This window comes from Lactuca sativa, chromosome 8, assembly GCF_002870075.4.
Source record: "Lactuca sativa cultivar Salinas chromosome 8, Lsat_Salinas_v11, whole genome shotgun sequence".
Taxonomy (NCBI): domain Eukaryota; kingdom Viridiplantae; phylum Streptophyta; class Magnoliopsida; order Asterales; family Asteraceae; genus Lactuca; species Lactuca sativa.
The window spans coordinates 245731209-245803297 of NC_056630.2; the positions used below are offsets into that span (position 1 = coordinate 245731209).

At 35.8% G+C, this 72089-nt stretch overlaps 1 long non-coding RNA gene and 6 other non-coding genes across 7 annotated transcripts; all 7 read left to right on the forward strand.

Annotated features, from left to right (window-relative positions):
- Positions 1–5718: 5718 nt before the first annotated feature.
- On the forward strand, positions 5719–6807 carry LOC111885492 (uncharacterized). The gene is made up of 2 exons (XR_002848113.3): positions 5719–5923; positions 6600–6807. It is a non-coding gene; the product is annotated as an uncharacterized LOC111885492 (long non-coding RNA).
- A 421-nt stretch (positions 6808–7228) lies between these two features.
- On the forward strand, positions 7229–7348 carry LOC111885501 (U5 spliceosomal RNA). Its single transcript, XR_002848122.1, has one exon. It is a non-coding gene; the product is annotated as a U5 spliceosomal RNA (small nuclear RNA).
- Positions 7349–14570: 7222 nt separating this feature from the next.
- LOC111885495 (U5 spliceosomal RNA) lies at positions 14571–14691 on the forward strand. The gene has a single exon (XR_002848116.1). It is a non-coding gene; the product is annotated as a U5 spliceosomal RNA (small nuclear RNA).
- Positions 14692–14808: 117 nt separating this feature from the next.
- Positions 14809–14925, forward strand: LOC111885497 (U5 spliceosomal RNA). Its single transcript, XR_002848118.1, has one exon. It is a non-coding gene; the product is annotated as a U5 spliceosomal RNA (small nuclear RNA).
- An 830-nt stretch (positions 14926–15755) lies between these two features.
- On the forward strand, positions 15756–15873 carry LOC111885502 (U5 spliceosomal RNA). Its single transcript, XR_002848123.1, has one exon. It is a non-coding gene; the product is annotated as a U5 spliceosomal RNA (small nuclear RNA).
- Positions 15874–21868: 5995 nt separating this feature from the next.
- LOC111885493 (U5 spliceosomal RNA) lies at positions 21869–21987 on the forward strand. Its single transcript, XR_002848114.1, has one exon. It is a non-coding gene; the product is annotated as a U5 spliceosomal RNA (small nuclear RNA).
- Positions 21988–37095: 15108 nt separating this feature from the next.
- LOC111885496 (U5 spliceosomal RNA) lies at positions 37096–37214 on the forward strand. Its single transcript, XR_002848117.1, has one exon. It is a non-coding gene; the product is annotated as a U5 spliceosomal RNA (small nuclear RNA).
- The last annotated feature ends 34875 nt before the right edge of the window (positions 37215–72089 follow it).

Below are 72089 nucleotides of genomic sequence, written 5' to 3' on the forward strand. Positions count from 1 at the left end.
TGACGGTAATGACCCATACTGGAAGTAGCGGGGGTGATGGAGTTGGTGAAGGATAGAACCTTCACAGTAACAGGGGAAGTAGTTGGTTATGGAACATTGCCTTGGAAAGGCCGGAAATCGCACAAGGAAAGAAAGGGGTGAATCCCTAGGGTGTTCAGCATGAGTACTTGGGGAGTACCAGAAGGTTTGTCAGTTAAGTAAGTTATGTTTCCAAGATGACCAGGGTTTGGGTGAACCCGAGGATACCATTCAAAAAGATTAATGGTCATCAGGAGGACCGGGCGAAAGGCCAATGAAGGTAGGCTGTTGGTGCTGGATTAATAAGTAGAGTATTGAAAGCAAATTGCAGGGCGGTTGGCCATAGCAAACTTCAAGGATGAAGCTTAGATTAAGTGGGGGAGAGTTGTAACACCCAAGATCAGAAAGGCTAAGAAAGGAAAGAAAACCCTAAGTCAAAGGGTCAACTCGTCGAGTCCACGGAGGAAATCGACGAGTCGGAGCGGGATCCGGGGCTCGATTAAGTAACCGACTCGGCGAGTCAGCTAAGGGGACTCGGCGAGTCTGGTCTAAACGAGGAAAACCCCAAATCAAGGACTTGGAGCCTATTTAAACGTCTCATTCTCTTCCCTAGGGTTCCTTTACTGCCTCTCTAACCCAGAACACCAAACCCTAGCCACCATATTTGTTTTTGGGATAATTCTTGCCTTGAAGAGTGCATTAAAGCTTGGAGAAGGAAGAAGGATCTTGGAGGTGCGAGAAGCGGCTATAGATTCGGGATTGGGAAGACATTTCAGAGCATTTGCAGGTAATAAACTAGTACTTGGACTCCTTTGCATCTAGATCTATCTTGGCCATGAGTTTTGGGGCTTTTATGCCATGTCCTTGAATCATTTCGAGTTGGAACCCAAATCTGAAGTTGCTACTTCAGATCCAAGTGTATACTGGCCTAGAGAGTCATAAAGTATCAGTATTGAGGGTGTAGGTGAAGCATGGTTGTCTTAAACCCGAGTATGGAGTATTTTGAGCCTAGATCTCCTTAGCTACACGTAAAGTTTGCAACTTTACGTGAGGAATAGGCCTTCGAAGAGTGGATCTACAGTTTGGAGTCCCTTCATGACTCAAAAATCTTATGAATGTATGAAGGACTGTATAGACTCGACGAGTCCTTCGAGTGGACTCGGCGAGTAGCATGAAGATTAGGAGAAACTCGACGAGTTGGATGAGCAACTCGCCAAGTCTGTTGAAGTTTGCCTTGGACTCGGCGAGTTTGCTCTTGGACTCGACGATTCTGGTCGCGAAACCTCGAACCCTTCAAGTTAAGACTCGAATCAGTGAGTCGGATGGAGACTCAGTGAGTTGGACAGGACGGGACTTGGGAATCGGTGGACTCGGCGAGTCACGGGCTGACTCAGCGAGTCGAGTCGCGAGTGGAAGGGCTCTGAGCATATGAACTCGGCGAGTCAGAAGGCAGACTCGGCGAGTAGGGTTGACCTGGAAGGTTAACTTTGACCAGGACTTTGACTTTGACCAGAGTTGACTTAGTTGACTTTCGGAGGACAGATAAACTAAGTGTTATATTGGTATTGATAGCTCGGCGAACTAGTGGAGCCGCAGTTCAGAAGAGTTGTCAGGCAGCCGCAGAGGGATTTCAGCAAGTTCAGCAAGTGCAGGTGAGTTTCCCCTTGTGTGAATGGGTCTAAGACCACAATGCCGGCACATGTAGTTATGAGTTGGAAGACCTAGGGGTTAGCCCTAGGCACAGTATGCTAGTATGATATTCAAGACGAGGTCCAGTGTAGCGGGCGGGTGCCCAAGGAATGGTTTGCATGATAGTTATACTTGTTGTCTGTGTGATACATGTATGTGCCTGGTAGGAAGGTGAGTGTGGGGGAGGTCCCGTATCTCACCAGCAGCAGAGTATAGACGGTGTTCCATATCTCATTAGTAGCAGAGTAAGGATGAGGCCCAGGTTAGGGTAAGAGTGAGTGTGGGTCGGGCCCGTATCTCACTATCAGTAGGAGCGTGGACGGGGTTCCATGACTTATCAGTTGCAGGACATAAGCGAGGCCCAAGATAGGCGAGGCCTTTAGAATAGGATTCGGTAGTTTATGTTTAGTTTACATGTTGTGATATGTTATGTGATTAGTATATGTTGGCGGGAGAGGCCTAGTGACAGGCGAGGCCTAAGCGAAACAGATCTATGTCCGAGCGGGGCTCGAAGCCAGGCGGGGGCCTGGAGCGGTGGGGCCATTGTTGCGGGCGAGGCCCAGAATAGTGGGCGTGGCCCAGTGTGTGCAGTATATGGTTATGCATGGTGTGCGGTAGGTTGGGGAATTCACTAAGCTTCGTGCTTACGGTTTTTAGTTTTGGTTTCAGGTACTTCTGGTAGCGGAGGAAAGAGCTCGGGGTGATCGCATGACACACACCATAGATTAGACCGCTTGGGATGTTTTACTCTGATAATGAACATATGTTTTGGAAATTAATACTCTGTTTATGTTATGGATTGATAATTATATTTTAAGTAATGTTTTATAAAAGAAATTTTTAGTCTTGAATTTTGGGACGTTACATGAGGGGACTTAATGTCTTAAAGGTGCCAACTTTATGTTCTTAGAAGTCCCATGCAACCTTTAGACAATAATTTTGGTCTTTTAAGCCCTATTAGGTCATGCATGCAAGTAAAGATGGGAGCTTTACGTGACCAAATTGTCCCTTGAGTCCAGATATATGACCTCATGGTCTTTCTTGAAGTTTTGATGGCTTTTGGAGTTGGATATAAGCCATTTTGGGTTAGGGTTTGAGCTTATTCTATTTAGTAAGGGATTAATGGGTAAAATTGGAAACTTTACCCTTCTAAAAGGTATTTCCAGTCTAGATCTAGAGTATTGGGTTCAGATTTGAAGAATAAAGGCTTAATGCATTAAAAAGGAGTAAACAGACTAAAGAACTCGACGAGTTCATGAAGGAACTCGGCGAGTTGATGTGAGTATGACCCGATTTTGTTAAAAAGGAAAGAACCTGACGAGTAGATACGTAGTATCACGATTATGTGGTTTATAGGAACTCGTTGAGTTGAATAAATAACTCGACGAGTTGAGTCAACTCAAAGCGTTGACTTTGACTTTGACTTGGATGTTGAGTTTGACCTTGACTTGACTTTGACCAAGGTTGACCCCTTTAGGGTTATAAGTACGGAATGGGTTCTAAAGGGTAGTTTCATGTAAGGGTTTTGGCCCAATTTGGAAAATTGGGCCATTGATTGGCTTTCATGGATTTTATAGTTTGGGCCTTGATGTTTCAGGGGTGAAAAGGTCATTTCACCCCAAGTACGGATTATAGATCATGGCTTGGAACCCAATTGCTAATTGGGTGATATTTTGGTATTCATAGCTCGAGGAGTTGCCAGGGCAACAACTAAGGATTTCTTGCAGTGAGCTTCAGCAGAGTGAGGTGAGTTACATTCCCTGTAGTAATGGGTCTAAGGCACCAAAGTCGACCCACTAGTAGTTGGTTATAATATAGATGATTGTATTTGTGATAATTATCTGGTATGCCACTATCTTTAGAGATTTATGTGCTTGTATGCTATGTATTATGTGGTAGTGGTAAGGAGGAGTGGAATAGACCCCGTAGCCGGTTGAGATAAACTGCAGGGTAGGTCGGGCACCCAGATATGTCTGACAGTATGTTTATGTTATGTTATGTTATTATGTGATAGTGGTAGGGGTGAGATAGACCCCGTAACCGGTTGGAATAAACCGAAGGGTAGGTCGGGCACCCAGATATGTCTAACAGGGTAGGTCGAGCACACAAATATGCTTGGCATGGGTAGGTTGGGCACCCCATGTATGCTTGACATGGGTAGGTTGAGCACCCATGTATGCTCAACAGGGTAGGTCGAGCACCCATATATGCTTGAAAGGGTAGTCCGGGAACCCATATATGCCTGGTAGTATGTGATTATATGGTACGATGGGGGAACTCACTAAGCTAGTGAAGACCATGCGGGGGTTCCCATGGCAGCTAGTGAAGACCATGTAGGGGTTTCCATGGTAGTTAGTAAAGACCATGTGGGGGTTCTCATGGCAGGTAGACCATGCGGGGGTTCCCATGACATGTAGTTAAGACCACGTGGGGGTTCCAGTGGCACTCGGTATAAGACCTTGGAGGGTTTCCATGGCATCCATACATGTTATATGCATGACTTACGTGGTTTATGTAGCTTATATAGATAATATGTATTATGTGATTATGTGGATTGTGTGGGGTATGCTCTGGGGAACTCACTAAGCATTAGCTTACAATTTGTTGATTGTTTCAGGTACTTCTGAGCCTAAGGGCAAGGGCAAGGCTTGATGGCGCGACGTGCACTCTTCCGCATTTTATTTGGGGAAACTATGATATTTTGAATAAAATGTTTGTTATTATGGATTTTGAAAACAATTGTCATTGAGACTTCATATTTTATGGGAATGTTTTGGTAATTTAAAAACGAAAATTTTATTTGAAAATTTTGGGGTCGTTACATGGTGACAATTGCCTATTTTTGGAGAGTCTATTCTTATTGAAGGGCTCCATCAAATTTTAAGGTTCAAAATTACACTAGTTTTGGTATATCAATAACTACTTAGGTGTTGTTTGCTTCGTAGAATGTTGCTGAAGAAATTGGAAAATGAATCTGTCAGACTAGAATCCAATTCCATATATTGTTTGGTTGGTGGGAAATATAATTAGAAAATTTGAATTAATTCCAGATTTTGTTCGGTTAGCAGGAAATGGAATTATAATCCATGTAAAATCACAAAATTATTCTTTTTGTTTGTTTTTCTTAATTTTACCTTGTTTTCTAACTAATATGTAAAATAGTAAAATATTAAAAAATTTATTTTATTGATCGAGTATCATGTTAATATAACATGCAAATCATGCAAAAACATCATAACCTAAAACCATTTCAATACACATCCCAAAAATGTTACCAAAAAACATAACAATATATCGTCTTCTTTAGTACATATCCCAATATTACTTGTCATACCTGTAAACATAACGAAAAACAAGAGATAAGCAAACTAGTATAAAAACCCTTTAGAAAGAAAAGGTGGTTTCTCCCAACACTCGTATAGCTAATCAATAGATTCATGGTGATAACCAAGAAGTTATAACTTGGTAAATAACAAGCAATTAATTTCTTGTTCTACATAGCTAGCAACAAATTTCAATTCTTCACATGAAGCTTCGATTTTCAGTAGCAATTTGATTTTAAAAAAGCATATCAGGAACCATTCGATTTTTGATTGTGATTATTAGCAAGTAATCGATTGTAACGAACCATCAATTTTAAGGAACCAATCGATCCTCACATAAATTAATTCATGAAAAGCGACAACTCAAAAGATGGTAAAAACACAACAATCGATTTACATAAGAGAGAGAGAGAGAGAGAGAGAGAGAGAGAGAGAGATTAACATCGACATCAGAGGAACCTGGTTGCCGACAATGTGAAGAAATGAAGACGACGATCGTTGTGTGTGTTACCTGTCGACTGGAAAATAAGGAGTGTATGTGTAAGGTTTAAAATTGATGAAGTGTTTAGTAAGGGCAAAATGGTAATCTTCCTATGTCCACTACCAAGGAATTAATTCCTTCAACATCTTGATGGAAACATCTTTTGTTCGTTTGAATGATTTTTTTTCCATTTAAGAATCATTTCCTCCCTCTAAAGTTGAACCAAATACATAAATTCGAAGGAATTAAAATCCTTTTCTCTAGAATTCTGTTACGCCTGGATTAAGCCGTCAACAAATGTGGATGTTGATCATGGCCCGTCAGCTTGACTGGCCAGTAAGGAAGTCTGATAGGGTGGCAGTGAAACCCGTTTGGCAGAAAGATTATCAGATGGGTAAAGTCAGGAAGTAGGGTAAGATTGGTTCCATGCTTTTAAAGTATTCCTTAGGATTTGGATTTCTGTTTGGATTGATCTTTTGGGATTTCTATTTTGAACTTGATTTATCCTTTCGTTGTTATTATTTAAACACTAGCAAAGGAATGGAATACAATATTTTTTTTTTTCTATCTTCTTTCTTTCAATTTCTCAGGGAGTTTGCACTCACTCAAAGTAGTTCTCGTTGACCACATAGGCTTGAGTGTATCAAATTCCATTCATTTATTGCCAACCAAACAACACCTTATGTCTATAGTAACATGGCAATTAACCTAAAGCTTTGAACAATTTTATCAGAAGTAAATGAGATAAAGAAATTCAATTTGGATTAAATATGAAGTAGAGTTAATGATCAGAAATGGATTTTGTCACAAATGTCCATCGGCTTTTCATACTTTATTTATCTTTTTATAATATTAGCTGCCATCAAAGTTCTTGACTTTCTGAGCTTATAATGGGGTGATACATAGCTAAACGGCTAAACACAACTAAATTAAGCTTATGTTTACCTCACTTGAATAAAGTTAATTAGTTAAGAATGCGGATTTCTAGGCTTATAGTTTTATTTATATTTTAAGTATACGAGTGTATATAACCTGGTTTAACTTACACCTTGTTTATATTTCTATTACAATTGCATATAATTTTGCAGAACTCAGCCAAACATTAGTGTATCCGGAAATCAAAAACACATTTTGTGTTCAAGCAACTCACTAATGCATGCATCAAGAATTATCCAAGCTCCTTGATCCACAATATGAAAATGCAGTTTTTACCATCTTCATTACTTTAATATGGTTTTTTTGGACATACCGCAACGCTATGCTTTTTCTTCATAACAAGTATCGGAAACATTGTTGTGTTTTCTTTCAATTGGTTTTCTTTTAGAAGAGTTAAGGCTTCAAAGAATTGGAATGTTTGTGTTCAGCACACACTTACCAATTTAGCCCCTTCATTTACCATAAAATGAAACTCCAACTTCATTTTTCTTCAAAAATATGTTCTTCTTTTGGTCTAACTAAAATTAATGTTTCACTAAATATCTTATTCTAATTATAATATCTAGTAATTACTTTCAAACCCCATACATGAACACTTAAAAAGCAGATAAAAAAAACCAAATCAAAGTAAGAGAAGGAAAAAAAGAAGAGAAGGATGGAAGAAGTGTTTGAAAGAGAGGAATGTAGGTTTGGGGGGTCACCCCACATCGGCTGCTGGAATGAAACAGAATGGGTGAGAGTCGTTACTTAAAGCAAGCAGCTGGGAAGTTAGATGGCACGCAGCCATGTGGTAAGCACAAAGCGAACTATTCTTTCGCCTTTTACTAAAGAATACCGTGTGCTTGCCATACTCAGTGGCATACGCCTATTTTTGGAGAGTCCCTTCCTTCATTGCTGGGCTCCAACCAATTTTTGCAGTTGAAAATTCGACTTAAAGTCACTGTCTACTCTGGTCTGAAGTAATAATGCGCCTAGAGCTTTGAAAAAAAGTAAGGTAATAAATTCATTTCCTTATGAAATACGGAGTAGAGTTTATGATTAGAAACAACCTCAGATAAATTAGCCAACTGTATTTAATCATAAGTGTTGATCGGCTTTTCTTACTTTATGTCTTTATAATACAGTATTAATTTTCCTGCCATAAAAGTTCTTGATTTTTGTGCTTATAATGGGGTGATACATAGCTAAGCCTCTAAACGCAAATAAATTAAGCTTATGTTTGCCTCGCTTGAATAAAATTAAGTTAAGAGTTAGGACTTAAAGCTTCTTATTATTTTTGAAGTATACAAGTGTATATAACCTCGTTTACACTTTGTTTATATTTCCATTACACATGTTATATATAACCATGTAAAACTGAGCCAAACGTTAGTGTTTCTGGAACTCAAAAACACATTTTGTGCCCAAGCAACTCACTAACGTAAGGATTGATAATTATAAAACCTCCTTGATTTACAGTATGAAAATGTACGTTTTACCGATACATTTAATACTTAATAATTACACGAAAGGAGCTCATGTTGTTTGAGATAAAGTCAAAAAGGTGTTACCAATCATCTGGTTTTTATTAGTGCTAAATGTTAGAATCTGAAAACACGTTTGAACAATAAAAGCCAATGTGTGAAATCCAAATTCAAAACAATTTAGACTCTTTGACAAGTGAGATGAGTAAAATGACTTAATGTGTAGGTCATTATCCATTTTCACAAATCACAATATCTTTGCTCAAAAATAAAACGAACTTACCTATTTATCCCTTCATCCACCATAATATGAAGCTCCAACTTCGGTTTTTTTTTCGAAAGTATTATTTTTAGAAACTCATACCTATCATTTAAATCCTATAAACTTTTTATTTATTATATATTTTATTCTTTTATAATCAAATAATTATACAACATGTCAACATTTTCTATATATTTTAATATTTTCTATATTTTAATATTTATATAAACCAAAAAATAAAAATAAAATGATATTAAATATTTAAATGAAAACTACGTATTATTATTATATCGTATTTGAAGTCACTTATTATTATGCTTTCATATAAAATTGATTTTAATAAATTGCACTAAAAAACCGAAAAAAAATTAAATTTTTTTGTTTAAATATTTTATTTTATATATTTGAAAAAAATAAATATATTTTTATTTTAATACTTTTTTTTTATAAAAATGATATTTTTTTTCTATAAACAAATCTTTATATTGGGCCCTTTTATCATGTAATGATTAGTTTTATTTAAAGTAAAATATAAAATAATCATGAGGGTCTAATATTATGTAATGATAATTAATAAAAAGATAATTATTTGGTAATGATTAGCTTATTTTAGGAAAAAAGTTAAAGTAATTATTAAAAGGTCCTTTAAGAAAATAAAAAAGGGTCCAAATAGTTGAACCCAAATGCAATATTATCTTATTAGAAAAGAGTAAATCACACGATTCCTCCGTTGTTCAAGTGACAAAAGACACTGTCAGTCCTTATTTTCAAAAACTAATTTGGACCATTGTCATTTGTTTTTTTGCACGTTTCATCCTTGCCATCATGAAATGACGATTTCCCTTACCATTTTTTTTCAATTTTTATTTGTTATAATTTATCAATTATAATTTTTAGAAAATAAAATGCCTCTCTCTCTCTCTCTCTCTCTCTCTCTCTCTCTTTAATTTTATAGAAAATATGTTTCCTCTTTCTCCTCTTAACCCTCCAAAAACCACAAACAAAACTGCCAATCTCCACCACCACCATTGATGAACCCTACATATGATCACCAAACATCAAAAGCCAAACATCAGAAGCCAAACCCCAAACATGCGTTCAGATCTGAGACTCAAACCCTTCATGAATCTTCGGGGTAGGGGTTACTAGAGAGAAGGAGATGAAAGAATGGGATACAAATCGGAGAAGAAGCATATTCATATCGGAAACTCGAACCCAACAATTACCATCAATCTCTTCCACCACATCATCATCTTTGAAACTCAAACCATACCGGTGATGGAGAACGATATGAGAGAGCTGAGAGTGGTTGAGTCCGTCGACTTAAGGATTGCTCGAAAGAAGAACAAGAGAGGAAAATATATGTTGGTTTCAACGACTCTAGGGTTTCAGGTGAAGTTATGGTTTTCAAGTGGTGACGACGACACTAAGATTTTAGGTGAAGATCAGAGGGAGTGAAATCGGCAATGGTGATGGTATTTTCGATGATGGTCCACATTTTTGGTGGTGATGCAATTTTCGATGACGATTATATTTTAGATATTAACTTAGGAAGGGAAATGTGGTGGTCGGTGGCATAAGTCAAGGGTGTTTTCGGTGGTGGTTGTATCTCTGGTGGTTGCATTTTGACTTCAAGAGGATGTGATCTTGTCAGAAAAAGATGGAAAGTCAGGAAGGGAGATATGTTTAGTTTTTTTTTTTAAAAAAATATTAATAAATGTGAAAATAAGGGATTGGAATCATTTTTCGTTTTTTATAAATACAAAATAAAATAGTAAGGACAATAGTCATTTTATGTCAAAAAAATTATGAATGGTGCAAATTTAAACTAACGAGGGACGAAGCATGCAAATTTAAATCAAACGAGAGACGATCCAAGTTAATTTTTAAACGTAGGGATTGAACGTACCTTTTGGCACCGGCACAATGGACGATTTGTGTAATTTACTACATAAAAAATATGAAACAACAAGAACTAGTTTGATTCACCACTTAAAACCAACTGGGTTTTATGACGAGAAATAAAAAGTGATTGTCATAGATCTTCTTCGTTTATTTCAAACATAAAATCAAGGTTTCCTTTTTATGACAAAATCAATCAAAGGGTCCTACCAAAACATTAGAGAAGAAATTACGATGCATTATAACCTTTTTAAAATTGAGGTAAAAAATAAGGAGATGTGAATTTAAGGTCATCTCCAACACAACACCAAGTCTTTGTTTGATGTAAATAATCTAACAAATTGTAACTTAGGGTTTGGCAACACCACAAAAGGTAGTTTATCAAAGCTTATAAGCTAGCTTTTTGAAAATGTAATTTGATATAGCTTATTGATAAGTTAAAAACCAACTTTTCGATTAATACGCCAAAGATGGCCAAATCATATTATCTACATCAAAATAACCCATTCACACAATTTTGGTGTAAATGTTTAGTTTTGGTACTGCCGTATACACATTTATGCATATTTGCTTCTAGTTTTTGAAATCTGGCACCCGTCATCCTCATAGTTGGAAAATCCATTAGCCTTGGTATAACATCCCTAGATCGGGTATACCTCATCAACCCTTGTTCTTTTGGTAATTGTCAAGTTTGGCCCTTTATTTGAGAAAAAGGTGGTAAATGTGTACGCAGGGCGTACGCGTGTGTATGCTCAGCGTTCTCATGTGTGTGTTTTTAACGCAAAAGCCACCTATTACGCTGAGTGTACCAGAGGGTATGTTGGGCGTACTAGGCCCAGAGTGAAAACCCTAATTATGGGTGTGTCCCTATTTAAAGGACATGCTGGCCTCATTTATGGCCATTATTCCCAGACCTCAACCCTCTCAAACCCTAGTTTCTCGTCCCTTGAATTTGTGTGCCCATTTGTGAGCTATTAAGTGTTCTTGTGGTTTCTTTGAAGTAAAGAAAGAGATTTGAAGAGGAAGGAGTGGGAGTCCACACTTTGGATCTGAGCTTATCTGTGGTTGGAGCTTCAGTTAGAGGTATAAAGCTCAAAGCTTTCTCACCCCTTTTAATTTTTGCATCATTTTAGTCCATTTTAGGGTTTTGGTCCCAAAGTTGGATGCTTTATGAGATATTGAGCTCCAAAGTTTATTATCAGCTCCTATGAGTGTTTTTAGTGGTGTAGAGTCATAAAAATCGAGACTTTGATGTTTGAACCAACCCATGCATGAGATATGAGCATTCTTGAGAATAGAGAGTGAGAGTTTTGGTGTTTGTGACTTTTTCATCCATGCAAAGGCTTAAAGTCACAGACTTTATGGAGTATGAGCCTTTAGGGAGTCCAAATCTGAGATTTGAGCTAAGGTCTTAACGGATTAAGACCAAATGAGTAGGAAGAGCAAGGGACGTACGTTGAGCGTAATCCCGGTACGCATAGCGTAGGGTCGAGAATCCCCGATGCATGCATGGCGTATGAGTATGCCCAACGTAGAGGGGTTGTACGCACTGCGTACGCGCTGACGTTGACTTTTAGGGTTTGGTTAATTTGTGGACTATTAAGGCCATAGAAGGGTAAAATGGTCTTTTATCCTTCTATGAGTTTGTAGAAGGGTTTAGTCTAGCCTCTTTGAGAGCCTTCATTAATTAGAGATAATTATCGTATGTGTTAGGTGGAGGCTAGACCGGTGATTTGAGTTCGAGGTTATCCGATTTCTTACGAGGTGAGTCTTCTCACTATACTTACCTAGAGTGGTAATCTTTGTGTGACCGAAGGGTCATATGTGCTTATATTGAGTATTGTGATATCATGCATTATGTATTTGTGATTTATGTTGTGTATTATTCTGAGCTTACTGAGTTAGGACCGGAGGGTCCACCCGAGTTGTGGGACCGGAGGGTTCCACTTAGACACATTGACTGGAGGGTCTTATTCAAGTATAGCCATGAGAGGATAATGAGATGTGTGTGGTATTTTGGGGAACCCACTAAGATTCATGCTTACCGTGTTATGTGTTTCAAGTACTTCTCAGGATCACGGGAAGGCACCGGCTTGGTTGTACGCACACGAGTTAGAGACACATTTTGGAGGATCCTGGATTGTGTTTTAAACAATTAATGAACATGTGTTTTTGATAACTCGATATTTAGGGATTTTTATGGTTGTGTTAACGAAATTCATGTGATTTTTAAATGAAAAATTTGTTTGGAAATTTAGGGTGTTACACTTGTTCCTCTACACTAACACCATTATATATATATTTTTATTAAGCTCAATAAACTTTTTTCTTACCCTTGGACCATAATTGTTAAAAGCTATAAATTAGATGGGCCATTTTTGAAAAAAAAAATCATAATTAAAGCATGTTAAGGCCGTCTTGTTCGCCATAAGCATGTCGCTTTGTCTGTCTTGTTGCTAGAACTTAGACAACCACCCTTTCTCTACTTATGTAACCCCTCCTCTCTTATTGACCTCCTCATCTTCTGTATTCATTTATAGCATTCTTTTTGATGTCTAACGTCCCTCCGTTAACATCAATCACTATTGTACATAACCACCTCATGTAACAACTCCTTCACCTCTTCATATATGATCCATGTCCTCATAAGATATTATCCTTTGCATATATATCACCGTGATGCCGGGTCATAGCCACCACACCATGCAATGAAGTTACTCTCTTTGGTCTAATAAATATTTGATATTTGATTATCCATTTCCTAGAAACTAATTTCAAATCTTATATCTTATTAGTTCCCAAAAAATAACAAAAAAATTAAACCAAAAATAGGGAACAAAGAAGAGGGGACTAAGAGAATGATTTGAAACAAATGCATGTAGATTTTGGGTTCATCGCACAATCTAAGATATATGTGGAGTCATTGGTTTACTCTCCAAAAGATTCACTACGGAAAAAAAATGGGACTCCAACATATATAGTCACTTATAAGATCATGTCACACTAATATGGAATACATTAACACTCCCTTTAGAAATGAAGACTCAATAAGGATATAAAAGGACATGGTAAGCCATAGAGGTGCAGACATGGATTCTAATAATATGTAAGATATTTGTACAATCGTTGATTTACTGAGCCCTTATAGAGAGAATGAAGAGTCCAACATATAGCTACTTATAAGGTATCTCACATCAGGGGGACATGGTCCATTATGTCTCTATATATGTTAAAGTCTCCATCTCTTAATTTTAGCTAATTTGGAAAGACACTCTTAGACTTCATAATCTCTTATATATCTTATATGTTGGAGAATCCCTCTCTCAATTTGAGCTCATTTGGAGAGACAATTTTGTACTCCACACACACACACACACACACACACACATATATATATATATATATATATATATATATATATATATATATATATATATATATATATATATATATATATTTATATATATATATATATATATATATATATATATATATATATATGTTGGAGAATCCCTCTCTCAATTTGAGCTCATTTGGAGAGACAATTTTGTACTCCACACCCACACACACACACACACACACACACACACACACACACATATATATATATATATATATATATATATATATATATATAAGGCTTGCAAGCCAACCCGCTAAAAGATGGAAATGTACATGACCATGTTGTGCTAAGATGTGTAAATGCACGCAACCATGCATAGGGGTGAGCAAAAACCGAACCGCAAACCAAAAAAACCGAAAAAACCGCATTAACCGAAACTGAAAAACCGAAACCGAACTGAATTTGCAAAAACCGAAAATACTCGGTGCGGTCCGGTTTCTAGTCTCGCAAAAACCGCAAAAAACCGAACCGCACCACATATATATATATATATATATATATATATATATATATATATATATATATATATTAAGTGTTGATATTTGTAAGAACCAAGAACTTATGACAATTAAAATTTCTATAAATGTAAATATCTATCTTATCTATTGAAGGATGATTGTATATTTTTAAGCATACATTCAGTGATATTTACAATAACAAATAATGTTTATGACATTTTTGTAACATTTAAATATGAAGACTACTAGTGATATAGTATATTTTTATGAATACATTAATTGATATTATCGTATGTACTTGTGAAACAAATATTATATTAAATTTGCATTATATTGAAGCATTAGAAACATGTTGAATGAGTGGTTAAGTAATTTGATTTCAAACCAATAGGCTGTGGTATGGATTTATCTCCAATAAATGATTACCACTCCTCATTTGAGTCAAAGTAACTCGCTGAGTTACTTGAGTTTTAGTAAAAAGGCAAAACAGGAAAAAAACCGCAATGAAAACTGCAAAAACCGAACCGCATAAAACTGAACGGTGCGGTTTCTAAATTTCAAAAAACCGAAGTTGCGGTTTTCGGTTGGGTTTTGGCCAAAAACCGTACCAAACCGTTCCATGCTCACCCCTAACCATGCATGTTGTGAGCAAAAAAGCTAAGTATTATTTTGCCTTTTACTAAAGAATATCGTGTGCTTTCCATATATAGTGGCATACACTTATTTTTAGAGAGTCCTTTCTTATACTTAAGGGCTTTAACCAATTTTTAAAGTTCAAAAGTCCCTTAATTTTATATTTGGCAAATGAATAAAGGACTCCAATGCAATATACAAACCAATCAGCTAGGATATGGAAATGCACACAACCATGTTGCTGACTTGTGAGCACAAGCGAACCATTATTTTGCCTTTTTCTAAACAATACCGTGTGCTTGTGATATATAGTGGTATACACTTATTTTCATGGAGTCCCTTCTTATACTTAAGGGCTCCAACCAATTTTTAAAGTTGAAATTTCTCTTATTTTTTATGTTTGCCAAACGACGAAGTGTTAATGGTTAAGCCTTTTCTTATTTTTGAGCTTAGAATGAAGTGTTAAATGGTTAACCCTATCCAACCTCTAGACCCCACGTTTCATTGTTTGTCTCATCTGTCTTGTCTTAAGCAATTTTTGTTGGTTTATATTAAAAAAGCATTGCCAAACCAGTTTGATAGAATCGATGGTTATAGTAAGATTAATAATTTGATAGGTGCGGTTTAGAATGAAATTACTTGCTTGGCTGGGGTTTTACTGATCCAACTTGCTAAAACGGGTCACGAACATGCCTACCCTGAACAGAACTTCATATAGAAATGTATGATATATGAATCATACCTTTTTTACGTTTACTAATACAACTATATATAACAATGTGCTACCAAAACTCAAAAAGGCTTTTAATTTGTTCTCAAGATTGACCCAATACTCAAATAACTCATTAATGTATGAATCAGTAATTACCAACCACCTTAATTTACACAATGAAAATGTACATTTTACCAATGCGTTATGACCTCTTCTTATATAATAAAAATTGTTCCTTTCTGTTGATCAAAATTTATCCATCACTAGATTTTTTATTTCAGTTATCCAATATCAGGTATACTTTCAGAACGCACTTTATAGAAAACAAATTCAAAGTAAAATAAGGGGAAAAAGAAGAGAGGAAGAAGGGGATAAATGTTTGATCAAGAGAAATGTAGGTTTGAGGTTCGTCCCACATAAGAAAATATGAAAGTCATTACATAAACCAAGCAACTGAGAAATTGAAAAAACATGCAGCCATTTGGTGATACCAAAGTGAACTATTTTTTTGCCTTTTACTAAAGAATATCGTGTTATCGCCATATATAGTGGTATACGCCTATTTTTGGAGAGTCCCTTCTTATTGATGGACTCCAATCAATCTTAAATAGATCAAATTTCTACTAATTTTTGTGTTTGCCAAAGGAATCTAAGAAAAAAATTATCTTTATTCTTCAAGACCAAAAAAAGGAATTTGTCAGAATCCCTCTTTTGCTTGTTTAGTTGTTTTGCTAGTTTCTTACAACCTTATTGTTTGTTTGTATATTTTTTCTTTAATCACAAACCACTTTTTATTTTCTTCATTTGAACCGAAGAAAATAGAAGGCTTTTGGTTATCTATGAGACTTGTCCCCCTTTCTTCATATAGTGGTTTTCTGCTCCTTACCCTCCCTTTAACCCATTTTTATGGGAAATGGGTATTGATATTATATTTATAGTGAATATTTTACTAGGAATTGCTGCCATGGGAAACATTATGTGATAATCGTGGAACAATTCCCTCCAAATCTTAGTGGCTCACAGGAATCTTGGTATTTCTTGTTTTTGGGAAAAGAAAATAAATGTTATGAATCGTACTTGATAAGTCTTTAAGTTAGTAGAAATAAGTATTTTATATTTCAAGAAGTTATCTTGGTTCCGTTTTTAACTTTGGTAATTAGGATCGTTTATTATTTGAGTCGATTTTAGAGTATTTGTTTCCTTATTTGACTCTTTTGTTTATCTCTATTTAAAAATAGTCATTAATGAAATAAGATATGTTGGAATTTCAAAACAATCAATAGAGTATTATTAGTTTAATAGCTTAGTTTAGTCTCCTGCAAACAAGACGCTAGGTTACAAGGGAGTTCACGGCTCATTCAATGGTCCTGTCACGAGGTCTAGATCCCGATACATAACAATAAATGAACAAAAGACAAAAATACTATTGCATTATAACACACTTTTCAATTAGTACATATACGATATTTGAAAATGATTAACTACTAAGAAACATTCCTTGAAAAGATTACCCTTTGTAAATTGTGATGGTTAGTTCAATACATCACTTATGGCTTGTACAAGTTTGTTATCTTCCATCGCATTCGTCTTTCTTTTGCATTTCCTTAAAGTCTTTCACTAAGGATATGAGATTCCATTATCCATACCTTCATAGGTAGCATCATTAATATAAGTGGAATGAATATATATATATATATATATATATATATATATATATATATATATATATATATATATATATATATATATATATATAGGAGTAGGATCAAATGAGAACACCTAAAAGGTTGAGAACGCAAGAACAAATCTAGACCATCTAAATATTCAAATCTAAGGCTATTATCAGACGGACCATTGATGTAAATTCTAAAGTTTATTGGTATTAAAGTGTAACTTTAAATGGTGAAAAGGGTACAATAGTAATTGAATGTTTTTTTAATTTCTATAACTTCTCACACACTGATATCTTTCCTTTTAATTTGTCGTCTCTCTCTCTCTCTCTCTCTATATATATATATATATATATATATATATATATATATATATATATATATATATATATACCTAGGGCGCGTTTCGTCACCTCCTTCATCTATACACCACCAGAGCATCTAAAAATGTGAAACAGATGAGAGAGTACACGAGGATTCAGAGTGAGATCGAGAAGGAGGAGGGGGAAGCAACGGTGATGGAGTTATGTGAGCAAGAAATGGTTAGGGCTTTTTAATTCCCCGTCTCTTGTTTTGATCGGGCAAATAAAGGAATTAATGAAAGCTTCCAGTACATGGAACGAAGGCGACAAAGCAGATGAATGAAGGCAGTCGAATCGAGGGCAGCGAAAAGGAAATGGGAAGTATCGCAGGTACGATTTCGTCACTCGATTGACAAAGAGGAAGGAGTCTCTGGAGGTTCATCGAGGCCAAAGGGGAAGGTGAGTGAATCAGCGAGGCTTCCCTCTTATCTTCCGGCTGCGGGGAGCGAATTCCAGGCGTCGCAAGCAGCAATAGCTTCAAAGCGGGTGAGGTTTTCAAAGGTTTTGCTCGATTGGGGAAGGGGAGAAGTGCCAGAGGTTCAACCAGTGGGAAGGAGGGGTTCCAATGGGACAAAGAAATCAGCGAAGTGAGCAGCAACAGTGGAGATAGCGAGCCCTTGGCGGTGTTTTGCTCCGGTTGGTGGCAGGTAAGTGGATAGGTTTAGAGGATGGTGTTCTTATCTTGCGATATCATCTTCTGATTACTTTCATAATTGAAAATTTAGAATCGCATTTACCTTCGACTAATTCCACTAATCCAGGTGAGTTTCCTTGCAATTCCAGTCATTTACTTACAGTTAGTGTTTACAAAGCCCTAATATGATTTTTGGTATCTGTTAGAGTTCATTATTCATTCAATTTACTTAGAGTTTTTTTTGCCCATTTGGTGTTTGATAAAATGCCACAATGAACTCATTTTAGGATTAGGATTGGAATGATGGTCTCTTGTTTTCTTTTCCTCTTAGGAAATTTGAAGGATATTGCACTTAAAGTTCAGTTTTTTTTTTTTTTTTTTTTTTTTTTTTTTTTTTTTTTTTTTAATTATTATTATTTTTTTTTATAGTTTCCTACAATCAAATTACGAACACCATTTGCTGCTATCCAACCGAATTACGAACACCAGGTTTGTTTATTGGGTCAAAAAACAAGACATATGAATTTGTTCATTGATCTATTCATCAATGAATAAATAAAATTGGCTTAAGACGTTAAGCGCTTTTTTTAACTAACACCTTATTCAGTTATGAACACTAATATCATAGATTGGCTTATTATATTTCATTATTTTTTCACTCATGTCTTATTCATTTATAAATATTGGGTTTGTATGTTGATACAGATACGATAGCTTGATCAGACAAAAATATACACATAGAAAGAATACTGTGGAAATGGAAAGTTGGGTGACACAAAAGATTAAGGCGGACTGAGAAAAATCATCGTCGGACTACCACGCCTCTATAACCCATCGGAGATCCACAATAAATCAATCTCTTTAACCGAGGAAGCCAAAGCCGATACCATATTAGAATTTATTTGTCTCTTAACAGTGTTTTCTATTCATTTATGACTAAACGTGTATTCATTAGTGATTAAATGTGTATTTAAATGTATTCAGAAGATTAAATTTATATTCATTAATAATTGAAGCAATTCATATTTAAATGTTTTCATTTATGGTGATGTTTCTTTAATTGTGTTATATTCATTTTATGAATATAAATTAATTCATCTATTCGTTCAAGATTATTACCGGCTTCATATATGACTACAAATATATATATTTATTCATGCATGATTACTAATATTCGGATAAAAGTATTTTTGATGTGGTTGGTAAAAAAAAACTTAAAGCAAAAAAAAAACGTTTTTTTTTTTTTAAATTATGCTAAAAATTAATTATAATGTAAAATTCCTTTTATGCTCTTATATGATGATTGGTTCACAACTGTTCTAGCGTTCTTAACCTTTTAGGTGTTCTCATTTGATCCTTTCCCTATATATATATATATATATATATATATATATATATATATATATATATATATATATATATATATATATATATATATATATATGGGTCCGGTTCCTGTGATGACTCATTTTAAAGTGAGAACACCTTTAAAAAATTGAAAAAAAAATCTAAAAAAAATACAAATCATAAAATCGAGCATAGATCTATGTCCCGGAGAAAAAAATTGGAAATAAAATTTTGCATCATTAAAATTAATCCATGATTCAATTTTAATTTTTTATTTTGCATCATTATGATCCATGATTCAATTTTAATGATTCAAATTTTTTTCCAATTTTTTTTTCTCCCAGACATAGATTTATGCTCGATTTTATGATTTCTATTTTTTTTTAGATTTTTTTTCAATTTTTTTAAGGTGACCGCACGAGTCCTCACTTTAAAATGAGTCCTCACCCGATCTTATCTCTATATATATGGTTGTAACTTTTATGCTAAATTTGCCTTTTGTCTTGTTGATATCTATCAAGGATCCCAATTGTATTGGACAAGTTTTTTTTACTTTTTTACAACAATGAGTCTATTTCAAAAAACCTTATATTCAGTTGCATTACTTTAAAAGATTCACTCCATAATGTAGAGAATAACAACACAAAGCAATACAGTACTTGCTTATTCGATATACAATCACACAAAATCGAACTATTAGGCTTCAAGTAAACAAATCGAATCCTATTATGATTCGACATTTTTGTGTATAGCATCAATCCTGAAACTCAGAAGATATACAAGCATTAATACCTTATTTTTTAAGAAATCTAAATACCAATGCATGTCTTAGAAATTAGAATCCAGTTGAAATGTTTTAGTTGCACAATATCATTGGAGTGACGAATATTTGATTGATTTGAATTTTCTTTGAAGCTCTGAAACAGTGCAAATGGAAGTTCAAATGAATGTATCATCCGAATATTTGATTGATTTCAAATAGGCTAATCCAAAAGATCATCTCCTTAACTCCAGAGGATACTTTCATTTGAACCTCCATTTCCTAAAACAATCATTGAGTTCTCGAGAGGTCCCATTTCGGCAACTAAAACATGAATATCTGATTCATTTGAATTTTCTTCGGAGCTCTGAAAGACACACATTAACGTTTGTAGGGATGGGAGGATGGGGTAGGAAGGGAGATACATAATCATGGTTCATATCTTTATCATCATCATAGTCTTTACAGTTGAGAACAGAATGATCCACATCTGATATGTGGCTGCTCCCTCCTGTTACTCGTGGTGGCTCATGCTGCAACCCTGTCATCTTTGTAACTCTGCCTTTTGTGGGTGTGGAGGATCTATATATGTTACCAACTACCAAGCTGAGTATTAATAGGCTTCACTTGAATGTGTTACATATACTACATATACACAGTTTGTAAGTAACACATTTATATAGATTTTCCAAACCCACAAAGACAGAGTTACAGAGATGGCATGGCTTCAAGAGTCGCAGGAGGGAGAAAATCACTTGGATGTGTTAAATAGAGTTCTGTAGACAACCAACATCCCGATTTGATGATGTGTTTCCAGCTTTCTCTACTCACGATATGATGACATACTCACGATTTGATGATGTGTTCATGATTTGATGACGTGTTCCTAACTTCTGTACTTGCGATTTGATGATGTGCTTCAGGATTTCCTGTCTTGTTTAGTATCCTTGGCCCAATTAAAGATATTTATGAATTTGTAGTCAAGCACGTCTTTTTTCTAATCCTAAGTAATCGTTGTTTCGTTATACAGGGAGCATAAAGTTATAATTATAAAGATGCCAAAGGTCAAATATGATCATTTATTGGGATAATCATTGTTTTAGAACCAAGCAATTAACTATGAATCGATATCTGTTTCACCAATGCTAGAGGCAATTTCAATAAATAATATATGTGAAAATTTAGGGTAGTAAACAAACCGAGCCAATCCCGAGCTCGAGCTCAGCTCATCTATATTCATGGGGATCAAGTCCAGCTCCTTTCCAGCCTAATTTTGAAACGGAGGAGTTAACTGGCTCGGGCTCAACTCGTTTTCCAGCCACCCTAAACAAGCCTAAGCTCGGCTCTATCCAACATGACCCAACCTTGTTGAGCCTCTATCCAACATGTTCGTTTTATCACTATATCTATAAGTTATAAACCAATCAACATCTTTGTTCTTAGGTTTAATCCCCATATCTTCATATTACATTCTGTTACAACTTTAACAAGCACTCCCCCGTTTCACATACGCTTATCCAAAAGCTAAACGAACTTTCAATATAATATTAAACTTTAATTTCATAAGGCTGCTATTTTTCTTTACAGATTATTTTCTTTTTGACCAATTAAAACCGTCACAAATCTCTAGTATTTAGTTTCAAAACCCACTGCCTAAAAAACAAAAATCAAGGTAAAAGATGAGAAAAATAAGTGAGGAAGAAGGGGTTGAACATGTGGAATGTATGTGTGAATCCCACATCGGCTACAAGAAATGACACAGAAGGTGTGAGACTGGTTACTTAAAGCAAGCAGCTGGGAAGTTAGAAGGCACGCAGCCATGTGGTAAGCACAAAGCGAACTATTCTTTCGCCTTTTACTAAAGAATACCGTGTGCTTGCCATACTCAGTGGCATACGCCTATTTTTGGAGAGTCCCTTCCTTCATTGGAGGGCTCCAACAATTACGATAGTTCAATATTCTCTTACTTTTCGTGTTCTCCCCAAATCACCATGTGATTATTACACTGGCATCAATTAGCTAATCACCTAGACCTAGTGATTGTTTTGCAGGTATAATCGTTTCACAGTTAGGATTAGCTAACCGGCACAAATCAAACAACACCTGATGCATAACAGATCGTTGGCCACAACCTCTTTGGTCAATTTACCAGAATAAATCATGGGCCATATTTTAAAAGGGTTATGAGATGATGAAAGAGATAGTGCATTACACATGTCAATTATTAAATAGGTAGGATGATGAAGTAGGAGTATAAAGTAGGTGGAAATTTTATTTTCCTATGTCTTATCATAGTTGCCCACCATATTTTGACCCGACCAAATTAATTTGACTATTTGACATGGATTAAACTCAATGACCATAGTGGGATGCGAATGCGAAGGTTTCATACAATTTGAAGTTCAATGCTCATTGTTAGACATTACTTATACTCATGTATTTACGTTCTCGGGGCCTTTTTGCATGTTGGGCTGGACTGCAGGCCATTTTACCATCTGATTTGGAGTAGGCAGGATACCACACTGAACAGGGTAATAAATTGGCCGTGGAATAGCTCCTCCCCATCCGCTAAATTGACTGTCGTGCATTGGTCCGCCACCACCACCGGACTTCCCAAGTCCGCCTCTGCCGGAGCGTCCGCCACCACGGCTGTTCCTACTGCCTCCACGAGTGGCGTTAGGGCTTGAATTTGGAGGTCGATTATGATGATCAGTAGTCAGAACAAGGGGCGAAGAGGGAGTGTCTTGGTGGGTGGCTTGATTGACGCGATTTTTCTCCTTAAGAAGTGCACGTTCTTCTAGGGTAAGCATAGCACACATTTGAAGAAACATAGGGAAAGGTTTTTGGTACCTGATGATAGGGATGATGTGAGAGTATGTCGATGGTAAGCCGTTGAGGGCATAGTTAACTAAGTTTCGTTCAGGAACCGGCGACCCAATATTGGTAAGGAGATCTGAAACTGATTTCATCTTGTTGCAATAATCGAGACTGGAGGAGGTACCAAGAGAGAGAGATCGGAGTTCATCATCTAACTCCATGGCTTTCGATTCTTTATTTTCATGAAACAATTATTTGATGGCATTCCAAATAGCTGCAGCAGTAGTGGGATTAACTTGAAATGGAAATAAATCGTTGGTTTTGGACAATGAAAAAGATAAGCGGACGTGTTTGCCTAGCTGACACGCATGACACAATAACGGAGAATCCTTTTTATTACAAGAAATAAACTTTTGAGACACAAGATGCTTAAGTACTTGATCGTCGGGATGACCAAGCCTCTGATGCCACATGGAGGGACCGAAACTAACGAAAGTTGATGAGATTGACTTGTAACAAGATATAGGTCACCGATGCTATCACATCGAAGGAGGATTTGTTTGGTCAAGTAATCCTTCATAGAAAAATCAAACTCGTCAAACTCAATAGAACATTTATTATCGTGAGTGAATTTACGAACATAAACAATATTTTTAATAATTTTAGGAGTAATAAGAACGTGTTTTAAGGTAAGAGTACGAAAGGGATTATATCCAAGAGTAGTATGACCCATTTTAAGTACTGGAATTTGCGATCCATCACCGACTAATACTGAGAAATTAGATTTATTGCAAATATTACTAGAGGACTTGAGTATACCTGAGTCAGCATGAAGGTGAGCGGTTGCACCGGTGTCCATGTACCAGTCGGGAATGGCCGGGTCTTGAAGGTTCATTGTTGAGAGCTTGTGGTAATGTGTTGGCTTGATCTGAAAATTGCCAATTATAAATGTATTGGGTTGTCCATCGAATAAAGCTTGTTGATGGGCTAAAGGAGAAAAACCCCAAGGTTGTTGGGCCTGCGCTGGTGAAGACTAACTTGGTAGCTGATTGTGGGGTTTATCATTTACGAAATAAATTTGAAGTTTTTTCTAAATTTGTTATTTTTCGTACCTATATCAAAAACCAGTTTCAGAAAGACATACAAAATTTTTAATGTGATAATGGTAAAGAGTTTGACAACTCCCAATTTGTAACACCGTAAGAATTAAAACAATTTTTCGCATTTTCAAACACATTTTTTTTTACAAACTCATTCATTCATAAAATGTCATAGTATCATGTCTTTGTTTCACAAAATATCTCCCAAGATCAAAATACATAAAATCCCGTGTGTGTGTGCGAATCAAGCCGACGCCTTCCCGCGGTCATCACTGGTACCTGAAACACATAACACGTAACACTGTAAACATAAGCTTAGTGAGTTCCCCAAAATACCACTCTAACACATAATAGCCACTCGAGGCTGAAACTCTGTCGACCCTCTGGTCAATGTGTCTCAGTGGGGCCCTCCAGCCCCAACTCTCTGTGGGCCCTCTGGCCCTAACTCTAGGGACCCGAAAGTCCCGACTCCGTAACTCTGAATCATGCATATCACATATCACAGTAAATCACAACACATAAATAACATGCAAATACACTGACATATAACTCTATAGTACTCTGTCACATAACTCTGTTACCACACTAGGTAAAGTATAGTGAGAAGACTCACCTCAGGCGTCTCGGTAAATCTCTGACTCGATGGAAAAATATTGCCTAGCCTCCACCTATTCACATAAATAAATACTCTTATAAATATAACTCTCGAGACTAGACTCAACCTGCCATTGGCACCCTCAGAAGGGTAAAAGACTATTTTACCCCCTCTTGTCACAAGGACTCCATTGATGACCAAACCCTAAAAGTCAACAAAAGTCAATGGTCACACTTTGACCTTACTCGGCGAGTGCACCCTGGTGACTCGGCGAGTTCACACATGTCTTCTAACTCTTTGTCCCACTTGACACGCCGAGTCACTCCCTATGCTCGACGAGTCATACCAGACATGAATCACGGGGCCACCCCGACTCAACTCGCCGAGTCTCAAGAACAACTCGGTGAGTACCGCCTTGAACTCCAGTCCTCTAACCCCCTCCTGACTCACTGAATCATCCCCCAACTCGGCAAGTCTACTCACTGAGCAATTTACGTGAAACCTAACCCTACTCGCCGAGTGTCAAGATCAACTCGGCGAGTTCATGCCATGCACAAACTCTACTGACCACCTGAGGTCAGATCTGTTTCCCCAAACCATAGATTTGGCCTCACCAAGCATGAATGTCACGTAAAGTTCGAAACTTGATGCTTGTATAACCACAACAAGGCATCAAAAGGAGATTTAGTCCCAAAAATGGCAACCTAAGGCCAATAATGTTGGATTAGTGTCTAAGTCCATAACTATTTTGGTATGTACTTGACCCGATGGTGCATGGTCCTTTTGGGTTGCCTTCACCAAAGCAACTTGATTGGAGAAATAAATAAAGAGAGAGAGGTTATTATGATTTATTAATATGTTATAAGAATAATATATTAAAGGAGAAATCATATTTGTTTAATTAATATTGGTCACTAATTAATTAATAATTAATTTTGTGATCAAGTGTAATTAATTAAACTAGAGGGGCTGAATTGTAATTATGTGATAGTTACAAAATAAGGTAAGGATTATCTTATATATATGGTGAACGAATTTGAGGTGATAATCACTTAGAATTTGACTAGGATAAAGGTTTCTAAGACTTATCTTATGGTTGCTTGATGGGCAAGTAACTAGATAAGGATAAGGACTGAAACCCTAATCCCAACCCTATATAAAGACCCCTAAGGCCTTGGAATTCGTGTACTTCTTCCCAAGAGGATCTAAGGACGAATTCCTACCTCCCTCCTCTCTCTTTATACCTTCTCCACTTGCTTATGGTGTTTGTAAGCCATTAGAGGAGTGACACTTGTGACTCTCAGCTTTCCAAGGTCAATTCAAGGAGGAATTGGATTGTTATTGCTATATAACAATCAAGGTATGTTCTTAAACCTAATTACATATGAATTCTGATTTCCATATGCTAGAGTTAGGGTATATAGTCTTGGATTCAAAGTATGTACAATAGAGAAACCTAGATCCAAGCTTTAGGGTTTGTATGAGCACATAGGATGTCTTATGACCAAAACCCATCAGTTGTATCAGAGCCATGATTGGTTTCTATTGTATTGATGCTTGATGTAACTGAAAATCGTGTTTTGGCCTCACTGTTCGACCTGACTCGGCGAGTCACTCTTGGACTCAGCGAGTCAGCCCTACTCGGCGAGTTCCAGAGGGTGACTCGGCGAGTCGGTGCGTCAGACAGTGCTTATCTCGGGATTTCTTGCTGTTTTTGCATTGGGATAATTACCTAATCATGTTAGATTAATATTAATCCGATTATATGATATATTTGACTATATGTTTAATCTAATTGAAGATATTTATCAATTAATAAGATAATTGTTTCCTTATAAGATAATTGATTAATTATTTTAAGAAAATTGATAAATTATTTTGCAAGAAATCATCAAATATGGATAATTATGTGATTAAATGTTAATTTGAATTATTTGTTATTTGATCCTTGTTGTTGTGAAAAGTTTCATATTTGGCCCTTTAGGTTTTATAGTTTAAATTTGAACCCCAAAAGTTTTGTTGTTTTAAATTTTAAATAGTTGAAACCCTAATGTTTTGAAAAAGGTTTCAAAACTTGCCCTCAAGTTTTGGAATTTAAAAGTTGATTAAAAGTTTAATTATGAATGTTAAATTCTAAAACCCTAGCATAGTTTTGAAAAAGTTCAAATCACACCCGTATGGTTTTATTAATTAATTAAGGTGTATAATTAAAAGAAGTTTAATAAATCCATAAAAGTTTAGGTTTACAATTTAATTGAATTAAAAGTATAATTGTTAAATTAGACCACCTAGTATTTTGAAAGTATAAAATACACCCTATACTATATATAACATTAAAAGTCTAACATTATATATATGTATGAGTAAAAGTCAGTCTTACCGTTAGTAGGCCTCATTCACGAAGCTAGTCTATAAGGGGTGTTTAAGGAAATTGCCTATAAAATGGTGATTGAATGGGTATCCACTCTTACCCACCGCACTCTTGACTAGTGGAGGGTTGTTAGCCGAACGGGTAGGATAGGACGAAACCTTCCATTATAAGTATAATGAATTACTAAAGTAATTAAATGTTTTTCAAAATTCCCAATCTTAGTTACTTAGGAAAAGTGAATTGATGCAATTCCATGAAATTACACTTTGTGCCCTTGCGAAGACGTTAGTGGAGCGTGTGTGGTTAACCGACACTAAATGGTTCTAAGCAAAGGTCGCAAAGGGTGACTCAATGTTTGTCATAGTTCGGTGGAGCGTGTGTGGTTAACCGGCACATCGAATAGGTGACTGTAACATGTGAGGGCACCATGTAGTTTGCATGGTTATTCACACCCGCTTTGTGATCCTCGGCATCCCAGTCACAAACTAGAGGGGCATATCGAGATTTAAACATGCCATTGAAAGTTCAATGAATCTCAAAGGATCTAGGAGTTTTCATAGATTTAAAACTTAATTTTTTTCGTTTTTCATGGTGGAAATTAGTGAATCGTCATTCACCTACCTTCAAATATTCTACAATTAGGGTTACGACATCCCTCTCCCGAGTTGTAGAATATTGTGTTGGGTCTTAGCCTTAGTATTTCATTTGGGTGATTTACTAAGGACTCAATCTATCAACTAACCTGAATTCGTTTTTCTCCCGTTTTGTAGATGTCAAAGTTTGACAACTATGGTCTTCTCAAATCCCCTGGAACAAGCATTCCACATGAAGATGATATTCCACGATTCGATCGAGGAACAAGAGATCATGCTTCACTTCCTCCTCCTCCTCAAATTATTCTCCCTAACCCACAAGTTCAAAGACTTGAAAAGTTCAAGATCACTCAAGCCCTTTTGGCAAGTAAACATAAAGAAGGAAATTCGGTGTGTGCACACGTCCTAGGGATGAAGTCACACATTGATAGGTTAAGAATGTTGGGATCCGTTATCTGTGAGGAATTGGCTGTTGATTGGGTTCTTCAGTCACTTCCTAACTCATATAGTGAGTTCGTAAGAGAGTACTATATGATGAACTACGACGTGACCCTTATAGATCTCACCTATATGCTTATTGTTGTTGAATCAGAAATGATTTAGCGCAATAGAAAAGCAAAGTTGATTGGTGAATCTGCCTTCGAGACCTCTATGGATATAGACAATGGCAACGAAAGACATGCTATGATCGAAAAGTTTGATCACAAGAGAAAGGCAATGTCTGAAGTAGTTCCATGTCATGTTCCAAAAGAGTCAATTTGTTTTTATTGCCAAGAGAAAGGGCATTGGAGACGAAGCTGCCCTATTTACCTAAGAGATCTAAGAGATGGGAGAGTCGAAACGTATGGCTCTAATTTAGGTAAAATCCATTGACTAACTCTTTTAAGCTCCTATTCTAGATTCTCAATACATAATGTGATAAGATTACAATTGATGTTTTGTAGGATCGAAGAAAAGAAAGGAAGCTTAAGGGAAGAAGTGAGCAGAATCTAACCGTGAAGGAATGGATTTCGATCGCAATTCTCGAAGATTAGATTCTTGAGCTACTACTTAGAGTTAGAATTGGATTGCTAAGAAAGATGTATTAGCATAAGTTTTTCAATGAGTTGCATTGTAAGGACAAATTTTTCCGCAATAAAATAAATTTTGATTTTAAATTTTATTTATTTATCCCTACAATGGCGTGTATGAAAAAGTGATGTTAAAATGTTTCTATTATTAGCAATAATGGATTTGGTTCTTATTATATTGTGGAAAGTCGAGAATTTACCAAATAGAGAGAGTTTCTCATCGCCCAAGTTTCAATTGGACAGAAACTTGGAATCATACATCTTGGTTGCACGATGAATGAGAAATTTCATATTTGAAAATTAGACTAATTCATTGACAAAGTGTCAAGTGAAGGACTTGGAGATCGAATACACAAAGTTGCGTGTTGATCAAGTCCACCATAAGAGTAACAAAGACATTCGTCATGATCTACTAAAGGTTTAGTAAATATGATTATGCTTATAAGATTAAGTGTAATTCTGAATTGATTGAAAATGTTTAAATCAATAGCAGAACGAATAAGAAGAATCAAGTAGGCAGAAAGATAAAAGTTTATCCATTCTAAGAAGAAGGGAGAGTACCTTTTATGCTTTATGATAAGTCTTAATGATTAAGAACCATGTCTCAGTTGATCCTCTAAGTAAGTCTTAGTACAATTGTATGTTTAATAAGAGGAATCAAGGATTGAAGAAATGGTTAAATCAAGAAGTCTATCATACTTCGTTCCAATAACAAGTCTTAAAGTTAAGATTGTGGCAATGAGTGAAAAGTATTAAAGGTTTATAACATTCATAAAATGTGGAAAGTTGTGATGTCTTGAATAAGACAAAGACCAACTTGGACCAATTTATGAAGTGTTTTGATAAAAGCTACACTAACTCTTGAATATTTGTTTGTCAAGAAATGGTTACTGACAAAAGAATCTTATATGTCAAGGAGTCAGTGGGAGTCTTAATGGTCTTGAAAGGTTTCAAGAACAAATCAAATAAACCTTATCGATCATCACTAGCACACGAGTTGAGGTTTACAACCTATCGTGAAGACATTATTTTGTTTTTGTGCCAATCCAATCGAGTTAATTATGCATGTGAGTCCTATGAGTTCTCATTTGAATGCATAAAAGGCAAGGACCTTGATCGATGGAAAGTACATTGATAAGAAAAGGTGAGCTGCTTAACTACTTGGAAGACATGGTGGGCAGCTGTGCTACCATAAGGCAAGAAATCAAGATTAAGAAAGTTCGATCCATATGAGTTTGAATTTGTCGTAAACTTTGGTTTTAACAAATTCACATGGATAGGAACACATACACCATTTAAATCTAAGTGTCATAAGATTTCCTCCTTCATGAAAATGATTGTGAGGAAATGCTTTCACTAAGAAAGATTTTAAGAAGATAGTGATTGTAAAATTGCATTCTCGAAATCAATTATGGTTACGGTATCCCTTTCCATAAATTGAATTGTGAGGTTTGGCAATTAGTCTTAATTGTTTAGACACACATATGAACTATCGAAGGCAAAGTTGTATAAGTTCAAGAAGCATTGATAAAGGATTATCAAAGCACTAAGTATTAGAAACATGAACTTAAGAAATTCAATAAGTATTGTCTTTCTGGAAGTTGAGATGTTTATGAATACATGTCGAAGCTAGTGGAAACATAAGTGTTATGTTTTATAATAATCATCATGATAGTGGGAGCATAAAAGTTATGATTGTATGATTATTAAGAAAAGTATTGCAAGGTTAGCAATATTAATTATAGAAAACAAGAGTCATACTTTGCAAAGTTGTAAGAGTTGAAAGGTTGTTTTGCTATAATTAAGGGAGAGAATATTATGCTTCATTTCAAATCTAAAGGATTAGGTTGAGAAATGTTAATAAATTTAGTCAAAGGTACATAGTGTGTTCTTAAAATTTCGATTATGATTACGGCATCCCTCTTCACAATTCGAATTTTGAGAACATAGCAAATAAAACATTATGCGTCGTGTCCCATACGCTTCGGGTATAGGAGCGATTGCAAATGCTTTAATGTTTGACCATTCTAAAATTTTCCAAATGTCGAGCGCATTTAGAGGGAAAAGGGACTAGAATTGGTTTTTACTAAAACAATTAAACAACTATCAAAGGACAACCCAAAGTTCGACAAGGATTGGTCGCTTGTGAGTAGTTGGAAGTATAGTATTGGAAAATATGGAAATGTTTCCATATTGGATGGACCGTATCAACATCATTACGAATAGATAAGATTCTATTAAGAATGAGTTGTCATATGGAACACATGGAAGTGTGTCCATATTGGGAATTGAATATTGAGAAATCTATGACTAGATTAGAAACTTTTATGCAAAAGGATGTTCAAAGGAATGTACTTTGAGTGAGAGACATCATATCTAAGGAATTGTCTTGTAACAATCTCCGATAGAGGATTTTGTAATATCATTGGCAATAGTCTTTGTGACTTTGGTGCAGTGACATTACGAAAGGATAGTTGCATAGAATGTTAGAATCTAGCATATTCTATAAGTAACAAGAATTTGATATTCTTTAACTTATGAAAAACGGATTTGGAGTTGTGAAATGAGAAGGATTGGAAATGTGTTCAATGTGATCTATTTCACAAAGTAAGAACCATAGGTAAACATTGTGTGCATACTAGGAGCATGGGACAAGTGTTGGAATTCAAGTAAGAAGTTGATTACCCGAAACGACAAATAATGAGTAATCAATATGGTGATAAATAAAACGTGTTTTATTTATACTCAAAGGCTTGAGGCCATATGAGATTAGTATTATTCTTGTGTTTCACTTTGCATGTTTTGACTTCCAGAATAATTGAGTTTCTTAAGAATAATCGAATTATTCAAACGGGCCACAGTCGTTCATATGTTGGAAGTAGATATGAATGAAGACTGTCGTGAATTGGTGTGTGGATTGTCTAAAAGAGTATTAGACATAAGCAAATGTTTGTTGCAACGTTCATGAGTGCTTACGAATATGATTTGAGCATTGGATTAAACCCACGCTCACTTGGATCACTTCATGAATTGTATCACGAGTGATTAGTGAGACGATAACATCTTATATTCTTGAAACCGAGATGTGTGAGTTGTATCTTGCGAATCGGTTGCACATTGATAATATGTAAACGCACTAGTAACTTGGTGTTATAAAACATATTGTTGTGTGTAATTCGGTGTGTGAGTGCAAGCAAGCATTGTATCAAAGTTTATCCATTCCTTTTATTCAAAGTAGAATAAAAGCGATATCTTTGGGCCCCTCGATGGTTTAGTGATGACAGACGTAAATGCTCAGCCGGGCTAGGGCTAATTTGATTTGTTCAATTAGTCAGTCGTCATAAATCAGAAATCGAGATATAGTACAAAGAGAATGATTTGAAATCATATCTCATATGATATCTAGAATGGAGGAATATATGATCCCTTATCTAAGGACACGCGTATCTGATATGATCAGAGTTGACAGCGGCTTTGGAAAGCTACGATTGCAGATCAGGATCTGAAGTCATACGCAGAATAGTTGTTAGACTTATCCAAGTGGGAGACTGTTGGATTAGTGTCTAAGTCCATAACTATTTTGGTATGTACTTGACCCGATGGTGCATGGTCCTTTTGGGTTGCCTTCACCAAAGCAACTTGATTGGAGAAATAAATAAAGAGAGAGAGGTTATTATGATTTATTAATATGTTATAAGAATAATATATTAAAGGAGAAATCATATTTGTTTAATTAATATTGGTCACTAATTAATTAAGAATTAATTTTGTGATCAAGTGTAATTAATTAAACTAGAGGGGCTGAATTATAATTATGTGATAGTTACAAAATAAGGGAAGGATTATCTTATATATATGGTGAACGAATTTGAGGTGATAATCACTTAGAATTTGACTAGGATAAAGGTTTCTAAGACTTATCTTATGGTTGCTTGATGGGCAAGTAACTAGATAAGGATAATGACTGAAACCCTAATCCCAACCCTATATAAAGACCCCTAAGGCCTTGGAATTCGTGTACTTATTCCCAAGAGGATCTAAGGACGAATTCCTACATCCCTCCTCTCTCTTTATACCTTCTCCACTTGCTTATGGTGTTTGTAAGCCATTAGAGGAGTGACACTTGTGACTCTCAGCTTTCCAAGGTCAATTCAAGGAGGAAATGGATTGTTATTGCTATATAACAATCAAGGTATGTTCTTAAACCTAATTACATATGAATTCTGATTTCCATATGCTAGAGTTAGGGTATATAGTCTTGGATTCAAAGTATGTACAATAGAGAAACCTAGATCCAAGCTTTAGGGTTTGTATGAGCACATAGGATGTCTTATGACCAAAACCCATCAAATAACCCCAAACTGGTCAATAAAGCTCCAAGGGTCAAGGTCTCTGGACCTCTTTGATTCCAGATCCAAGGCACAAACTCGAAGAGGGACCATTTGGTCCACATAATCACTCTCCAAAGGGGTTAGAAAACCCTAAAGCTAATGATCAACACCAAAACTAAAGGAGGTTCGAACTATTACCTCAAAATGAAGTCTCTGAACTCTGGAACTGCTTGAATCGCACCTCCTCTTTGCTCTTGTGACCTTCTTCTTGCTAAACCAAGGGTTTAAGGATCAAAAAGTGACTTCTTCTCCCTCACAATGATTTGGCTCACTTAGGGTTCTCTCAAGGGACTTGTAGCCGCAATGGGAGGCTATAAGTGCCCTTTAATAGGCTCCAAACCCGAGGGATTAGAGTTTCATTAAACAGCATGGACTCGCCGAGTCCGGACGTGAACCCGGATGAACATCCGCGACGCTACTCGACGAGTCTTGGCTCCAACTCGCCGAGTTCCTCCACAAACTCCAAAATAATTAAATAAAATAATATACCTGGGAAATTAGGATGTTACACAATTTCATCAATTGTGTGCCGCACATGGCATCCATATGCGGTTTTCTTGTCCTTACACCTCTCAACAAAACGGTAAATCTGAACAAATGTTTCGCACCATAAACAATATCATATAACTCTTCTCTTTCAAGCCCACCTTCCTCCCACCTATTGGGTTGAAGCTCTTCATATGGGTACCCATCTTTTAAATATTCTACCCTCCACCACTCTCCACAATGACTCCCCATTTCATAAACTCTATAAAAAACAACCCCAATATAGTCACGTTTGCGTCTTTGGTTGTCTATGTTTCCCACACCTCAACAACACCCATAAGTTACAACCTCGGTCTGTTCCATGTATCTTTCTTGGGTATCCCACTGATCACAGAGGTTATCGTTGTCTCAACCTTTAAACAAACCAAATTATCATATCTCATCACGTAACCTTTGACGAAGCTATTTTTGCATTTGGCTCCTTGATCCCTAATCAATCTACCAACTATGATTTTGTTCAAATGGATGAGACTCGTAATATGTTCAATCACCCTTATCATAAAGGCCAACCCATCAGTCATCCTTCTTGTTCATCTACTCCAACCGGCTCACCTCATGTGACCGACCCTCACTCGGCCCCACCTAATCCATCTAATACTTCAGATATTTCTTCAGTCCAACCTAAGTCTGATGTCCACTCGGATCCTCCTGCTGTTACATCAGGTAACAACTCCACTACGAGTGTCGGTGCTACTCCTCATGCTATACCTACTCGATCTCTTCCTGCCTCTAGCACTTACATTATGACCACTCGTTCTTGTCACGACATCATCAAACCCGTTGACCGGTTGAATCTTCACATAGATTCTACCACCTCACCAGTTCCATGCAACTATTTAGAGGCTTTTCGTGATCCTAACCGGTTAAATGCTATGAAAGAAGAATTTAATGCACTTATATCTAACGGGACTTGGGCACTTGTGCCTCGGCCTCCCGATGCTGATGTTGTTAATTGCATTTGGTTGTTTAAACATAAATACAATGCAGGACTTGATTGTGACGAGACTTTTAATCCGGTTGTTAAATCGGGCACCATCCGGACAGTTCTTAGTTTGGCCATATCTCATCATTGGCCGGTTCACCTGTTAGATGTGAATAATGTGTTTCTTCATGGCCATCTTCAGGAGACTGTCTACACGTATCAACCTCCAGGATTTTGGGACCCTTCTGCTCCTAACCATGTTTGTTTATTGTAGAAATCTTTATATGGCCTCAAACAGGCACCGTGAGCTTGGTTTCGAAGATTTGCTCAGTTCATCACTAGTCGTGGTTTCACTAATAGCAAATCAGACACTTTTCTTTTTATTTACAGACTGGGCGATCAGGTTGCTTACTTACTTCTCTATGTTGATGACATTGTGTTAGCTGCATCTGCCACAAGCCTACTTCATCATATTATTGCTTCTCTTTGCTCAGAGTTTGCCATGACAAATTTGGGTGCTCTGAATTATTTCTTAGAAGTCGCTGTCTCACGTAAGAATCACGACATGTTCTTGTCTCAGCAAAAATATGCTATCCATATTCTTGAACGAGCTCATATGCTTAATTGCAAACCTGCTCGTACCCCAACAGACACTTCTGCCAAGTTTGATGGATCGGGTCCTCCGGTCACTAATCCGACTTTATGTCGCAGCCTTGCAGGCGCTCTTTAGTACTTTACTTTTACTAGACCATACATCACTATGTTGTTCAACAAGTTTGTCTCTTTATGCATGACCCTCGAGAGCCTCACTTTACATCTCTCAAGCGTATCCTTAGGCAGCTTAAAGACACCTTAGATCATGGTCTTCAGTTATATGCCTCTCCGTTATGTGGTCTCGTTGCTTACTCTGATGCTAATTGGGCTGGCTGCCCAACTACTCGACGCTCTATGTCCGGATACTACGTTTTCCTGGAGCAGAATCTCGTATCCTGGTCTTCAAAGAGACATGGCACCATCTCACACTCTAGTTCTGAAGTTGAATATCGCGGAGTTGCAGATGCCGTTGTCGAGACGTGTTGGCTTCGCAATCTATTACGTGAGTTGCTTTATCACCTCTCACTGCAACCTTGGTTTATTGTGATAATGTTAGTGCCGTTTATTTGTCTACGAATCCAGTTCAGCATCAACGCACTAAACATATAGAGATTGATCTTCTCTTTGTTCGCAACCATCTTGCCATGGGTCATATTCGTGTGCTTCATGTTCCCTCTTCTTCTCAGTACGCGGACATCTTCACCAAATTTCTTCCGTCATCCCTATTTTTGGATTTTCGATCTAGTCTAAACGTTCGATCTCAATCTCCCATTTCGACTACGGGGGATGTTAGACATTACTTATACTCATGTATTTACGTTCTGGTGACCTTTTTGTATAGCAGCCCATATATTGTATATATATATATATATATCATCTAATGAGAAGGATCACAAATTATGGGAAAATATTGATCGTAACACTCATGATATATATATATATATATATATATATATATATATATATATATATATATATATATATTTTAAAATATATTCTACTGAACTTTATAGAGTTCTATGTGTTGTACGAATTAAATGAAAACTTGTATTAAAAGTGGAATGTTGATATAGAAATCTATTAAACTTATAGAATTTAATGCATTATGAATTCCCTTAGTTTCACAAGGTCCTGTAGCTCTTAAGCAAAATTTTGTTGGTCAATACCAAAAAGAAATGCTGCCAAACCAATTTCACAGAATCGCTGGTTCTAGTAAGATTAACAAATATATAGGTTTATTTCATACATATGTCATAATGACATTGTTGGTTTGGTCGGAGTTTTACAAATCAAACCTGCTAAAATGAGACCTGAGCATGCCTAGCTTCAATAAACTTCATATAGAAATGTAGGAATTAGAACTATTACCTTTGTTGGATTTCTAATACAGTTAGATATAAGTATATAACATTGTGTGTTCAAAAGAGTAGGCACTTCCACTTCCTCCCTTTAATAAAACTCGGGAACACTAATTTCTTTTACTTTCTTCTCACTTCCATCCATTTCCTTTCTTTTCTCTTGTTAAGTAGAACTCGGGAACACAGTGTAAGAGACTCTAATATGAAATAACTCAGTAATGCATGAATCGGTAATTATCAACTGCCTTAATTTACAAAATGAAAATATACCTTTCACCGTTGCGTTAATTATCAAGTTGTAGAAAAAGGAACTCATGTTATGTGAGATTAGTCAAAAAGTTGAAGGTTCACTTCTTTTTTATTATTATTGAAGATTGAAATCTGGAACATATTTCTTACAAAATGGAAAATGTTCTTTTTGGTTGATATGGATTTATCCATAACTAAATATTCTATTTTAATTATCCAACATCTCGTATTTAGTTTCAAAATCCACTTCCTATTGACACGTAAACAAATTAATTCTAAGTCAAAGAATAAATAAAAGGAGAGGAAGAATGGGGGGAGTAGGGTTCGGGAGAGGGGAATAAGGATTTGGGGTTCATCCCACATAGGCTGCTTACAACAAACAACATGTGTGAAAGTCATTACACAAAGCAACAAGCTGCAACATGTACATGTATGCAGCCATGTGTTAAGCACAAAGTGAACTATATTTTCCTCTTTTATTAAAGAATACCATGTGATTGCCATATTTAGTGGTATATGCCTAGTTTTGGAGAGTCTCCTCTTTGGTAGAGGACTCCAACAAATCTTAATTAAAAGCCCAAATTTCTATCTTTGATGGAGGACTCCAACCAATCTTAATTAAAAGCCCAAATTTCTATCTAACAATAGGATCTTATAAAAAATTGCTCACCTACAACTTCTCATTTGAGCTTATGTTTTTTTTTTTAATTTAATGACAATTAACTGTTATTTTTTTATATTCTGGAAGTTATAAACGAGAAGATTGAGAATGATAAGCAACATCATGAAAATTCAACTGGATTATTACATTTTGTTACTTCTTTAATGTGTTTTATTCATTTATTAATTTGCTATGTCATGCAGGCACGCAAGCACCTATTGATAGTCCGAAAATGAAGCAGCAGAGTCAACATTTTTAATCATATCAGTCGATTTGAATAAAGATGTATGGAACTGTGAATGAATATAAAGTACATAATGTTCGATAAACTTATTATATTAATATATTCGTATTCACAATATGTTTGATTTTTCAAAGAAATATAATGATCTTGGGCGCTTGCATCATCGTAATTGGATGAGGTTATTGATATTGAAGCTTATAAAGTTTAATAATTTGAGGAGAACTTGACTCATACCGCTGACACATTGGAAGATTATCCAAAGAATGTCAATATGCCTTGGTGTGGTTTGTAACATCCTAAAATTTAAGATTATGTTCTTGAATTAATAAATTAAATCAATGAAACATTATTTATATAAATAAATCATCAAGGTATAATCATATCATTAGTTGATATGAAGTTTAGAAAGTTATAAGTGAAAATAATAACATTTCAAAAGTTAAAGGGCCAAAAGTGTCAAGTTGGTAAAATGAGTTAACCAAAGGGTTGACTTAAATAATGGAATGAACTACAAAAGTTATAAAATGAAGGAGGAAGGACTTATTATGTCAAAACTTAAGCTAAAACACAAAAACTTGAGTTTATGGTGGAAATCGGCAAAATGAGCAAACTTGAGACTAAATGGTAACTTTTAGGAAATAAGATGCATCATTCTTCTTTTATGGAGGAAGAATGTGTTTGAGGTCCACCATACCTCCTTTAATGGAGATTTTAATCCTAAGAACTCCTAGGGTTAGATTCAAGTGGAAGTTGGAGCATTCAAGCAAAAGGAAGAGAAATCAAAGGCTTTCTAGGTATAATTTCTTCTCCTTCTAACCTTAAAATTCGGATTTATGAAGTGGGTTCACCTTAATGTTGAATTTGATGAGAAATATTGATTAGGGTTTGATTTTCTAGCCTCCCTTTATTGGTTTCCATGGTTCTAATCTCAATCTAATCATCCCATTGATGGATTTGGTGATTTGGGTAAAAAGCTCCATGAACCCTAAAAAACCCCAAATTGAGAGTATTTCAATTGATAATGAAGTGGGTTTGGATTGTATGACCTAGATAATGTTTGAATATAATTAATCCAATTGGAATTATCAAACTTATCCATGATGGTAGAATCATGTATAAGCTTGGATTGAAATGGATTTGGGGACAATATGACGAAAACAATGGAATTCTATGTAGTTGAGCAATTTTTGAGAAATTAAGTTCATAACCATGAATGGATGCTATTAGAATGATTTGGATGCAAAATACTAAGTGTTTATTGATTATTGGATGAATCCATGGAATTTGTGGTCATAAGGGCATTTTGGGAAATGTATGGATAACTATATGGTGATTGACTTATTATCAGCGAATAACATTCATGGATATGAATTGACACTCTATATATGATATTGGAACATTAACATGAAGGTATCCTAGTGAAGTTCTAGCCCTAGTGATTATTTTGGCCTAAAGGGCAAATTGGGAAACATATAATGGAATTGAGGATTCATGTACATACAAAGAGATTGATTGTGGTTTTATGTAATTGACAACACCCAATGATGTGTTAAATGATTTGGGAATAATTCATATTGGTTAAAGAGTGTTATTGATCAACTTGGACTCTTAACCCTTTCACTTTAGTGTTTGTAAGCATTATGAACTTAAGATTTTGATAAAGGTCTTAATGATTAACTATCATGAGGATAAGGGTTAATTTAGTATTTTAGAAGTTAATAGTCCTTAAATGTCCATAATACCCTTGTGGTGAAGTTTGGTAGCCACTGGAGGTGTAGAAAACAAGTTACAAAGTGCTTAGCAAAATTCTACACAAAATGGTGACCTGCAATTTTGACACGGGGGTGTGTCAAATAGTTTGTTAAATGTATTTTTTTTATGGAAATCCTAGTAAATGACCTCCGATTGCCCTCAAACTTTATATATAAGCTAATACGAAGTAAATAAGCTTATGGGTGATATCTAATTGTTAAAAATCTTATAAGGTTACTTTGGTCATTTTGTTGACCTTCACCTCTATGTTATATAGGTGGTGTTTGAGAAGTGTTGATCTAAGCAAAGGAACTAGAAGGGGACTAGCTAATATACATTGGAGAACTAGGTGAGTACGTGTTGGCATTTTTTCCACTTTGGGGTACATGGCAAAATAATTTTATGATAATGAAATGCAATGTTTTGATATATAAAATGTTTTGATAAGGAACTGTTAAATATTTTGGAAAGAGTATTTTGAAAGAATGCCTTGAAGGCAAGAATGTTTTAAAAGCAAATAATGTTTTTGATAACGTGTTTGAAATGTTTGAAGTATAGATGTTTTACTTTTGAAACGAGTATTGTAATGCTAAAGTATGAAATGTGTAAAGCATGGAAAGTAACGATAAGAAACAAAAGTAATGACAAGAATTAGAAAGAAAGAATGAAAGTTTCGCGATTCATGATGCCTCATAAGAGGTCTAGAGGAATCTATTGGGGTGGCGCCTCCCCTTCGGGAAGTAGATGTCCTAGTTAGCACGATGCCTTGGTGGATTGATTTGTTCTTTCCACCTTGGTCTACACTTGGGGGTACCCTACGTATAAAAAAATTGGCAACGGTTTAATATCAGAATTTGCCCTTGATAAAAGAGAAAGAAATGTAGAAAGATGTCTTTTGAAATGAAATGATAAGATGTGAAATAATTAGATATGAAATGATATTTATGATGCGTATGAAAAGAGTTTTCCTTGAAAATGCTTGAAAATTTTTTATAGTCTAAAACTATGTTTTGCAAAGATGAAATGTTTTTTTGATGAAAATGTGATAAATGTTTTGGGTCATAAACCCATGTAGCTTACGAGAAATTATTGTCTTACATATCTCTTTTATATGCCATGTATCTTAGGTTACAGTTAAGGAGAGAGGATGATAGATGAAAGTTAGAAGTCAAGAGATAGGGAATGGAGTGGAACTTGTTAAGTTCCTTATTAATTGCATTAATGTAATTCTTATTTGCCTGCTATGGTTGTAATGATGTTTAATGGTAACACCAAGTGTTTTAATTATAAATCTTTTTATGGGAATGAATTTTTATTAAATGTGAATTAACACCCGAATGTTTTTAAAACCATAGCATTTTAAAGTTGGAAAATTTTGGTGTGTTACATGGTTGTTAACATGCAATTAGTATTAGTCACTAAGTTTCACCTAATTGGTGATTTAGGTGGTTCATGTTGCCGATTCGTTCGAGCTCACAAGTGTGTCATTGTTCTTCTTCAAATTCAGGTGAGTGTTCTCACTATATTATGTGATATTGTATGTCCTAAGTGGTAGGTTGTGTGTGTACTGTTAGGGTACAATCATGTGATTAGTATTAGTTTTTCTTATTGTGGTATGTATCGGACCCTAGGGGAAGTTGGTATTAAGCCTTTAGGCCCATTAATATGATAACTAAAACTTTAATAGGTCAAATTGGAATGAGAGATTTGTGCCTATAATTCCTTTGAGGTGCTGGTTGTAAGCTAGTTAAAAGTCTTGCACGTTAGGTTGTGATGATAGTATCATACATATAGGCCCACAAAGGTGTTGACTATGAATTATCTGTATGTATGCATTGTATACATGATGTGATTTCTGGTATATTGGAGAACTCACTAATCGGTTTGCCTACTCTCTTAAGTTAAATGTTTTTTTTATTTGTTCCAATGACAAAAGGAATGGCAATGCTTGACTGCTACGCATCGATATTTTGTTTATGTTTTGAGACTTCCACATATTCTGATACATTTTGATCGGGTTGGGTTATATGATGATTGAAGATTTTAGTACTTGGTGTTTTTTAATGAAAAGTAGTTCATGGAATGTTTTGATTATGCCTTTAAAATTATTGTTTTTTTTTTTTTGAAAATTTGGTACGTTAAGTATTAAGATCCATTAATGAACAGTAAAAGACATACAAAGCTTACTATAAAATATGAAAGATGTTCTTTTTAAGAAGATTATATTCACATAAGCTAGAAGGCAATTTGAAACATCCAAAAATATGGTCCAAAAAATTTTATTTTAATAATAGAGAAAAGAGTATTTTCCAATAACATCCAAACATTTAAATAAAACTCAATGTATCATTTTGTCATAAAATCAGAGTAAACATCATAAATGGAATCTCAAGGTGTGTGCGATGCAGTCATCTCAAGCTCTTCCCTTTACAATCGGAAGTACCTAAGACATAAAATGAAAACCGAAAGCACAAAGCTTAGTGAGTTTCCCCAAACTACCCCATACCATATACAATATATCATATATTGGGCCCCCGCCCGATGTCAGGTCCCACCCGGCATCGAGCCGCGCTCGATATACAGATCTGTTATTCACATGCATCGCCTTTGATTGGGCCTCGCCCACTATACACATACGATAAATATCATATAATCTGTTAACACATATAAAAATCATTACAATAACGTATGTTCCCGTCCTCATGCCTTGCCTGGGATCGAGCTTCGTTCGGTACGTATAGTAGCACATAACACAAGCTAGGGTCACGAAGACTCTTAGCATCCTAACTTATCAACAAGGGACGACATTGGTGCCTTAGACCCACTAAACCCAGTGAGGAAAACTCACCTCAACTACATAAAGATAGATGAACGGACCCCGACTCCGAGTATCGACTCTACTCAACCCCTAAACATAAAAAATTTCCTTAAGTACAATACAAAATGCCTAAAAGCCCCTTATAGGTCGAACTTGGTCAAAGACTAAAGTAAAATTCAGAGTCAACAATCCGAGTTGACTCAACTCCCCGAGTTTCCCCCAATCAACAGAATCGCGAAAAGTCAATCCAACTTGCCGAGTTCACCCATGAACTTGCTGAGTTTCCCCTTTAGTCAGCAAAATCGGGAAAAGTCAGTCCAACTCACCCAGTTTACCCATGAACTCGCTGAGTTCTTCAAGAAACACACTTCTTAATCCATTAGGTTACCATTCTTTAAACTAAAAGGTCCACCACTCAAATCTTAACTGAAATAACGTATAGAAGGGTTAAGTTTCCAACTTTACCCTTAAGAACCATCCTAACAGGTTTAGAACCCAAACCCTAATCAAAAAAATTTAAGACTTAATCAATAATCACTTATTCAACAAGACAAGACCCCACAATACAGATCTGGTCCTTAAAGGCTGCAAGGTCATGTAAAGTTTCCAACTTTACTCTCATGCATGTCTAGGAGAGACTTAAATGTTCAAAAGAAGCCATAATAAGGACTCAATGGATGCATGGAGCTTTTAAGACCATAAAGTTGGCACCTTTATGCCAAAAGATCTCATGCAGATTATGGATCTGAAAGAATAACCCCTTTGGGACGACCTACACTCCATCACCCATTCAACTTGGCTAGATCATGCAAACTAGCCCCAAAAAGTGATCTATATTAATATTAAGCAATGTTAGGACTTTATACCTGAAATAGGTTGGAAATGGAGCAAGGAATAGAGATTTGAATGCTCCTACTTGAATCACTGTTAGAACTTAGTTCTTTCCGGATCGATTGATTCTATGCATGCAAACAAATAGGTACGTAAATATAAACACGAATATGGTTTGAATATGTTGAATGATTAATGCTTCATCACCTCAGAAGAGCTCGATAAGAACTTCGACTGTAGAGGCAATATTAGAAATATGAATTTGATTCTTTCATTTGTGGCGGTGTCTAAATTTACCAAATAAGGAAAGATTCTCATCACCCAAGTTAAATTTGGATCGAAACTTGGAATCATACAAGGTGTTTTGTAACAACCCGAAATTCATATCCCTAAATGTAACCTTTCTCGTGACTCATTCTGATCATCCAATCGCCGTTTCTGATTCCGACATTTTATTAAGTCATTAATGTGGATTTTATTTTATGACTTAATGAGAGTCTTGATACCCTTAGAACTCATTCTGACGCCTCATATTAATGATCGGAACATTCCTAGAATCAACCATATCGGGTTACGGCAAATTGGCCGGGTACGACCAAAAGCCTCGTCTAATGCCGGTATCGGGTAGAATTCTACCGTGTCCCGAACTTAGACACTATTTAAAGTGATCCAAGTCTTCATTTTGAAGCTTTTGCTCCATTTTACAACTATTACTCCAACCTCTCTCCTCAAACCAGATTTTAGGGTCAAAATCTCAAGTTTAAGGCTTCAAATCATCAAGGTACCTTCCCTAATTTGTTATGCAACCTCTCTTGCCTTCAAATTCGAGTTTAAGCCAAGGATTAGGACCATTATCATGAGTTTACGGCCCTAGAACAGTCCTAGGCCGTAAACTCATATAAATGGGGTTTTTGGAGCAACAAAACCCTTCCAAACCACAATTAGACCTTGAATATGGCTAGATGACTTTATGAAATGGAAATAGAATGCCTAAAACCATGATTTAAAGCCTTGTATATGAGTTTACGGCCCTGGAAGGTGCCTAGGCCGTAAACACATATTTAAAGGGTTTTAAAGCCATTTAACCCTTCCAAGACACAAACAAGACTTAGATATGACTTTTAGAAAATTGGAAATGGACCTAGAACACCTTAGACATGAATTTTGAGGGGTTTGTATGAGTTTACGGCCAAGTCATGTGCTTCGGCTGTAAACTCCTCAATCAAGGGTGTAAACTCATTTTCAAGGTGTTAGAAAGCCATCCAACACCACCAAAAGCCTTGGAATAAATCATAGAACCAACCAAAAATAGTTTAAGGACCTTAAACACTTCAAAACTCTTCATTTGAGAGTTTACGGCCATAGAAGGTGCTCCAAGGCCGTAAACTCCAAAAAGGATGTCTAATTGTGCCCAAAAATCATTTCAAGGCTTGTAGGAATTTTTAGAATCACATGTGATTAACTTTGGGACCTTAAAAACTCATATTCAAGGGAATATGAGAGTTTACGGCCATAGGCTCCATGCCAAGTCCATAAACTCCCTTAAGTGTTGTATTTGGTGATTTTAATTCATTCCAAGCCTTAGGTAAAATTATTCCAAGCATTTCCAAGTGTTAATATCCATATGTGACCCATTAAGCACCATAAATCTTACCAACATGAGTTCACGGCCGTGAACTCATGTGTGAGTGGTGTATAGGCCGTAAACTTCATTAGGGAGTTTACTCTTGGGGAGTAAACTCAAATCCCAAGTCCCTTGCTTCAATTCCCGTCCGTAGATGTCACCCGGGTCACTCCAAACACCCGTTTTGGGGCGTTTTCGTTCGTTGGAGTGTGACTTCATATCTAATTAGAGTTAATGAATCTAATTAGATATATTTGTATGCCATTTCATATTTCATAGGAACCTCGTGTGTTATCAGGCCTCGATTCGACGTTTAGCATCCGAAATCGACACATATCCGCGTCCGGTGAGTTCATACCCCTACCTTTTTTCAATGGTTTTTCAATGTTTTCAGGGGGGAATACAAGTAAAAGTACAAGAATATTTTGTACTTAAACTCATGATTTCAGTTAAATGGTTTCATAATTGTACATTATTAAGAATTGAAAACCTTTTAACAAACTGGTTTAACTTGCAGAGTTGTTTGTTTTAACCCGATTTTCAATTCTTATTATACACGGTTATATTGTGTACTTTACATTTGATTGTTCACACTTAAACTGATAGAACACATAAAATATTGTAATGTCTGTAATAAAACACTTAGGTTCGAGTGTAAAAGACAGACACCATCAGAAAACAATAAACATCTGTATGTCCTTAACAATACACCTAGGCTCGAGTGTGAAAGATAAACACCATCATGACACACAAATCAATTGTAATCTCCTTAATAATACACCTAGGATCGAGTGTAAAGGACAATCACCATAAGATAACACATATATATCATTTGTAACGTCCTTAATAATACACCTAGGATCGAGTGTAAAGGACAATCATCATTAGATAACACCTAGGCTCGAGTGTAATGTCCTTAATAAAATACCTAGGCTCGAGTGTAAGGGACAGGTACGTAGATCATAGCAAGTCATAAATACTACTTTCCTAGTCGAAAAGTAAAGAGTAATCTTAAAGATTGGAGACACGTACTTGTAACACTTCCATGGCACGAGATAGTGGAGGACTAACCCTGTAACCAGAATCTCCGAACATAGGAGAGCGTGGCTTGAGTGTATAGATCTATACGGGACTGACAATCCCACACCTGGCTGCTAGCTACAGCCGAACTGAAAGGTTCAAGGGTGACGAAAGTCATAAAAAGGATACTGGCCCTGGTCCGAGTTGTATCTAGTCTGAGTATGGTTAAGGACTCGCAATCAGGATTATTAACACTTTACGAGTATTTATTAGTTTTATGTACGTAGTAAAACTAATGTACGTTCAAGGATGACAGGCACACACATACACACATTCAGGAAAACATGGGGTTTTCCTGGGGAGAACATTGAACATAATCGGAATCGGTAACAGTTAGCACACACAGGATTGGTAACAGTACACACACAAATTCAGGAAAACATGGGGTTTTCCTGGGAGAACACTGAACATAACCAGAATCGGTAAAGATACACACACACACAGTCAGGAAAACATGGGGTTTTCCTGGGGACAACATTGAACATAATCGGAACCGGTAACAGTTTGTACAAACAAAATCAGTAACAACTCACACACACATGTAGGAAAATATAGGATTTTCCTAAGTAACAGTAGTATGTAACCAGAAAAGTGTAACAAGTTAAATAACTGAACTACAATTCACAAGAACAATCATGTTTTCATTGTACATCGTTTACTTTACTTTTGGATTTGGAAACTAACTTTACATAAGAAAAGATGGGATTTTCTTGGATAATCACTTTTTCAGGAAAACAAAGGAACTCGTACATTTTCAGAAAAACTAACCGCTTATGAACTCACCAGCTTTATGCTGATTTTCAAACCGCTTGTATTCTCAGGTCCGTGTTAGACAGGTACCCGAAGATCCTTTAGTGCGAAGACGGAGTTCTCAGAAGACTCGTTTCGTGTTGTTTATATATACTATGTATCACATGTATAACTTTTGCATTTTGAAACAAATGTAAAACTTTTCTATATGTAATGTAATGGTTGTTTACTTTGCTTACTATGTACATTGGATTTGATACTTAACGTGGAGTCAACCCCGGAAATGTTTCCGCCTTCGGTTTTCGGGGTGTGACATGTTTAGTGTGATGTATGAGAATTTTCAACTTTGGAAAATTAAGACTAGTTCCGTGTTCACATGTATATGTGACTCAAGAGAAGGACTAAGGGATCAAGTACACATTCTTGTGCACTAGCCAAAGTTCACCACAAAAGATGGATAAGACTATTCTTCATGATTTACTAAGGTTTAGTAAATATGATTATACTTAAAAGCTTAAGTATAATTCTGAGACATTGGAAAAGTTTCAATGTATGACAGAACGAATAGGAAGAATAAAATTAGGCAGAAGGATAAAAGTTTCTCAAATATGAAAAGATGGGAGAGTACTTTAGTATCATGTTTTAAGATCATCTTAATGATTTTGAGACCTTATCACAATTCATCCTCTAAGTGCATTCTGATAGTTAAGAAGAGGAGTTATGAATTGTTGAAGTGGTTAAATCAAGAAGATGAATCATACGTCGTTTCAAAAACAATTCTTAGAGTTATACTCCAAGATTGTAACTTGAGTGACAGGTTTTAAAGAAGGTTTAAAACACTTGTCAAATGTAAGAGTAAAAGTTTTCTACTCTTTTACATTTGAAATTAGTAAGATGTGATGTTTTGGATAAAACAAAGACCAACTAAGGCTAATAGTGTGAAGTGTTTGTCTTGATTAGAATCCACACTATCTCTTGAATATTTGACAAGAAAGTCTTATAGGTCAAGAAGACAGTGGGAGTCTAAAAGATCCTGATAGAGTTTCAAGAACTAATCAAGAATAAAACATGTATTTCATCACTAGCACACAACTAGAGGTTTATAACCTATTGTGTTGACATTTCTGTGCCCATTCCAGTTAAGTTGGCTAGAACATTTGAGTTCTACATGTTCTCAATTGTTTGCATAACTACTTGGAAGCAATGGCAGACCCTTGTGCTGCCAGGTGGCAAGAAGTTAAGATTGCACAAGTTCGATCCATATGAGTTGGGATTTGACACTAAACTAGTCTTGTGATTATGGTTTTGACAAATTCACATGGATAAGAACACACCCACCATAAAATCGAAGGGTCATAAGGGTTCTCTCTGATTCATGAAAATGATGGTGAGGAAACACTTCCACCAAGTAGATTTTAAGTAAGATAGCAATTATAATCTTTGCATTCTCAAAGTTGTTAGTGGAGCGTGCATGGTTATCCGGCACACTAACATGGACTTATGAGAAATGGCAAAAGCCTAAACAATCGAGACTATGATTACGACATCCATTTTCATAGTTTTGAAATTGTTTAGACACACCTGTGAGTTATCTAAAATAAGGTGTATGATTTTGATAAAGTCTTATCAAAGTAATCTAGTATTAGAAATCTGAACTTTGGTAAGAAAGTCAATAAAGTCTTCTATAAGTCCATCTGTTTTCTGGATACATGTCAAAGCTAGTGGGGGCATAAGTGTTATGCTAATAATCATCATGTTAGTGGGAGCATGATAATTATGATAAGTATTGCAAGTTATCAATGTTAATTATAGAAAACAAAAGTTTCAATTCATGAGGCTGCAGGGGTCGAAAAAGTTGTTTTGCTATAATTAAGGGAGAGGAAATTATACTTCATTTCAATTCTAAAAAGCTTAGATTGAGTTTATAATCATTCTAAAAAGCTGATATCGAGGTTTTAATCACCTTTAGTAAAGAATATATATATGAATTTCATGTTGGATTGGCTCAACTTAAGAAAATTCTATATATTGCATTCTCAAAATTCGATTATGATTACGACATCCCTTTTCATAGTCAAATTTTTGAGAATATGGCAAACAAAAGCCTTATTATGGCAAAAGAATGGTCTAGAACCATGTCTTTATGTGAAACATCATGAATCGTGTCCCATTTACTTTGGGTACGAAATCGATTACATGTGCTATAATATTTATCCTTTCTAAATTTTCCAAATGCCTTGGGGAATTAAGGAGGAAAATGTCTAGAATTGGATATGACTAAAGTGATTAAGTAGTTGTCAAGGACAATATAAGGTTTACCAAAGATTGATTGCTCAAGGACAGTTGGAAGTATACTGTTAATATTGGAAGGACCATATTGACATAGTCTGAAAAGAGGCAACTCTTGTTCAGAAGTGGTAGTCAAAATGGGAATATAGAGTTGTCTTCATAGGTGGAAGCAATCTGTGTAAGGTTAAAGAAACTTAACGCAAGAAGCATGTTCAAAGCAATACGCTTTGAATATGAGACATCGTTTCCATGGAATTGCTCTCCATTGGGATAATCTGTAATGATTGTTGCCAAGCCTTTATGGCTTTGTGCATAATCATTACAAGAGGAACAGTGCATATAAGTTTAAAATCTAAGTAGATTTCGATAAATGATAGGAATTTGGAATTGTTACATTTAAGACAAGGATTTGGGAGTGTGAAAAGAGAATCATTGAAATTATGTTCAATTGATCTAGTTCACAAATAAAATGATGATAGACAAACATAGAGTTCATACTTGGTGTATGGCTAAGCTATTGTTTAGAAAACATAGTGTACATGCTTGGAGCATGGGACACCTAGTGTTTTAATTCAAGTATAAAGTTGATAAAACCGAAACAATGAATAATGAGTAATTAGTATGGTGATAAATAAAAGTGTTTATTTATATTCATAGGGTTTGATACCATATTTGATTCATTTATTCTTGTGTTTCACTTTGCATGTTTTGACTTCCAGAATAACTAAGTTGCTCTTCCTAAATGATTAAGTTATTCAAACCATCCATAGTCGGTCATATGTTGGAAGTAGATATGAATCAAGACTGTCATGGGTTGGTTTGTAGAGGTCCAAGTTGGTGGACAAAGTGGTGCTACAACACTCATGAGTGCTCATAAGTTATGAGTCTTGGATTCAACCCATTCTCATTTGAATCACTTCATGGATTTTATCACGAGTGATCATGAGACGATAATATCTTATATTCTTCAAACCTAGAGAAATGAGTTGTTACTATGAGTTGATAGTACATTGATTGCACGAAAACGCATTGGTAACTCGATGTTATAAAATGTTCCTTTGTGTATGATTCAACAAGTAGCAGAACAAGCCATATGATTCGAAGTTTATCCATTCCTTTTACCTCAGGATAAAAGCGATATCTGTAGGCCCCTCGATGATTTAGCGATGACACATGTGACTGCTTGGCCAAGCCAGGACTGATATTATTTGTTCAATCAGTCAGTCATCATAAATTGAAAATCAGGAAACAAAAAATGGACAGAAAGAATGATTATAATCCATGTCTCAGTCCATATGATATCTAGAATGGAGGAATATATGATCCCTTATCTAATGGACAAGTCATTGACAAGGTCAGAGTTCGACAACGACTTTAAGAGCTATGATTGCCAGTTAGGTTTTGAAGTCATATTCAATAATAGTTTTAGACTTATCTAAGTGGGAGACTGTTGGATTAATGTCTAAGTCCACAACTATATTTGGTATGTACTTGACCCGACCCGGCATGGTCCATTTGGGTTGCACTTCACCGGCACAATTTATATGGATAGTCTTTTGAGAATAGTATATTTATGATTAATATTAATATATTATAAGTTCTAATATATTAATATGGAATCATATTATTTAATTAGTATTGATCAAGAATTAATTAAGTGATCAAAAGTAACTAATTAAATATGGACTCTTATATATATATATATATATATATATATATATATATATATATATATATATATATATATATATATATATATGGAATAGGTCAAGTTCATTTAGGTTGGGCTAAGCTTTTATGGATAGTCCATGGAGCTTTTAGCCCATGGATCCTATGTAAATGAAAGTCATGGGTATTAGGGTTTACATGGATATAACCCTAATCCTCCATAATATATAAAGGGGTCCGTGGCTCACAAAATTGGCATAAGTGTGTGAAAATAAGAGTGGGCCGATTTTAGTGTGCATACATATTCTCTCAAGTTCTTCCAAGGTGTTTTGGTGATTTGTGATTCCATTTGAAGCTTCCACACTATTGGGGCTAAGCTCTTAAAGCTTGAAGACATCAAGCTACATCAAAAGGTATGTCATCTAACTAGAACTTTGTAGTATAGGTGCTTCACAATATGCTAGTTAGGATGAAACCTTGGAATAGTTAATATTTGCATGTCTAATAGAGAAAACATAGATCCAAGGTTTATAGGGTTTCATGTACACCATAGGAGTGTTAGAATGCTCAAAACCCAACAGCTTCATTAGGGTCGGAGGAAGGAGGGGCATAACCAATTTTTGCTTTGGACCCACTAGTAAAAGATCCATCGTGATACTTTCCCTTCCAATTCTTCGAGGGAGCTTTCCTCTTCTTCTATTTTCCTTTTCTAATAGCTAGGACAGAAGCAGTAGCAGGAGTAAGAGTGGATAACACTTTTCTCTTTCAACCCACTTTCAACAATTCTTATCAAACCTTGGAGCTTCCTCATAGTGACTTCCTCAATGCTCATATGATAAGTCATCTTGAATTGGTCATAGCAAGGAGGCAAAGAGTGTAGTACTATGTCATTAGCCAACTCTTTGTCAAAGTTGGCATTCAACTTGAGAAAACGATCCACATACCTCTGCATTCTTTGCAGGTGGGTCGTGATGGACTATCCATCCCTCATTTTGGTGGTGAAGAATGAGGTTACTATCTCGTACCTCTCTTGACACACTCTTTGATGGTACCTTTACATCAAATCCTTACACATCTCGTAGGGATAGTAGTCCTCGTAGAACCGCTTTAGCTAAGGATTCATGGTGGCTACCATAATATAGGACATCTTAGAAGCGACCTCGTAATGAGCCCCATACTCAACTATTTCTTCGGGAGTAGCTTTGGACTCATCAATCTCGTTCAACGGTTTATCGAGGATATATTCTTTGTCCTCGTAATGCAAGCTAATACGAATGTTCCGAATCCAATCATTAAAGTTGGAACCATCAAACGTAATCTCGCACAAATGTTCAAGATCAAGAAAGAGTTGTTGAAGTTGTTGTTGGAGGGAGCGGAAGCGTTGTTTTAGGTAGACATCTACAAAAGAAGAAAGACAATGTTTTGATTAGATAAAAAAATCCTTAATATAACACCCAAAATGAAATATTAAGGCTAGGAACCAACACAATAATTCACAATTCGGAAGAGGGATGGCGTAATCCAATTGTAAATTATTTGAAGGTAGGTAAATGACGATTTACTAACTCCACCATGAAAAACAAAAAGAATTAGGTTTTAAATGAAATGAAATTCCTAGATTCTTTGAGATTCATTGAACTATTCAATGACATGTTTAAACTCGATTATGCCCTTCAAGTTTGTGACTGGGATATAGAGGATCACAAATAAGGTGTGAATAACCATGCAAATTAGCTTGGTACTCTCGATGTCATTTACCACCTAATCAATGTGCAGGTTAACCACACTCTCTCCATTGATCTATGATAATTTACGAGCTACCCATTGCCACCCTTTTTACTCCAAGTTAGTCTGCTGGTTAACCACGCACGCTCCACTAATGACTTGACAAGGTACAGTGTGCAATTTCATGGATTAACATCAAATTCACATTTTCTTAAAGTAACTAATATTGGGAATTTATAAAAACATTTACTTTCTCTATATTTGTCATTGTACTTATTAATGAGGGAATTAATATCCTTTCCTACCCGTTTAACAACCCTCCACTAGTCAAGAGTGCGGTGGGTAAGAATGGATACCCAAGGGCGGTCATTTTATAGGCTGCTTCCTTAAACACCCTTATAGACCAGCTTCGTGAATGAGGCCTACTAACGTTAAAACTGACTCATCTTACACACACACACACACACACACATATATATATATATATATCTTTTAATATTATAATAGTATAAGGGTTGTATTTTAAACTTTTAAAATACTATGGTTTTAGAATTTAATATTTCAAAATCAAACTTTTAATTAAATTTTAAATTCCAAAACTTAAAGGGTGCAATTTGAAACTTTTCAAAATTACTAAATCAAATTTTAAATAATTCATTAATCATATAATTTTTCATTATCTTAAAATTTGACCAAATCCATCTATTTAGATAAGAAAATCAAATTACCATTTAATAAAATCAGTTTATGGTGATAAAAACGATTTATGGTAATTATCCTAATCCAAAATAGATCAAAATTTTGAAAAATCTACTAACAGACGAGTCAACTCGTCGAGTTCCTCATAGTAATCATCGAGTTCATCTGGAAGAAAACGATTTCTGCTTTTCAATTGCATTGGACAGTTCACTATTGCATCAAATGTAATAGAAAAACATCTTAGGCTTTAATACCACTGAAGGGTTTTGAACACAACAACATTCCTAAGTGTTCATGCAACCCTAATTGCTTTGGATCTAAGTTTTTTCTCTAGTTATACATGCAAATAGAAGTTCCAAAGAAATAACCCTAATACCAGCATACAAAATTCGTGATCCATATGAAAACTAGGGTTTGATTGTTACCTTTCTTGTTAGCTCGTAATAACAAGTAATCTAATGATGATCTTGACTCATGAAAGCTTGAGTGCCTCATATGTAGCACCTCTAATGGAATCACAAACACCAAAAGCAAAGGATGAGTGAGAGAGGGGCATAAATCGAATAGGGTTTCTCCTTGTGAAGAAGTGGCCGATTTCAAGAGGTCTAGGGGCCTTTATATACTAGTGGCTGCTAAGGTTTCTAGGTGAAACCCTAATTCCTTACTTAGGCTCCAAGCATCCCATGGACTTCCTTTTAAAAGGCCTTGGATGATTTCTATAGGGCCTCCTATAGATTTCATCCAACTTATTCCAAAGAAGTTTAGCAGCCTAGTTTGCAACTATCAATGATTTACATAACCAGTCCCCTTACTTTTAAACAGTTTCTTTAATCCCAAAATTAATACCAAAATATTTATGATTAAATACTAATTAAATAATATGATTGCTAATGAATATATTATTCTTATAATATACTAATAAATCATTAATTAACCTCTCTCTCCAAAAGTCATCTTGTCAAGTTGCTAGGGTAAAGGCAACCCAAAAGGACCATACTACTATCAAGTCAAGTACATACCAATTATAGTTATTGGCTTAGATACTTAATCCAGTAGATCCTTGATCATAAAAGAGGTACTCAAATTGACCTTAGAAAACTAGTCACCCATAACTATAAACTGCCTTTTTTTTCTGTGTTAAGCTGCAAAAAATCAAAAATTCTCTTCTTAGTATCTTCATGAGCAAGGAAAAGTTCATCAAATTTAAGAATTGTCCAAGATGAATTATAAAGTTAAAGAACTTGTAAGAAATGAGGAAATACAAGAAAACTGTATCTTATCCACTGTCACCGAATCTTTGGATGGAGAAAGATCTTGGTCAAGCAAAGGAACGTTGACATAGAAATATTGCTTCTTGTATTTTGTGGTTAGTTGGAGAACTTTTCAAAACCAAATAAGGTGCTGAGGTTTTTATCTTAAGGACTACATGAGAATAAACAAAAAATTTTAATATTGTAAATACTAGCAATTTCGGCAACCCAAGATTTTACCTTAGGTGTCATTTGGGTGATTAATCCAATACAGGATATGCTAAAAGACAGACATAACTTGAGCATGAGAATACCCGATGAATTTAAAGAACTCCAAAATTAATAAAGGAAAAGTGAATGATAAACCAATAGCAAAGGAAAATTCATAAAAGCAGGTCCAAGTTAGGAAGATAAATGTGATCTTAGTAACGGCTCATGAACCCTAAAAATGGTGCGTGAAGGAAACTTATCTGGTGATCAAAATTAACTCGATATTGGCATTAGAAAAAGCTTTGAAATCACTCTCGTCTCCTTGAAGCATTCCAAAATCAATGAAATCTTCAATAATCAGGGTGTTGGAACTAACCCTAGACCTAGTAAGCTTCTTGCCACATCACAATATAGGGCATCAAAAAAAATTCAAATCTCCTATTAGAACGGATGGATAGGATTAACCTAGGAAAAACTAGCCATGTCACATCACAATCTGCTGAATGGATTTCTTGCTTAGAAATCTCCAATCGCCAAGATCCTACATTAAAGATTTATGGGGCAATTTTTATGGGTAGAATTTTCTTACCCTTTTATTTTGATATATTGAACTTCTACTAACATCCCTAGCAAGCCCAAGATCTTATACTCAATCATTATCTTGGAATGTCACCATGTCTCTTGTAAAATCTGGTGCAAGAACTAATGGTTTGACTAGTGAAGAATAGACCAAGTCAATAACATGTGGTCAAATCCTTGTGAACATTGAATACTATCATAAAAATCGGGTCAAACATGGATCATAGAAGATCCCTAGAATGTTAGAATATTTGTTATTGTTGTTATGTATATAAAGCCTACATGATCATCACTCTCACACACATACACACACATTCTCACTGCCACTTTCACTATGATTATCTCGACACTTGAGCCCTTTTACATCATATTTATGATTAGCTAGCACTTGTAATTTTATTTCAATTTAATATGAGCTCAAAGGCAAGTGATTTCATGACTCTTAAGGCTTTATGTCGGAGATCCAAAAGGATTTAAGGGTTTACTCGTAATCTGTTGAGTTCATTCCATTACTTTCATTTTCTTAATGTTACTTGATCAGTTATAACCTTTCCTTATATTCACTTTATTGTTTATCTATTTTCATTGTCAATGTTACCCATATAGTTTTTGGTATCTTGGTAACATTTTTAGTATCTTGAGATTTTTCTTCTGTATTCAATTATTTCATAATTTTAAAACTCTTTTTTGTCCCAAACTGTCACACCCCAAAACCGGAATGACGGAAACGTTTGGGGGTGGAGGACGTCATGTACAGTATCACAACACAGAATAATAGTAAACAAGCAAACAACATCTTCCATTGCATTAATAATATAATTTAATAAAAGTGTGTTCTGTATAGTTTATAAGACACTAAAATATGAATCAAAATAAAAGATGAGTCTTGAATGTGCTCCATCTTCTCAAAAGCTAGCATCGGTACCTATCTACTGATGACCTGAGAATACAAGTTATTTTGAAAGAGTTTATCAGCTTTAAAGCTGGTGAGTTCATAAGCATTTTAGTGTCGTTGTTTGCGTCAAAATGTTTGTAATAAAAGTATATGAATGTTTGTAAATGTTTGTAACTCCTAGAAAATCCAATATTTTCTACTAAAAGTAGCCTTCTACCAAGGTTCGACTATTTTGTATGTTGGTTTCTTGTAAAATTGTGTAATTGTCCCAAGTGTAACTATCATTTAACAAAATATAGTTTATACATTACCGTTTATGTGAAAAGATCACAAAGTGAATGCAATGGGAAAATGATTTAGTACTGTAGTTTGTATGTGGAAACTACCATGATTGTACTTATCTAAAAGCCAATGATATATAAGATAAGGTGAGATTTGTAACCATACTGATTAACGGCTATAAAACACGATGATGAAAGACGTCAAAATAAATGAGACATTTGTCACCCCTTGGCTTGGTCGGTCGGGGACTGTAGCTAACAGTCGGGATGCGGGATAGTCTGTCCTGTATAGATCTATACACACAATGCCCGCTCTCCCTCCAGGAGACTCTCGTTACCAACATGACAACGGTGGAATCCACGTCATGTAGAAGTAAAGCTCATATTCTAATTGTTATGTTGATGTATGTTTCCTTCTGTTTACTTGTAAATGTATATGCAATGTTTCTCATAATAGTAAGTTCTCTTAGTTTCTCATCACAATATAGTTGTATAGTTTCTCATAATAGTAAGTTCTCTTAGTTTCTCATCATACTACAGTTGTATAGTAAGTATTGACTCATGAATGAACTGACTCTTTGTATGCTTCGTTGAACCAGAAGTAATCAATAGTATTATCCTAAACTATACCTATTATAGTTTACTAGTAGAACTGTTTGTATTATTGAATGTATTGAACTAAGATAAAAGCCTTTATGTCTATACATATATACATAATATATAACTAAGGATCAAACGACACTCAAACAAATAACTGGGTACTCTAAGTCCACAATCAAACAAGGAACAGGAAATAAAGTGAGTTATCAGTCCTAAGTCCTTCAAACCTTGTTTATATAACTATATATGTATTGGACATGGTTTTGACAATATATAAGTTTGAAAGTTGTAAAAGAAAAAGTTTTATATACAAAAGTGAGTTTGGTAAAGAGTTTAACATGTAAAAGAGTTGGATAAACAATTTGAAGTAATTTGATCTGTAAAACAGTTAAAAGCATAGTAAATCCATATGTTTGATAGTTGTTAATCGCATGTGATTGATATAATAAATATGATTGTTCAACTTGTATTCCACCCCCCATTAAAGCATTTAAAATCATTTAAAAGGTTGATTAAGGGGTATGAACTCACCTGTAGTGAGTGGTTTGGATGAAAGTGATGGATAAGGTGCTAGGTGTCAAGTGAAGACTTGAACACACACACATTGATACTATTTAACATATAAAGACACTTATATGTATCTAATTAGTGATTATAACACTAATTAAGAAAGTAAAGATACCCTAGAACATGGAAAACACTTTGATTCAAGTGTTATAAAATCATAGGGTTTCATCTAAGGCTTGTATGGCCTTACTATTGAGTTTACGGCCCAAGGACCAACTCTCCATGAGTTTACGGCCTAGGGTTTGCGGCCCTTATGGGTTTACGGCTGTAAACCCATGGTGACTTGTACCAATTCGATGTTTAAGGTCCTTAAGTCAAGGGGAAGGTGTTCTAGGCCAAGTTCCAAGCCTTCGAGAGGAATGTAGGGCAAGTTTGCACCCTCTATTAGAGTTTGCGGCCAAGGGAGATTGCCTTGTCCGTAGTACTCCCTTGGTTGCTTGATTCTTGGTGTTTTCTAGTCCTTAACTCATTATACTAACTTATAAAGATGCAAAGGGGCTAAGGACTTACATATTGAAGGCTAAAAAGGGGAGTTTTCGGCCCAAAACACACAAGTGTTCTTGGTGTTCTTGAGGATCTTGAAGATCTAAGCATAAAAGATGGAATTGTGGGTGGATTCAAAGGTGAATCAAGTAGAAGTGATGTAATCAACACAAAGATGGAAGAGTTTGCTTACATTGGTGAAGATTGGAAGAAGACTTGAAGTTCCTTGGGAGAGAATTTCGAATTCTCTAGCTAGAAGTGTGAAGAATGAAAGGAAAATGACTAAGTGTCATATATATACAAGAAGTTTACGACCACCTTGAGTTTACGGCCGTAAACTCCAAGGTTTTGGCCATAAACTCCACTTTTGAGGGCTTAAGGATTGTTTTTACAAGTTACAAGTTCAACTGAGACTCTCATACACTTATTCATATGAGGCATTAAGCTCAGAATGTCCATATAGACTCTAAACGATGCTAAAAGTTAGCAAAAGTAAGTTTGACTAGATTGGAAGGAATGTAGGGTTTGTACAAATAGAAATTTCAGGTTGTCACATCATCCCCCCGTTAGAGAGAATTTCGTCCCGAAGTCAGAGTTTAAGCAAGAATAGAAGACTATGCTAAAGGATGAGGATATCTCCGTTTCCTATGATCCTCGCGCTCCCAAGTGAATTCGGGTTCCCAATTGGCGTCCCAGCATACCTTCACTATCGGGATACGGCTTTGCTTCATTTGCTTGACCTCTCGGTCCATGATCTCTATAGGTTCTTCCACGAAGTTGAGGCTCTCGTTAATCTCGATCTCGTCGAGTTGGATTATAAGAGTCTCGTCGGATAGGCACTTTTTCAAGTTCGAGACGTGGAAAGTAGAATGTATGTAACTAAGTTCGTGGGGTAGATTGAGTTTGTAAGCTAGAGGGCCGATTCTAGCGAGAATCTGGAAAGGTCCTACATATCTTGGATTTAGCTTTCCACGCTTTCCAAAGCATATCAAGCCCTTCCAGGGTGAGACTTTCATAAGAACACGGTCTCCCACCTGAAATTCCAAAGGTTTCCTTCTCTTCTCTGCGTAGATTTTCTGTCGGTCTCCAGAGGCTCTCAATCGTTCACGAATCTGAATGATCTCCTCTATCGTTTTCCAAATGATTTTCGAACCTCCGGAGCAATTTCCACTGCCCTTAACTCCAGATCGTGTGTTGCATAGCTGGCTTCGAGTGTCTTAAGCTGACAGGAGGCATAGGCAATGACCTTAACTCATTACATCAGTACACAACCGAGCCCTTGATTTGATGCATCGTAGAAGACCACGAAGTCTTCTATTCCTTTTGGGAGGGATAGTATCGGTGCGGTGCATCAGGCCCACTTTGGTGTTTTGGAACACTTTCTCTTGCTTCTCTTCTCAATCAAAGGCCACTCCCTTCAGGGTCAAAGTCGTAAGAGGTTTCTTAATTCGAGAGAAGTTCTGAATGAACCTACGACAGTAGCCAGCGAGACCTAGAAATTGACCAATTTCTGTAGGCGTATTTGGTGCTGACCAGTTCTCAATGTCCTTGATTTTGGAAGGGCCTACATGAATTCCCTCCTTGCTGAGATCGTGACTCAGGAATTCGAATCTTTGAATTCAAAACTTGCATTTAGAGAACTTCGCGTAGAGCTTCTCAGATCGCAACGTTTCCAAGATCTGACGTAGATGCTTACTATGCTCTTCCTTACTACGAGGGTAGATAAGTATGTCATCTATGAAGGCAATAACGAACTGATCCACGTAAGGACGACATACCCTATTCATTAAGTCCTTGAATACTACGGGTGCATTGGTCAATCCAAATGGCATCACTACAAACTCGTAGTGTCTGTAACAAGTTCGGAGGGTTGTCTTAGGGATATCCTCCTCTATCACTCGTAACTGGTGATACCCGGATTTCAGCTCTATCTCCAAAAAGTAGTTCACCCCTGAAGTTGGTTGAACAAATCGTCTATGCAAGGCATAGGGTAACGATTCCTAACGGTAAGCTTGTTGAGCTCTCTATAGTCGATGCACATACAAAACGATCTGCCTTTCTTCTTGACGAACTAGACAGGAGCTCTCTAGGGTGAGAAGCTTGGTCTAAGAAAGTTCTTGCTGAGCAGTTCGTTGAGTTGACCCGACAGTTCTTGCATCTCAGCAGGTGCTAGACGATAGGGCGATTTGGCTACCGGGGGGCGGGGGTAGCCCCTAGAACTAAGTCGATTCTGAACTTGACTTGACGTTGTGGAGGTAATCTTTGGAGTTCTAGAAAGATGTCGAGAAAATCGTGTACTACTGGAATGTTCTTAATGTCGCTCATCTTTTGGCTCATATCGACAACATGAGCAAGGAATGCGCGACATTCCTTTCGCAAGTATTTCTGGGCTTGAATACTCGAGATGATACGAAGGTTCGTACTTGATTTGTCGTCGTAGATTACTATAGTTCCATTATTTGGTAGGTTAAGACGGACTGCTTTCTAAAGGCACATAATGTCGGCGCGAAGAAGACTTAACCAATTCATACCGATTATGATGTCGTGAAGTTCTAAAAGAAAGTATGATAACTCATGGAGTAAAGAAATGATAAGTACTTCTATTCTACCTGTATCTCTTGTCATGATCGGTGGGAAAGGCATTTGTTTGGCTCCTAAGTTCATTCGCATGGCAGCGCGAGTCTTGAGCAATCTCCGTCCTAAAGTTCATATTTCGTTCATCAATCACAGCTTCGCGTATACGAGTCGTATATAATTAAGATTGAAAAGGCATTCGAATAAATGATTCTTCTCTAAGCTCATATCCAAACAAGGAAAAGAAGTTAAAGCGGAATCATCAATTCTAAGCCTATAGAAGCTTGATTATATACCACCATTGAGGATACATTTCTCAGTGATAGATTCACCTTATAGGTATTCGGGTTGAACTTGACGTACTGTATGAGTGGCATTCCGGGGAGGTTTGCTGAGGTTTCTTTGGGAAGGATACAAAATATAAAATACTCTACGCTTGAGTACCTCTGAGTTCTGGAATGACGGCTTCGCTAGAAAGGCGATTACAGGGAAAAGAAATTTGCACACGAAACTGGCATTGTGAGGATTGAATCGACTCAAGTCACATGATAATGTCGAACTACTCAGAATACATGGCGTTAGACTAATTTAGGAAGGTGTTACAAAAACATAATGGTGCAACTTTGACAGAGTTTCAGTACTTTAGTTTTATCTACAAGACTATTGTTGCGAACAAGGTATACTACAAAAAGCAAGTATATGAAGCACGAGAGTCCCTTGACTGACGGGATCTCGCAAAAAGATATGACTCGAGTTGCACTAGTTTTTAACAGATTATAAGTATAATTAATTACTGCTTTTTGGAAGTGCACCTATATTATAGTAGGATCCTTTGATGCCTTTTGTTACTCTGAGGTCAAAATCCTCTTGTTCCCCCGTCATTCTTCTCTGTTGGGCAGTCCCTCTTTAAGTGTCCCATTACGCTGCATAGATGGCATATCCGAGAAATTTCAACATTGGTGGTCAAAGTAATGTGCTGGATCCGAGTCCTACCGAAACGGATAGTGTGCCCGTTCTTGTTGCATTTTTGTCAATGTAATACTCGGCAGGCACCCTGGTGATGGAAACTACACTTTGTGCATTTGAGTAGATTTCCGACATAACGCCTTGTATGGATAGGGGCAACTGGGATATTAGTCGGAATGGTAGTAGGAGTTACAGATGTCGTGGCTGCAAAGCCTGCCACTGGTTGCTGTCTCTTGGCCGATCTTTGGGATGATTTTCACTTCTTCTTATCCCAAAATATTCGTTTCTTACTCTTTCGTTTCTGTGTTAAGGTGCCCTCGTGGGTTGGCATTTGTTGGTTTCCTTGGTTGTTACTTTTGTCTGAAACTTGGATGTTATTTATACTTTCGTTTGGATTGTTAGAATGGAATTGTGCCATGACAACGGTCACAGCAGCTGTTACGGCAGCTTGGAACGTCGCGGAATCTATATGAAGGATCGAAGTTTCGTTGTTTGGCTAACCATTTATGGATGAAGACATGATTCTGTTATACGAAAGAAAAGAGTTCGTGAGTGATTATGGTCGGCACTAGATGTATCCTACTCTTTTACGTAAATGTAAGTTTTTCGTTTTGTTAAACTGTTCTCGATGGTTTGACCTACATCCCTACGATGCAGTACTGGTAAGGAGTGGAAGTAAGTTCAAAGAATGGTCACTAGACGATTGATATTTCGAACTAGGCTATCATTGGTTGATGGATAACATGATCCAACCATCAAAAAGAATTGGAAGTGATCCTTGAGCTAAATTTCCACAGCTCAATAATTTGACGAAAGTGAGCTTTTGATAGAATTCTATTGATAGTAGAATGAAATTATTTGAAGAAGGATTGTCACAAGAATTAGCCGACTGTCAGTATCATTGATATTTAAGATGTAATAAGTACGGGAAAATTGACCTTGGAGTAGGTCTTACATCATATTCGAAGTAGAAAAAGTTTTGACAGCAGAAAGGCCTAACTAAAAAGTACCTACAGTACAGGGATAGTTACATAAAACGTGCTACATGGAGCATATATAGGAAAACGATTCCTTAGGCCAAAGGAAGAAAGGTAGAGTACCTCCTACTGGTGACGGTTATCCCTCGGGTGAACCCTTAGTTCAGCCAGATGATGCTCCACATTAAGCAGGTGCCTTTCGTACACCCTTTCACGTACTCGGAGCTTTATGACTTCAGCATGAGTTGCAGCAAGCTCTTGCTGCAGGGCCTCATGGTCTCTCCTAGATCTCTCACGATAATCTTCCAGATGAATGGTGTGGATGGTATGAATTCTCACATTGGCATTAACTTCCGTGATTCGATGGAGAGCTGTCCTGCCCTGAATTTCGTTTCAGGCAACTCTGCGGACCAGGATTGGCAATACCCTGTCTGCTGAGCCTCCTTCGCTCAGGTCATAAACGCTTCGGTCTCCATTGTATGGCATGGGCTGATTCTGCTCTTGGCTCCATGCTTCCAAGCTTTCCACCCATGGAGGCGTCAGGCCTTGAAAAGCCGGACGAGGGTTAGGATTTGGGACAGGAGCCACCGGGGGTAGGTTATCAATTTCTAGCTCGGAGTCAAAACCATCCGAAAAGCCTTCTGCGAGGTGATCATCCAAAGGGATTGGATGGTCATCTTCTGGCTTTTCTTCGAGCCATCCTGCATTGCCTTGGTTAGGGAAGTACGGGTTATCGTGGGGATGGAATCCAACCATGTTATCTACGCGAAGATGAGGATAAATAAATAATTAATAGACATACTAATTAGATAATTATAAGATGATCTTTATTAGTTACTTCAATACTTGTACATTGCATACTAGTTATATGCAATCAAAACAGGATAGACCTTCAAATAAGTGACCCTAACTCTAAACCCACAACCAAACAAGGAACAGGGAGTAAAGCAACGATCACATATTCTCAGTCTATGACATCTTAGTTACATATAACCTTAGCGTGTCCACTTAGCAACTATTGACCTACTAATAAAGACCTTTTTTAGTTCTTAGACAAGAATTTTAGTAACACAAAATACTCATATAGTATTTTAGGATTATGTTCTATTCAAATGTTATCTTTGTAGTAGTATTGGTAAGTTTTTAGACTTGTTGCCACATCACAACCATTCTCAGGCATATGCTAATCACCTCTTGGACTAGCATAGTTGATCAGGCTATGCCACTCCCAGAACCGACCATACATCCCCCAACCTACTTGTGATATTCAACAATCGTAATACTTTTGTCTTGTCTTAGTGACACTGATTTTAGTATGAATGCAGGTATGTATACTTAGTTAAATATTTTACTATTTAAAAGTATGAACTCTTGGTCATATACTCGATTCACTATAAACAATGCTCTAATACCAATCTGTCACACCCCAAAACCGGAACGGCGGAAAAGTTCGGGGGTGGAGGACGTCATGTACAACATCACAACACAGAATAATAGTAAATAAGCAAACAACATCTTCCATTGCATTAATAATATAATTTAATACAAGTGTGTGATGTATAGTTTATAAGACACTAAAATATGAATCAAAATAAAAGAGGAGTCTTGAATGTGCTCCATCTTCTCAAATGCTAGCATCGGTACCTGTCTACAGATGTCCTGAGAATACAAGTTATTTTGAAAGAGTTTATCAACTTTAAAGCTGGTGAGTTCATAAGCATTTTATTGTTGTTGTTTGCATCAAAATGTTTGTAATAAAAGTATATGAATGTTTGTAAATGTTTGTAATAAAAGTATATGAATGTTTGTAATAAAAGTATATGAATGTTTGTAAATGTTTGTAACTCCTAGAAAATCCTATATTTTCTACTAAAAGTAGCCTTCTACCCAGGCTCGTCTGTTTTGTATGTTCGTTTCTTGTAAAAGTGTGTAATTGTTCCAAGTGTAACTATCATTTAACAAAATACAGTTTATACATTACCGTTTATGTGAAAAGATCACAAAGTGAATGCAATGGGAAAATGATTTAGTACTGTAGTTTGTATGTGGAAACTACTTTAATTCTACTTATCTTAAAGCCAATGAATTATAAGATATGGTGACATTTGTAACCATACTGATTGATGGCGGTAAAACACGACGATGAAAGACGTCGAAATAAATGAGACATTTGTTACCCCTTGGCTTGGTCGGTCGGGGACTGTAGCTAACATGCGGGGTGCGGGATAGTCTGTCCCGTATAGATCTATACACACAATGCCCGCTCTCCCTCTAGGACATTCTGGTTACCAACATGACAACGGTGGAATCCGCGTCATGTAGAAGTAAATCTCATATTCTAATTGTTATGTTGGTGTATGTTCCTTCTGTTTACTTGTAAATGTATATGTAATGTTTCTAATTATAGTAAGTTCTCTTAGTTTCTCATCATAGTATAGTTGTATAGTTTCTCATAATAGTAAGTTCTTTTAGTTTCTCATCATAGTATAGTTGTATAGTTTCTCATAATAGTAAGTATTGACTCATGAATGAACTGACTCTTTGTATGCTTTGTTGAACCAAAAGTAATGAATAGTATTATCCTAAACTATACCTATTATAGTTTACTAGTAGAACTGTTTGTATTACGCATGTATTGAACTGAGATAAAAGCCTTTATATCTATACTGTGACATCCCCATTTTCACGGCCAGAAAAGACCGATTTTGTTTATACTTTGTTAAAATCAGAGTACTTCTTTTCATAAAAATGTTGCGGAATTTGTTCCCATAAAAACACGATAAATACGTTATCAAAACATTTTCGAAAAAACGTATTTTATTCATTTTAAAACGTTTGGGATGTCATCGTCAATACAGAAACATAAGCATAAACGGAACTTACATTTATTTACACTAGTGATCTACATCTCTTTAATCTCTCAGTGTAATGTGGCTTCATATCAACACCTGTGATATAAATAAACTGAGTGGGTCAGGTTGGGAAACCTGGTGAGTACATAGGGTTTTCAACCCACAATAATATAATTATTATGTTTAAACAACCAAACAATCAACCCAATTACCCATCCCCATTATCTTCTTTACTCTTAAGGATCTATCCTAAGAGTCATCTATCATGCATTCGTTTATTCCGAAGTCCCTTGCTTCCAGGGTTATAGGACTGACACTAAATCCATAGCTGCCAATGCTAGTTCGTAAAGCACTAATTCTATAGCTGCTATAGTTTATTCATCGGGTACTAAATCCATAGCTACCAGTGTTTATATAATAGGTACTAAGTCCATAGCTACCAATTCCTAACAGGTACTAAGTCCATAGCTACCAGTGTTTGTCCAATAGGCCCTAAGTCCATAGCTGCCGATGTTATTTATTAGGCACTAAGTCTATAGCTGCCAATGTTTACTCATATCATCTTTTATCTCTCATCATTCATCTACCCATGTCATACCCAACATATTTGTATATATAAAATACGTATACAGTTTAAATCATTTAAAACATGTATAAAAACGTTCATCCAACATAGACAACAAGTATTCAGATAATATACACACATAGCATGTAGTTTATATAAAATACTTCATATCTTTGTGTAAGATGAATGTAACTATGCACTCACCTGAGAAGGTGGTGACTCACTACTCGGACAACGCTTCGTTTACTTTAAAATAATTTCCTTTGACGAAACCTAGTATTATTACCACTAGATTTTAGTCTAATATTTACCGTGACTAATTATTATTATTATTATTATTATTATTATTATTATTATTATTATTATTATTATTATTTTATAAGCGTTTAAACAATACTTTCCAACCAGGCCAGACATAAAACACCGGAGGGCAGGACCATTTTGGCGTATAGCACTTCTGAAATCCAACAACCCTATGCGGCCCTTTAAACCAGATTCCCCGTACCGCGAGTAGTTAAAAAGATATTATAATGACACTTATATAAGTGATAATAATAGCTCAAATATTTATTATAACTTTATAACAACAATACTAATTTTAAATATAAACTATATTTATAATAGGGTAAGCATAACTTACTTACAAGGGGATTTTAGCTAGGAGTCGGGCTCTGCAGGGGCAGAACTTCGTCGCTAAATCTTTCTAAGAAAGATTCGTGCAGCGCTTCAATGCTCACCTTACTATACTAAAACTACAGAAAGAGAAGTCGAATCACGAGGGACCGAAATGCTCAGGGGATAAGGAGAGAAAGACTCATGAATCAAGAGAATGGTGCAAGAAATATGAGAGCTCAAGCCTCTTATTTATAGTAATTGAATTTACAAAAACTACCATCCATAATTACTTAATGACCTTTTAGTTATATAAACAACTAAACACCCCTTTATAATACTATTTTAAATAGATTTCATGATATTTGTACTAAACTAATGTCGAAAGAACTCAACATTAGTCTTATAATGACCGCATCGTCGATACCATTCTAATGATATATACATATGTATACATATGTGTACGTATATATGATTTATACTTTATTTTAATACGTAAATATGCTATTATAATTTGTAACTCGTTCATACGAACTCCGTTTTTGATGTTATTTATATCCACGCGTAGGTAGAGACGTACTCTACAACTTTCATTTAGACTCCGTCGGCTAATTTTGACTTTATTTTTAAAGTTATATTTTTAACAGGCCGGGACAGGATTGGTCCGTTAAAATCTCATAACTTCTTTATCCGATGTCCATTTTCGTCTCTCTTTTTATCGTTATGCTACTAATAACGAGATCTTCGATTCTCGTTTAGGTTGTGCCGGCTAAAACCCCCTCGATCTAATACTCGAACTTCGGGTTGTACACCGCTAAGTCGAAACTTTGAAAAATCATAACTTCCTCATAAGAAATTAGATTTGGGCGTTCTTTTTATGGACGCTCTTAGGTTAACATATTCTACGAATTTCATTTAGATTACTAAGGCTAAAAGAAGCTCTATCATAAATTCACTATTTACGTCTTCGTGGTGCCGTGCCGGTTCCGTCGCTAAACTTCGACGGGTCATAACTTCTTCGTTATAACTCGGATTTCGGCGCTCTTTATATGTACGGAACCCTTGAGACCTATTCTAAAACTTGTTTAAGATTATTTATTGTAAATAATCTTTGTCGAAAAGCCGTTTTCGACCCTTATTATCTCTAAATTGACTAGCCCGGATCTACGGGCGTTACAATTATCTCCCCCTTAGGATGATTACGTCCTAAAATCATCAACGAAACATGACTCACATGATGACTCCATAAGATATCTCTTCATCCTAAGTAATAACCATAACTTTGATGTTTCTTCGAATGAGTATCTAACTCTAAGACTTCCTGACTGCAGGCGGTGCCCGATCTTGGACTCGCTCTCTATCTCATGTTAGACTTCCAAATCATTATCTCATGGTGCGATCTCGATCTTTATTGGAGACTCCTTCTTTAACAAACTTGAGATAAGTTTCTTCCTTCGATTATCATAATAGACTGATGGGTCGTGTTCTAATGACCTCTCATCGTATGATGCATCGCTTGGACTCAAGTCTTTTAGAGTCAAATTCCAGAACAGATTATAGCTTCCTTCATGTTCTAACCACATCTTAAAAGGTAGCATTTCTAGCTACAAGCAACCGCCGCGATACCTCTACCGATCACTTCAATTATCTTTTACTTCAATCCTATGGCTTAAGTCAAATGTTACATCGAACTTGGTTCCACATAACATACTTAGCGTAGTCGGAGTCAAATTGATATGACCACTAGGTTCATAATAACAATCATCTTCTTAGTCATTACAGAAACGATGGTAACGACATACATGGACAAAACGGAATCAATTACTAGCTTCTTGGTAACCTTGTGACTTTCCCTGATCCAAGCGTGAGTCCTGTGCTTCTGCTAGTATATGCATCTACTACCTTTCACACCTACTCATACTCGTCCCAAGTATTGTCTCGCAGTCACCAAGTCCTAAAATCACAAAGCAATTTAACACATACGAGTGTGTCCAAATAATCATAAAAATTTTCCCTAGACTCTACTAGGACTTCTTCCATGTGTATCTTCAATCATCAATTCTGCTTCAACTTGGTTGGTGATGGAAATTTCAGATGACAGGAAAACATTAGGAATTACACCAATCGTTCTATCATCCCGCCAATCAAATGTGTACATTCAGATGTACCGTACTTCTCTAGACGTACTGCTATTTTATCAGACGTATTCTAAAGGCAAGATACATATCTTATGATATCTTCCGATAGGTATCATTCAGTATCGTAGGCCATCTAATTTCCTCTATTTTCTTAGTCTATCATGGTTCGCATCACTTCCTGAACTTCTGCCATTGTGATAGGTTCGGGTGCAGGCGCAACGACTGATGCATGACCCATCACATTCTTAATTTCAGGTTGTCAACTTCCTCTTGTTTTGTACACCCAAACAGACGTTCGGTGTACCGAGATGAGAATTTAAGATAGGAAACATTTTATTTACGATCGACGTGTAAATCTCCCTGTTACTCCGAAAAGTTACATGCCAGTTCTAATACTGTAATTAAACGTTTAGAAGTCTGAACACGTAAAGTTTCCAGATCTGGTCGGCAACAGACCAAGCATCATCAATCATTTAGCACATAAAAGCATGTTAGACATTTTCCCTAAATAAGCTAGTGCTTGCGTCTATTCAGGTGTATTACCTAAGACACACTCCTCACAATCATTGCTTAGCATTCTAAGTTTAAGTCTAGAAATCCTACAAATTCCTAGTTCGCTTAAACTAATGCTCTGATACCAACTATAACATCCCCATTTTCACGGCCAGAAAAGACCGATTTTGTTTATGCTTTGTTAAAATCAGAGTACTTCTTTTCATAAAAATGTTGCGGAATTTGTTCCCAGAAAAACATGATAAATATGTTATCAAAACATTTTTGAAGAAACGTATTTTATTCATTTTAAAACGTTTGGGATGTCATCGTCAATACAGAAACATAAGCATAAACGGAACTTACATTTATTTACACTAGTGATCTACATCTCTTTTATCTCTCAATCTAATGTGACTTCATATCAACACCTGTGATATAAATAAACTGAGTGGGTCAGGTTGGGAAACCTGGTGAGTACATAGGATTTTCAACCCACAATAATATAATTATTATGTTTAAACAACCAAACAATCAACCCTATTACTCATCCCCATTATCTTCTTTACTCTTACGGATCTAATCTAAGAGTCATCTATCCTGTATTCGTTTATTCCGAAGTCCCTTGCTTCCAGGGTTATAGGACTGACACTAAATTCATAGCTGCCAATGCTAGTTCGTAAAGCACTAAAAATATACAATTAAATAAATATGAATATAAACTCAAAAACTAAATGTTTCACTCATGTCCTTAACTAGGGCTGAGCAAAATCGAATCCAGAACCCATGAAACCAACAAAAACCGATGAAACAGAAAGCAAGAGCAGAGCCAGGATTTAAGAATAAGAGGGGCTAAGAGCCTCACAACATAATAATATATTAAAATATAATGTTATATAAACATGTATCCATTAACCTCAACCTACAAAAAAAAAAGTAATAGGTCTAAAATTTTTAATGAATAAATAACAAAGAATTTAAAACTTGTCTCCATTAATCTCGATCTTCAAAAAAAATTCAACTAACTATATGAATCAACTCATATTCATCCATTAACATGTGAGTATTAAAATAATAAGCTAGAACATATATACATATAGTTCATTTTAGAAAATTAGAATATATATATAACACATGCTATGGCTATCATTCTTTTTACCTCTCCTAAGTCTATTTTAGTTTCAATATCATTGGGCTCTTTACTGTTGCAATTCCTATCATGTTGTGGGTGTGTATTATGAACATCTTTTTTAGTATTATCTAACCGGATGCAATTGTTGATTACACACATTTTCTATTCGTTTGAAAAAAATTGAGGGTTCTTTTCTTGCTCATAATTTATCCTATAAATTTATAATCGTAATAAACTAAATTAGCAAACCATATCCCTTTAACTTCTTACAATCTACAAATTGATAATGTAATCAATTACAAATTAATAAGAAAAACTGAAATTAATAAAAAAAAAATTACCTGAATAATTGATGTAGCAGGAGACAGTAAAAGCTAGAAACCGATCTTTTGAAGTCGTCGATTAATTGAAAAGGGACATGTAATTTATGTCTTCGACTCTTGGTGACTAGGTTTAATATTAAAAACTAATTATATCAATTAAATTAAAGAGTAGTATTACTTGGGTCTTGGGCTACTCTTGGTCCATGTGTATGAGTGTATCTAATTAGTTAGGTTCAATTCCAAAAAAAAAAAAAAAAAAAAAAAAAACCCATATGGTTCTAGTTTAGTTACTTGCCTAACGCCATAAAAATCAAAAATATTAAATAGGGCTACATATTATATTATTATATGGACTATTAAAATAATTAATGGGCTTTGACTATATCTATAGTTCTAACATTTGTATCGGGCGAATCTAGGTATCCGTCAGGCCCTCTATTCCCTCTGCCACTGACAGAAAGCAAAAAAGAAAATCTAAAAAGAAAAACATCGGCTTTGTGTTCCAAAATTAAAAACCAAAAAAATCGGGTTGGATACTATCTAAACTCATCCATAAACATAACTAAACCCTTATGAGTAAAACTGACCCAAGAACCGACCAAATATTATTTATTTTTCTTTTATTTAATTTTTATTATTAATATTATTAAGTAGTGTAGAAAATAATAGAGCTGTTAAAATTATACCACGGAAAACCAACCAACATGCTACAAACCGAACCAATAAAGTTGGTAGCCAATATATTTGGTAGCCAACATGTTTGGTTGGTAATACCGTACCAATTGAACAATCTCGGTACGGTAATGGTACAAAAGTTTGAATACCATGGTAATACCGTACCAACCAATTCATATATATATATATATATATATATATATATATATATATATATATATATATATATATATAAACGAAATCGTAAATTTCAATTGTTAATTGTGTTTAGTGTTTATATTTTTAAGAACGTTAATATAAGTTATTTTGTCGCATTAGTCAATAGTTTTTACCACGTTAAATCACAAAATTAAAGCATTACTTTAGCGTTACTTTCAATAGAATTCTTTTGTAAATTAAGAACTGATTAACAAATTTCTTTAATAAACGTCTAAATTACCTGATGTATTTGTTTATTTTAAAATCTTACAATGGACTATTAAAAGAAGTCGGTATATACCATTACCAATTTGTACCAACCAAGCTTGTTGGTAGCCAAATATATTGGTACCAAGTATACTTGGTACGGTATCAAGTTTTTTATACCAATTATAATTGGTACGGTACACGGTTTAAGAAAAAACGAATTGGTACGACACCAATTCAACCCCTAGAAAATAAGAGCATCGGTAACCCTAAATCTCTATCTCGGTATCTCACGATCTTCTTTTTTCTACTTCTCCTCTCAGTGATGAACACTACAACAAAGTGAGGAACATCTTGATATGGAAATTGAAAATTGATTAACAACATTGATGAATTGTTGAAGTGAGTAGGTCTGAAAGCAACATCTCGATCTTACAATCGCTTTGTGCCTTTGCGTTTTATATCAACCGTCGATAGCCTTTACTCTCAAACTCCATCTATTTTGAGATTCTCGTCCAGACATACACTTCAATTATAGTTCTCAACTTCCCCCTCTCAGTACATGCATTTCTTTGTGTTTAATTTTCTACGACTGAGTATGTAATTTGTGGTCTATTTTGAGATATATCAACTCCATATATTTTCGTTTAGCTTATATGGAAGTAGTGATGAATCTGCTATCTATGATGACTTATGAATCTATGGAATTTGTG